Genomic DNA, 72089 nt, shown 5'->3' with positions numbered 1-72089 from the left:
AAATAAAATCTTTTTGGAATTTTAAATAAAAAAAATGAATGAAAATTAGCTTAATATTATAATGTTATGCAACTTAGCTAAAAATGCATGAAAAAAAAGAAAAAAAAAAGTAAAAGAAAAGGGAAATGCCCCACCCCAAGCTTAAGAACAAGCATTGTCCTCAATGCTTAAGGAAAGGGCGGAAATGACCTAAATCGGAGGGTTGGGTAGAGCATAAGGTTTTGTAGAGGAGGAAAAATGGTGAATAATGGTGGTGGTCTCGCGGGATTCCGACCGGTAGATCTCCGGGAAATCGAATTTTTGTGTGGAGCGCGGGCGGGGCGCGGGCCGCATAGAGGCCGCGTGTAACATTCTTGGTTTCCTCTTGAGTTCATAGAAGGTTCAGAAGAATTTTGGGTCAAAACACGCGGACCGCGTAAAGGCCGCGTGAACTGAAGCTCAAAAAATACTAAGTGTTGAAACCAGCCCCGCGGGCCGCGTGGAACCCGCATGTTGGGCGCGTGAGCTGAACAGGGCTAGAGGTGATTGTTTTACGCGGGCAAGGAATGGGCCGCACATGACCTTACGCGGGCCGCGTGGATTTTCCCGCGGGCCGCGTGACTTCCTGCACCTTAAAATTTGAAATTTTTCAAAAAACTTTATTTTTGGCCTAAATGATTCCCGCGAAGTCCCGGTTTCAAAAACACAATAAAAGGTTTGGACCAAAGGTGAGAATAAAGCTTAAAATTTTTCAAAAATGAACATTTTTAACACAAAAAAATTTTCAAAATCATTTTATTCGGTTTATAAAAGATGAAAGCTCAATACTTCCCAAAAATGCCCTTCTTTAACGTCTTTGGCGAGACGCCTCCAAACTTCAATTTAACACTTTGGGGCATCCAAATCGACGACATCTTGGACATTTGAATCAAAACCTTCATAGAAAGATTTCAACCGATGTCCATTAACATTGAAAATTTTCCCCGTGTCGACATTTTTTAGTTTCCACACCTCCATTAGGACTCTTTTCTTGTATTTGACTTTCTTTTTACGGGAGAACCATACCGGACTTAGACCTTTGATAATAGAAAGCATCCAACCATATTCTTTATTGTACTTGTTTAGTAAGGTGACCAACTCTTCCATCTTTGACATGGTGGTCAAGTTGGTGACCGGTTGGGCATCTTCATTCTCGACATATGTATCCTTTAAAGGGTCCGACATATATATCATTCCCGGCTCTTGTGGTTCATCTACCACTGGAGTTAGTTTCTCAATGGTAGTGGGTGGCTCAACCTCTCTTTTGTTAACACCAAACACTTCCTCTATAGTTTCATTGACATCTTTTCTCAATTTCTTCTTCCTCCTTGATAGCCTCTTCCACTTCTACTCCGTCTTCCTCTTCTCCACATAACACTCTTGGGCCATCAAAACTTTTTTCATCTTTCAAAGGAATGGCACATGCGCTATGCCATGGGCTCTCTTCAGATTCTAATTTGTCTTGATATTCCATTATACTTACTGATTGAGCAATTTGTGTTATTTGTTGCTCTAAGCTTTTGAGGCTAGCTTGGGTTGTTTCTTGGAAAATTTGGGTAGATGTGGCAATGCTTTTCACAATCTCCTCTAAGGACATGCTTGGTGTTTCAAGTTGTTGAGGAGGTGGGGGATATGGATGTTGGAATTGTGGAGTTGGTTGGTATTGGTCATTTCTCCAATCTTGGTATGGGCTTTGGTATTGGTTGTATCCCCAAGCTTGGTTGTTGTCCCACCATTGATCATGTTGAGGTTGATCATAACTCCATTGGTTTGACCAGTAGTAGCTTCCCTTCTCTTGCACTTCTTCCCATTCTCCTTGTAAATATGGACACATGTCGGATTGATGTCCATTTTGGGCACAAAGATCACAAAAAAGAGGTGAGGGTTGCACGCTTTGGTCATTTTCAATCATCATAACTAACTGAGCTAGCTCAGAAAGTTTATCTTCAATACAAGGAGTGTTCATTCTTGAACCATACTTTTTTTCTTCAATTTTTTAGTTTTAAACTAGAGTACCTGCACAATGAGATCTAGGCATAGAGAAACAAATTGATTAAAAATAAAACAATCCCCGGCAACGGCGCCAAAAATTTGGTGGTTGTCGAGGCCAACACAAATAATAACCCTAAATATTACACACTAAAATAGTGTATAGTGGTAAAGGGATCGAATCCACGGAGATTGGTTCAATTTATAACTCTATAAAAAATCTCTTTGTAAAAATACTTGTAAAATGACAATAAAAATAAAATGGGGGGTTTTGATGTTTTGAAATACTTGAAACAAACTAGAATTAACTATGATTTAAATAGACAAATGCAACAAAAATAAGAGTTTGATGTAAAATCAATAAGGGAGAGATGGTTGACTTAAAGTTTCCTCACTTTGACTTTTGATGAACATATCATTAGAATCCAATGGTGCAATACTTTGATTTAAATCCTTAATTTGGCTATAGCAATCCAAGGAGCTTGAGATTACCTAGACTTTTCTTAATTGTTGAAATGGCTAGAGAAGCTCATAACAATTTCCTTAGTCAAAGTCACTAATTCCAAATAGCATGTAATTAGTGAAAGTCAACTAACATTAAGAACCAAAAAGTCACCAAATCCAAGAGGAGTCAATTTCTTTCACTACCATGTTGGAGGAAATGTTTTTATGATTGTGTGAAGCAAAAAACAACACAAAAATCATTTGTTGCTTGCTAATTTGAGGATCATTTACTTAATCAAGAAATTAGCCAACTAATCACCACAAACATATTTAAACTCATGAATAAAAACATACTAGTAGTGATAATATGATAAAACACAAAACAATTCCATAAAGATTTAAGAACAAGTTCATGGATTCTTCAACATCCAACAAAAGTTCAAAAGATTCAACAAAAAGTCAACCAAGATTTGTTTAGCCAAGCATGGCTAAACTCAAATGAACAAAGTTAGATAAGATAGTACCAAACATTTGACAAGATTCAAGAGATGAAAAGAAGATATTCTTCAAGTGTTCTTGGCCTCCAAAAGTGCTCCAAAATCCAGAGAGAAAGTCTCCAAATCGGACCTTCAAGATTTGGCTAAAGAGGCACACCAAACTTCCCAAAATAGAGCTCTTAGCAAAATCCCGAAATTGCCCTTGTCAGGAATCCACGCGGGCCGCGGGGAATCTTACGCGGGTCGCGGGCTCTGATGGGTAATTTTGGGCTTCTTCAAGTTGTGGGCCCCCACAGCTAATCCATTGGCCCAGTTCGAATCCAATCAACTCCTAGCCTATTTTTCTTCAATATATCTTCAATTAAAGCCCAATTTGTCTATCCACATCACTCTAAACTTCCACAAACTCCCAAATATTGATCTTGCACACTCAAGAATTCTCCCACGTTTTTCAAATTTAAAGCTCAATTCTTCCAAGTCTTCAAGCAATTGACAGGTCCACCCCATGAGTCACCTTCATAGCCATCAAGCACGAAATCCCCAATTCCTTTCAAGCCCAATCGCCTCCCAAGAGTGCCGCCCCGCTAGTTTCCAAGAAAATCTGCAATAATGCTCAAGAAACTAGAAAGTACCCCGAAATGGTCATAAAAATAACAAAAGGGAAAATATGCATGGAAGTTAACTAAAATGTACTAAAATAAACTATAAAAGAAGTAAATAAAATGAAGCTATCAGAGAGAGAGAGAGACAGAGACTGAGACTGAGAGACATGTAAACACCTCTATATAAGGTGGGTTCATACCGCTTGTAGAGGTGTGCTTAAGAGATGTAGTTCATAGTGATTAGTGAGTGAGGTATTTATGGAGTTCTAGATCTAGTACCTTTTTTACACTCGTTTCTATGATCGAATACACCTTTTAGCACCCAAATCACCGTGTTCATTGTGTGTTCTTTAATTCTGCATGCCAAACCAATGTTCATAATTCACTACAGAACAACCAGGAATCACACCGAAGTCTTGCAAAGGGAACTGGCTACAACACGAACCGAAGTTAGAGAACTTTGAGAACGCCAAGCGATACTAGAAAGGCGTATGTTTGCAACAGAATGCCGGTTGGCTAAATTTAGGGTTGAAACTACTAGGAAGCCGAACAACACTCCTCGTGAGTAGATCATACTCTACTCACTCTTTTGGATATAGATTAAGTCTACGTATATATACTAGTGATGTTTTCATGTTCATAGTACGACCTCGAAATATCTTTTTTTGATATGTCAATATGCTGTCAAGTTTTCCATTAAATTGGTTTATTATAGACCTATTACAAGGTCAAATTTTCCAATCTCTATGTATCTAATATACTAATGAAATTGACAAGCATCTTATGTCCTTTGAAAAATCACTATCCAATTTCACATTATCGCTTTACAAGTTATTCCTTGTGGTAGACTTCTATATAACCTTCTTTCAGAATACATGTTGAACTCGTGTAATTAGTTCAAAGACATTTGATTCATTATCACTACTGATGTCTTACTACCTTTCCATCTTTTATATCTTGAAGCAAAAGATGCCTCTAAGAAAGAACCCGAGACATGTCAATGTCAATGCAACACCTTTGCCACCACCTCTATAGTTTGACACTGCCATGTTTCAAGTAGTGTTCATTGAAGATGTGGCAGCCGCCATGTCACAAATAAATACAACTGGTGCCTGTGGATCCGGGGGTGGTGCTGATGGGTTTTAGCCATAAGAACTTTCCTATGTGCGCATGCAAAACCCTAATGCTTGGATCTAGGCTTTCTAATAAACATGCTTTGAATCCAAGACTTCTAATGACTAATTAGGTTAAATAACAACATTGAAACAGATCTAGAATCATACCTTTGAGTTCCTTGTTGATCTTGAGGTCTTGGAGCTTCTAGAGTCACAAGTGTCACTCCTCTAATGGATTACAAACACCAATAGCAAGGAAGATGATTTAGGAGAGAGGAGAGGGGAGGAAATCGGCCAGGGTTCTCTTACTTTAGGAGAGGTGTCGAATTCCCTATGCCATGGGGTCTATTTATACTTGTAGACTCCTTAAGGGTTACAACCTAAACCCTAATTGGATAATCTTCTCTTAAGGCTATCCAAATCCATTCCTTAGATATCTATATGGACGATTTTAGCTATCCTAAAACTCTTAGAATTCGTCCATACCATATCCTAATGGATTTACAGTCTAAAGCTTAACTATCAAACAATTGATAGTTTATACCCCTTTATTTAATTAATCTCTTTAAGTCACCAAATTGATTCTAATTAATTCTATGACTTATATTAATCAAATAACAAATATATTATTCATTATATTATTCTCATAATATATTAATAATATTTACTCTCTCGTAATAAATCATCCTATCAAGTTGCTATGGTGAAGGCAATCCAAAAGGACCATGCACAACCGGATCAAATACTTGCCTAATATAGTTGCAGCCTTAGACACTATTCCAACAGTCTCCCACTTGGATAAGTCTAGTAACTATATTCACAAGTACAATTCGGTTTGCAATCGTAGCTCTCAAAGACGTTGTCAACTCTGATCTAATCAATCTTGTCCTTTAGATAAGGGAACGTACAGTCCTCTGTTAGATATCATGCTGACAATCCTATGGAATGGTTAGTCAAGCATTTAGGTTTCTCGATCTCTGATTTATTTGACATAGAACTTAATCGAACACATCAATTCAGTTCTGACCGGGCCCGGCACATAAGTCAAACCAAATCATCGAGCGCCGAGATATCGCTTTTACCTTCTTAGATAAAAGTTACAGATAAACTTCGACTTATATGCATTTACTTATTCATTAACCAATTATACACAACAATACATTTTATAACACCGAGTTACTGATGCGTTTTCGTATTATCAATGTACAATCAATTAACAAATAACAAATCATATATCTAGGTTTTAAGACCATATGATATTATCGTCTTGCGATCACCTTTTTATATCGTATTCCATAAGGTGATTCCAGCAAGCGCGGGTTTATTCCAATGCTCAAAACTAGTTCATAAGCACTCATGAACGTTGTAGCAATCCTTTGCTATGTCTAACACCATTTAGACATTCTACACACCAATTCATGACAATCTTCATTCATATCTACTTCCAACATATGAACGATTGTGGACCATTTGAACAATTTCTATTATTCTTAATAATCTTAATTATTCTGGAAGTCAAAACATGCAAAATGAAACAATAGCTAAACAATTAACATAAGATAGTAACATTACTTATAAATAAAACTCCTTTATTTAATCATCAAATGTCAATTACATTTATCTATTACACGTTTCTAATACTATCTAATCTATACTAATATCATCCTTCAACCCAATACTCCTAGCATGCTGCAAGTGCTTAACCCTACTCAGTCCCTTCGTAAGCGGATCTGCTGGGTTATCTTCTGATGATATCCTCTTTACTACGAGTTGTCCTTCTTCTACACAATGTCTAATGAAGTGATACTTTCTGTCGATATGTCTTGATCTACCATGATCCCTCGGTTCCTTGGTCAAGGCAACCGCGCCTTCGTTATCACAGAAAATCTCCATTGGCTCCTTTATGGCAGGTACAACTCCAAGATCACCGATGAAGTTCTTTAGCCATATTGCCTCCTTCGACGCTTCGCTCGCTGCAATGTACTCTGATTCGCACGTTGAATCAGCTACGGTTTCCTGCTTGGAACTCTTCCATGTCACTGCTCCTCCATTTAGGGTAAAGACCCAGCCCGACTGCGAACGGTAGTTGTCCCTGTCGGTTTGAAAACTGGCGTCACTATACCCTCGCACCTTCAAGTCATCACTCCCTCCAAGGACTAAGAACCATTCCTTCGTCCTCCGAAGGTACTTAAGGATGTTTTTCACCGCAATCCAATGTGCTTTGCCAGGATTCCCTTGATATCTGCTAACCATGCTCAAAGCGAAGGCTACATCAGGGCGAGTACAAGTCATAGCATATATGATTGAGCCAACTGCGGAAGCATATGGTACTCGGCTCATTTCTGCTATCTCAGCTTCGGTACTCGGACTTTGAGTCTTACTCAATTTGGCATTACTTTGTATCGGTAGTTCTCCCTTCTTTGAGTTTTCCATACTAAAACGTTTTAGTACCTTCTCTAAGTAAGTATTCTGACTAAGTCCAATTAGTCTCTTACTTCTTTCTCTTACTATCCTTATTCCCAAAATGTAAGAAGCCTCTCCGAGGTCCTTCATAGCGAAGCACTTCCCGAGCCAGGACTTAACCTCTTACAAAGTCGGGATGTCGTTTCCTTTGAGTAATATGTCATCGACATATAGAACGAGGAAGCTTACTATACTCCCACTGACTTTGACATATACACAAGATTCGTCTCGCTTCGTACAAAACCAAACTCTTTGACTCTCTCATCGAAGCAAAGATTTCATCTACGAGACGCTTGCTTAAGTCCATAAATGGACTTCTCAAGCTTACACACTCTATTCGGATGCTTTGGATCCACAAACCCCTCCGGCTGAGCCATGTAAACATCCTCAACCAACTTTCCGTTAAGGAAAGCGGTCTTGACATCCATTTGCCAAATCTCATAATCATGAAATGCGGCAATTGCTAGCATCACTCTAATAGATTTAATCTTCGCAACTGGTGAGAAGGTCTCATCATAGTCAACTCCGGGAGTTTGAGTAAAGCCCTTCGCGACCAATCGCGCTTTATATGTGTGTACATTTCCATCCACGTCGGTCTTCTTTTTGAAGATCCATTTGCACCCAACGATCTTACGTCCGGGCACGTAATCAACCAAATTCCAAACTTGGTTATCATACATGGATTGGATCTCGCTATCCATTGCCTCTTTCCACTTTGCAAACTCCGGGCCTGCCATGGCTTCCTTATAGCTATTAGGTTCATCAAGGTTTACTAGTGTACCATCACTAATATACGTGTCCCCTTCGATAGTAATATGAAAGCCATAAAACTGGGGATGAACTCTAACTCTATCGGAACGTCTAAGAGGTAAGGATTCGTCAATCGGTTCAACCGGAGTTTCCACCTCAGGTTGAATGCCAGCAGCAGAGGTTCCTTCATCTATCGACTCTTGAATCTCTTCAAGTTCGATTTGCCTCCCACTGTTTCCTTGGCTCATGAGTTCTCGCTCTCGGAAAACTCCTCTCCTCGCAACGAAGACAACATTGTCCTTCGGTCTATAGAAGAGATATCCAAAGGATGTCTGCGGGTAGCCGATGAAAATACATCGCTCACTTCGAGGTTCAAGCTTTTCGTGAGTATCTCGTCTTACGAAAGCCTCGCAACCCCAAACCTTGATATGTGCCAACGAGGGAGCTTTCCCTGTCCATATCTCGTGAGGTGTTTTGGTAACCTTCTTAGTAGGACTCGGTTAAGGATATGGGCGGCAGTCTCTAAGGCATACCCCCAAAAAGAGATAGGTAGTGAAGCACGACTCATCATAGAGTGAACCATATCCAATAAGGTTCGATTACGCCTTTCTGCCACACCATTCAACTGCGGTGTCCTAGGAGGCGTCAATTGTGAAACTATTCCACACTCCTTGAGATAATCGTGGAATTCAAGACTTAGGTACTCTCCTCCTCGATCGGATCGAAGCATCTTGATTTTCCTGCCCAATTGATTCTCCACTTCATTCTTGAACTCTTTGAACTTTTCAAAGGTGTCCGACTTTTGCTTGATTAAGTAGATATACCCATATCTACTATAGTCATCGGTAAAAGTCACATAGAAGCGATTCCCATCCTTCGTGGTTGATCTAAACGGTCTGCATACATCGGTATGTATTAAGTCCAATAGACCCTCGCCCCTTTCACACGTACTCGTGAAGGGTGACTTAGTCATCTTTCCAAGCAAACAAGACTCGCATGTGTCATCTTCCCTAAGGTCGAATGACTCCAACACTCCATCCTTTTGGAGTTGGGCTATGCGTTTCTTGTTGACATGTCCAAGATGACAATGCCACAAGGATGCTTTATCCATACTAGTGGAAGAATCAATATTCAAAACATCATTTCCTAAGTTATCAACAATCATAACGGTTTCATATATTCCATTACATGGTATAGCTTCAAAGTAAAAGACACCATTTAGATAAGCCAAAATAGAACCATTCTCATTATTAAAAGAAAATCTAAATCCTTGTCTATATAAACCATGAAATGAAATGATGTTTCTAGCCATTTCTGGCGCATAGCAACAATTGTTCAAATCTAAAACCAAACTATTCCTAAGCACTAAAGAATACACTCCAATCTTGGTCACAGGAGACGATCTTCTGTTCCCCATGTTTAGATTGATCCTTCCTTGCTCCACATCCCTACTTCTTCTTAGTCCCTGCACATTAGAACAAATGTGATAACCACAACCGGTATCAAGAACCCAAGAAATACCATGATTAGAATCGTTAGATTTGATTGTGTATATACCTGCGAAAGATGGCTTGATCTTTCCCTCTTTGATTGCTTGCAGGTAATCCGGGCAGCTTCTCTTCCAATGTCCTATCTTGTGGCAGTGGTGGCACTCTGCCTCCTTTGGGTTAGAGTAGGGCTTAGCGGGATCAACTTTGGTCCCACTAGAAGAGGCACCATCTCGGGCTTTCACCTTGCGATAGTTCTTCGATGAAGCTTTCCTCTTCTTTCCCTTTCCTTGTCCAATAGCCAAGACAGGAGCAGCGAGCGGATTGGGAGTAGGTGCAACAGACTTGTCCTTGAAGTTGCTCTCACCGACCCTCAAGAGACCTTGGAGTTTGCTTAGGGTGACCTCTTCTTTGTTCATGTGGTAGGTCATCCTAAATTGGTTGTACATCGGAGGCAAAGAGTGAAGCACCATGTCGATCGCCAAGTCCTCACCGAAGTCAACATTTAACTTGCGAAGGCGATCGACATACCTTTGCATCTTTTGCAGGTGCACGGTAAGAGATTCTCCATGACCCATCTTAGCGGAAATCATGTTGGTGAAAATCTCATAATGCTCTTGTCTCGCGTTTTGGTGGTATCTCTCCAATAAGTCTTGGTGCATCTCGTACGGGTACATGTCCTCGTAGGACTTTTGGAATTCGGAGTTCATGGTAGCGATCATGATGCAATGTACCTTCGTTGCATCTCGATCATGAGTTTCAAAGGCGGTGATTTCGGCGGGAGTAGCAACTTCGGGGTTGATTTTCTCGAGCTTCTCATCGAGGACATACTCCTTATCCTCATAGCGAGCAATCGTGCGAATGTATCTTATCCATTCGCTAAAGTTCGTTCCATCGAAGGTGACCTTTTGGCAAAGGCTCATCAACGTGAAAAAACTAGCAGCAGCGTTGTTTGCGTTCGACATCTACAATTAGAAAGGACAAAGATAGATTAGAATAAGAATCCCTAATTATTACCCAATAAGAAAAATTAGGGCTAGGATCCAACAATAACATTTACATACTAGAAAAGGGATGCCGTAATCTAACATGCAAATAAATTGAAGGTAAGTGAATGACGATTCACTAATTCTCCATCACAAAACTTAAACTATTAGTCCTAAGTGTTTTTGAGAATTCCTAGGTTCGGATGAGATTCATTGAAACTATTCAATGGCATGTTTAAATCTCGATATGCCCCTCTTGTTTGTGACTGGGATACCGAGGATCACAAAGCGGGTGTGAATTACCATGCAAATTCACATGGTGCCTTCATTGTAACGATCACCTATTCGATGTGCCGGTAAACCACACACGCTCCATCGAACTATGATAAACAATGAATCACCCTTTGCCACCTTCGCTTAGAACCAATTAGTGTGCCGGTAAACCACACACGCTCCACTAACCTCTTAGCAAGGTGCAAAGTGTAATTTCATGGGATTGCATCAAGTCACTTTTCCTAAAGTAACTAGGATTGGGAAATTTTAAAAATATGTGTAGTTACTTTATATTTCTTATTATACTTTTAATGAGAGGATGAGGTTGCCCTATCCTACCCGTTCGGCTAACGACCCTCCACCAATCAAGCAAGCGGTGGGTGTGAGTGTACACCCATTAAGCGCCATTTTATAGGCCGCAACCTTATACCCACCTTATAGATCGGCTTCGTGAATGAGGCCTACTAACGGTAAGACTAGCATTTAGTTATACATATATATATTATTCTAGTAATATAATATTAGTATAGGGTTGTATTTTAAAACTTTTAAAATCTAGGGTTTGAAATTTAAGTTGTCTAAATTAAAACTTTTAATCACAAATATAAATTTCAAAACTTGTGGGTAAGTTTTAAACATTTAAAACATGGAGGATCAAATAACAAATAATTCCAATTAACAATTAATATCCTAATTATCTATATTTGATTTTATTTAAGATTTCTTTGAAAGATAATTACCAAAATAATCAAAATAATTAATTAATTATCATATAAGGAAATTAAATATTTTATTAGTTGATAAATACCTTTAACTAGATCAAGATAATAGTCATATATATCAAAAAATCGGATTTAGATTGATCTATTATGATTAAGGTAAGTTTCCATAAGATAATTATGAAAAAATCCCGTATCTGGCCATTCCTGACGCCTGGACTCGCCGAGTGCACAAGGGGACTCGCCGAGTCAGGCCTACTCGCCGAGTCCACCTTGGGACTCGCCGAGTCAGTGACTCAGAAACCTAAAAATCGAATTTTGCAGGTTTGTTTCAGTTAATCAAGCAACAATTTAAAGAAAACCAAGCTAGGCTCTGATACCACTGATGGGTTTTAGCCATAAGAACTTTCCTATGTGCGCATGCAAAACCCTAATGGTTGGATCTAGGCTTTCTAATAAACATGCTTTGAATCCAAGACTTCTAATGACTAATTAGGTTAAATAACAACATTGAAACAGATCTAGAATCATACCTTTGAGTTCCTTGTTGATCTTGAGGTCTTGGAGCTTCTAGAGTCACAAGTGTCACTCCTCTAATGGCTTACAAACACCAATAGCAAGGAAGATGATTTAGGAGAGAGGAGAGGGGAGGAAATCGGCCAGGGTTCTCTTACTTTAGGAGAGGTGTCGAATTCCCTATGCCATGGGGTCTATTTATACTTGTAGACTCCTTAAGGGTTACAACCTAAACCCTAATTGGATAATCTTCTCTTAAGGCTATCCAAATCCATTCCTTAGATATCTATATGGACGATTTTAGCTATCCTAAAACTCTTAGAATTCGTCCATACCATATCCTAATGGATTTACAGTCTAAAGCTTAACTATCAAACAATTGATAGTTTATACCCCTTTATTTAATTAATCTCTTTAAGTCACCAAATTGATTCTAATTAATTCTATGACTTATATTAATCAAATAACAAATATATTATTCATTATATTATTCTCATAATATATTAATAATATTTACTCTCTCGTAATAAATCATCCTATCAAGTTGCTATGGTGAAGGCAACCCAAAAGGACCATGCACAACCGGATCAAATACTTGCCTAATATAGTTGCAGCCTTAGACACTATTCCAACAGGTGCTCATCCCTCGGATCATGGTGAAAGTCACGGACACCCACGGGAGTGTTCTTATAAGGACTTCACAGCTGGCAAACCTAGAACCTTTAATGGGACTGGGAGAGTCATATCTCCAACTCAGTGGATAGAGAAACTGAAGCAGTCTTTGAGATCTGCTCGTGTCCTGAAGGGAGCAAAGTGAAATTTGCGGCATGTACCTTTTCTGATCGACCTCTCACATGGTGGAATGGCCATGTAAATCACTAACTTTCACAGTGGCTAACTCAATGAGTTGGGATAATCTAAAGGCAATGATGATGCAAGAGTATTGCCCGAGGGGTGAAGTACAAAAGCTCGAACAAGAGCTTTGGGCCCTTACCATGACATGTACAAACATAACAACTTACACATATAGGTTCAATGATTTGGCAATCCTATGTCCTAGAATGGTTGCTCTGGAGAGCAAGAAAATCGAAAGGTATATTTGGGGACTATCACCTCAGATCCAAGGGAGCGTGCTAGCTTCAAATCTTGATATATCTGATAGTGCCAAACGTCTGGCACACTCACTCATTGATCATGGAGCTCGTCAAGGCTTCATGACTGACGTTCCAGAACAACCCAAAGGAACAACCCAAAGGAACAACCCAAAGGAAACAACAACAACAACAACAACAACAACAACAACAACAACAACAACAATAACAACAACAACAGCAATAAAAAGTCCTGGAACAAAAGGAAGGGTCAATCTTCCCAGGAGCCTTCCAAGAAACAGCAGATAGTGGTTGTTCACGCTGCTACCATTCCTGATGTTGTTCTTGTTAACCCTACCCCAGCAAAGCAGTATGCTGGAATGTTACAAAAGTGAAACAAATGTAATTTCCATCATAATGGAAATTGTCGTGAGATGAATTGTAGGAACTGCAACAGAAAAGGGCACACTGCCTAATTCTGTAGGTCAACGGCACAACCAATCACTCAAGTTCTTGGCGTTGGGGTAAGTCGGGCATCTTATGAATACGGTGAAACTGGACACTTCAAAAGGGACTGTCCAAAGGCGAGGAATGTCGGTGGTGCGAGAAGAATACTGGCTATTAGTCACGAGGAAGCTGTTGCGGACCGTACTGTGGTCACGGGTACGTTTCTTCTCAATAACTCATACGCATGCATTCTATTTGATAGCAGTGCTGAGAAAAGCTTCGTGTGCCATAAATTTGAACATCTACCTAAACAAAATTCCCAACCACTAAAAGATACCTTCACTATATAAATGGCCAATGGGAAAACTGAGTGCACTAACGATATATACATAGGATGTACCCTTACTCTAAATAACTTTTCCTTCCCAATCGACCTGATGTTGGTATCCATATCCATAAAAAGTTTCAACGTCAGAATAGGTATGGATTGGTTAAGTCTTAATCGTGCCGACATCCTATGTTACGAGAAAGTTATTCGCCTTGACCTTCAAAGTAACGAAACCCTTATCATTGACGGCGACAAATCCGGCGCGAACCTCCAAATCATTTCTTGTATCAAGGCGTAAAAGTATCTTCGCAAGGAGTACTGTGCTTTTCTAGCTCATGTAGTAGACAAGAAACAAGAAGTGAAGGACTTCAAGAGCATTCCCGAAGTCTATAATTTCCCCAAAAATTTCCCCGATGATCTTACAAGAGTCCCACCAGAAAGACGAGTCAAATTCAAAATCGACTTAATCCCTAGAGCTACCCCCGTAGCCAAATCAACTTATCGTCTTGCACTGGCAGAAATGCAGGAACTATCTAGCCAGCTGAACGAACTTCTTAGAAAAGCTTTCATTAGACCAAGCTTCTTATCCTGGGGAGCACCAGTCTTGTTCGTGAAGAAGAATGATGGATCTTTCCGTATGTGCATAGACTATCGCGAGCTAAACAAACTTAACATCAAGAACTGATATCCTGTACCTCGTATTGATGATTTATTCGACCAAATACAAGGTGCAAGATTCTTTCCAAAGATTGACTTAAGATCCGGGTATCACCAGTTACGAGTTTTAAAGGAAGATGTCCCAAAACAGCCTTCTGAACTCCTTATGGTCATTACGAGTTTGTAGTGATGCCTTTCGGATTAACAAATGTGTCTGCAATGTTCATGGACTTGATCAACAGGGTGTGTTGTCTATACTTGGAAAAGTTCGTAATAGTCTTCATAGATGATATCCTTATCTACTCACGAAGTGAGGAGGAGCATAGCTAACATCTCCGACAAGTCTTGCGAACACTCAGAGCAGAGAAGCTATATGTGAAGTTCTCAAGGTACAAATTTTGGATTAGTAAGGTAGATTACCTAGGTCACGTGGTCAGTGAAGAGGGAACACACGTAGACCCATCCAAAATAAAAGCAATCGAGAACTGGTCAGCACCCAAAACGCCTACAGAAATCCGCCAATTCTTAGGCCTTGTTGGCTACTATCGCAGATTTATTCAAATTTCTCCCAAGTTGCTAAACCACTAACCACTCTGACTCAAAAGGGTGTAACTTTTAGCTGGAGAGAGAAACAAGAAACAACATTCCAAATGCTAAAGCGAGCCCTATGCAGTGCACCTATTTTGTCTCTACCAGAAGGGACAAAAGACTTTGTAGTATATTGTGATGCGTCTAACCAAGGGCTAAGTTGTGTACTTATGCAACAACGAAAGGTCATATCTTATGCCTAGAGACAGCTTAATATGCATGAGGTCAACTATAGAGCTCACGACCTTGAACTGGGAACAGAGATAATTGATCTAAAGATATGGAGACATTACCTCTATGGCACGAAATGCACAATATTCACGGACCATAAAAGTCTTCAGCATATCTTTGACCAGAAAGAACTGAACATGAGACAACGACGTTGGGTGGAGCTATTAAATGATTACGAATGTGAAATTCGTTATCATCCCGGTAAAGCCAATGTACTAGTTGATTCCCTTAGCAGAAAAGAATACTCAGGAAGTTGAGTAAAGTCGTTGACCATGACTATCCATTCACACCTATCCACAAAGATCAAAGAGGCTCAACTTGAAGCCTTGAAACCCGAAAATGTGGCAGGTGAATCTTTAAGAGGAATGGAAAAGAACTTAAAAATAAAAGGTGAAGGAGTCTGATATCTCATGAACCGGATCTGGACACCAAAGTTTGGTGGTTACAGAGAGGTTGTCATGAATGAAGCACACAAGACACGATACTTCATTAACCCAGATTCAGACAAGATGTATTTGGACCTTAAGAAACTTTATTGGTGGCCTAACATGAAAGTTGAGATTGCTGCCTATGTGGGCAAGTGTCTTACTTGTGCCAAAGTCAAGGTAAAGTATCAAAAGCCTTCGGATCTACTGCAGCAACCAGAAATCCCGAATGGAAATGGGAAGGGATTACAATGGATTTTGTCACACCCCCAAACCTGAATGGCAGAAACGTTCAGGGGCGGATGACGTCATGTCCGGTATCACAACAATTGTATAGTAAAGAAAGTACACACCACCATATTACATTAGTTGAAAATTTTACATGATTTTATCAATACAAGTTCAAATTTTGATTACACAAATCATGATTTAAAAATATGCAAGCAACGTCATCGCGTTAAGCTTCAAAAGATTGCTGACAACCTGCCTTAGTGATTCCCTAAGAACACAAGTCATTTCAAAGAAAAAGTGTCAGCAATTATGTTGGTGAGTTCATAAGTAGTGGTTTGAATAAATGTATGCCATTCGAAAGTTCGTGTATGTATTTTCAGAAAATCCCATATTTCTTACAAGTTGTGTAGTAAATCGTTTCACGTGTGAAATATATGTTTGGAAACAGGAAAATCCTTCATTTTCCTAAGTATATAAATGCAGTCTTTAAATGTTCAAGACCGTAAACTGTAAGCACTATACCATGCTCAAAATGTTGTTGTATAGTCTTATTATAAAAGTAAAACTATGTGAAGTTCGTTGAGATGCGTAAAAGTAAGTCATAATACTACTTTTCCCGTAAAGATATGATACTGTATTAATCGTATATTCGGTGAGTTCTCATAACCATACTATCATATTTGCCTACATGCGACGGTCTTCAGGCGTCGAAACGTTATGACACTTGTCACCCCGCGGACTGTAGCTAACAGTCAGGGTGCAGGATCATTAGTCCCGTATAGATCTATACACACTTGTCATGTTCTCCGGACGGGAGATTCTAGTTATAAGACAGGACTTACTGTAATACCCCCATTGGGTATAGTGAAGATGTTGTCTCACGAATTCTCAATTGTGTATCATAAGTGTATGTTTGTTTTCGCAAAGTATCAGTTTTCAAAGTATTGCAAAAACCATAGTAGTAATGTATATATTCCCGTGAATATAAAATGTTGTAGTTGAAATGCTTACTGTTGGTATGAAATCATATGCGTATTTATAAGTAAAACACATTTTGTATCCCAAAGTGGGTAAAGTAATGTAAGATGTTTATATGTTAACTAAACCATTGGTAGTTGTAAGAACATCATGCAATGTACACTCAAAAGTTCGATGTTTTCATGCGAGTAAGGTTATGTTTTTACTTGTATTCTCCCCCGTATAACGATAAAAGCCTTTTAAAAGCATTTAAAATGGTAGAAAAGGGGGTATGAACTCACTTGTTTGGGTTGGAGAGAGTGAGACGAGAATCGAGCAGAACTCCGACTGCGGAAAGTTGCGTATTCGGATTCCTCGGGGATCTCGGTAGCGTAAAACCTTCGTCGGGGATCGGGTATGGAATCGAGGGTGTCGGGATAGCCTCTGGAGCTCACAAGAGAGTAAAAGTGAGAGAGAGTTGAGTGTTGAGTTCCAAAAACCCGGAGCTCATGCACCCTTTATATAGTGCTGGAGCACCTCGTACGCTGGGCGTACTCTTGGGGTACGTTGGGCGTACTCCGGAGTCGTCAGCGCTTACGACTCGGGTCTAGCTGAGCGTAGAGTCTGCTAGCCGATGGGACACGACAATGCGTCTGAGTACGCTGGGCGCTAAATTACGCTGGGCGTAATTTGAGACTATGCTCTGCAACTTTCATTTAGACTCTGTCGGCTAGTTTTGATTTTATTTTTTAATAATATATTTTTAATAGGCCGGGCCTGATAAAGTCCGTTAAAAATCCATAACTCCTCTATCTGGTGTCCGTTTCCGTCTGTCTTTTTGTCGTTGCGATGATCTTATCGAGATCCTCAACTTTCGTTTAGATTGCGTCAACTAAAAATGGCTCGATCTCTATTTCAAGTTTTTAGCTGCCTACTGTTATTCAAAAACTTCTAAAAATCATAACTTCCTCATATGAAGTCAGATTTGGGCGTTCTTTTTATGAATATCTACAGCTTAACGATATCTACGACTTTTATTTAGAAGCCTAAGGTTGTATAGTATTTTATTGAAACTTCGTATTTTACGCTTAACAACGTTTTACCAATATTGTTACGAATCTTAAAATGGTCATAACTTTTTCGTTATAACTCGGATTTTTGTGTTATTTATATTTTTGGAAACCACAACACATTATCTATCACTCGGTATCCTCAAACTGAGATTTTTGAACACTTTATTTTTGACGCTATTTTCATTAATTCACACAAGATTACAAAAGAAGTTGACTTTAGTCAAATATATTGATTTGAAATAACGGGTTGTTACAGATTTCATAACTAAGTTACCCAAGACAACGGTGTTCATGATACCATTTGGGTAATCATCGACAGATTAACCAAATACGTGCACTTCCTACCAATAAAGGAAACAAACAAGATAGAGAAGCTAATTAGAACATACATCAGAGATATAGTTAGACTGCATGGTGTACCCATATCTATTATCTCTGACCGAGATAGCAGATTCACCTCACGATTCTGGCAGTCACTACAGAAATCTCTGGGAACTAGGTTGGGCATGAGTACAGCCTACCATCCTCAAATAGACAGGCAGAGTGAGAGAACGATTCAAACGTTATAATACATGTTGAGAGCATGTGTGATCGACTTTCGTAAAGCATAGGATACCCATTTACCACTAGTCGAGTTCTCGTACAATAACAGTTACCATACTAGTATTAAGGTTGCTCCATTCTAAGCCCTATATGGTCGCAAGTGCATATCACCTCTATGTTGGGCTGAAGTGGGTGACACACAACTCGCTAGAGTTCAAGTTACAGATAGTACTCTTATTGGTCAGAGATCATTCGAGAAACTAATGAGAAGATAGTACAAGTAAAAGAACAACTTAAAGCTTCCAAAGACAGACAGAAAATATATGCCGACAAGAGAAGAAAACCCTTGGAATTCCAGGTTGGTGACCGCGTAATGTTGAAGGTCTCACCCTGGAAGGACATGATACGCTTCGGAAAGCGTGGAAAACTAAATCCAATGTACATTGTACCGTTCGAGATTCTTGCTAGAATCGGTCCAGTAGCTTACAAACTCAAACTACCTCAAGAACTCAGTAACATACACCCAACCATCCACGTGTCTAACCTAAAGAAGTGCTTATCTGACGAGACTCTTGTTATCCCACTCAATAAAATCACAATAAATGAGAGCCTCAACTTCGTGGAAGAACTAGTAGAAATCCTAGATAGGGAAGTCAAGAGAACTAAGCAAATCCATAACCCATTAGTGAAGGTTCGTTGGAATGCAAAGCGGGGACCTAAATTCACTTGGGAGCGGGAGGATCAAATGAAACAAAAATACCCGCATCTCTTTCCCTAGTCTTATTGTATCTCTATAGTCTTAAATTTCGGGACGAAATTCCCTTTAACGAGGGGATAATGTGACAACCTGTTATTTTCGATGTTGTAAAAGTCAACACAAGTCAAACATATCAAATAAAAGTCAAACTATTGATTTGTTAATATTAATAAAGTTAAATTAATGTTTTTGATACATATAAACATTTAGAAAAAGTGTTGTAAAGTTTGAAAGTGAAAACACCCAAGAAACCAAGGATTCTCGCCTAGACTAAAAACCCTCGAACTCCATTGACAATTCAGATCGCAAACCGGAGAGCAGCAAACCGTTTACGGCCGAGAACCCTCGGACCACAAACGTGCGAGGTAGTAGAAAACTACCCTGGAGGGTTTCCTCTTCTGACCGAAAACGAGCCTCCTTGGGTAGAGTTTCCAACCAAAAACCCCGCAACCTTATCTCTTCGGACCGCAAACTCTCTCCTCGGTTTGTGTTCTCGGCCAAAAACCTATATATATATATATATATATATATATATATATATATATATATATATATATATATATGTGTGTGTGTGTGTGTGTGTGTGTGTGTGTGTGTGTGTGTGTGTGATGTCTGAAAATACTCCTCATTTTTACAAGATTCAACCGAAAACTTCCCTTTCCACTCAAGGCTCATCAACCGAAATCTCCCCTCTCCTCTCAAGAACATGCGAAACTTCTCATTTCCTTGATTTCCATGCGAAAAAGCATTGATTCTTCTTGAAGATATTACAATTATCATCCTTTGATCTTGATATCATCCACAAACACCTTCCAATCTTCTTATTTTGGGCCGAAAACACCAAAATACATTAGTTTTCACGAAGAACACTAAGAACATTCACACACTATTCTAAGAATTATTGTAAGTTTTCTTACAATATGTTTAACACTTTAATCATTTCTAGGTGGGGGGGGGGGGGGGGGGGTACAAGTCTAACACAAGAATATTGTGTTTACAAATACATGATTTTTAAATATTTCTAAAACAAATTTAACTTACTGAATCTCTTTTAAATATTGTTAAACTTGATAAAATGTTTTATAAACTCTTTTCGACATATATTTTACCAAAATCATATATATATATATATATATATATATATATATATATATATATATATATATATATATATATATATAAGGTTTAAAGGGCTTAGGACTAACAATTCGCTTTATTTCCATTTCCTTGTTTGCATGGGGGCTTAGGGTAGAGTTATTTGTCCGAATGTCGTTTCAATTTTAAATTTATATATATATATATATATATATATATATATATATATATATATATATATATATATATATATATATATATATATATATATATATAAGTTATTTCATTCAGTTTCATTACCCTTTGTAACATGTCGATCAAAGGGGTACTTTCATGAATATTAAATATCAAACAGAACACATATATTAATTATAATAGGTATAATTTATGGAAATCTAATACTATTTTCACAAATCATTTATACAGAGTTTAACAGTATACTCTCGTACAAATACTTTACATTCAAATATACTAGAAAAAGATCATACTATCAGTTCATTTATTTCAGAATGACATTTCATCATTATTATACACGTAATCGTCAATATGGTTTTTATAAGACAAACTTCACTCGGTTATTCATTTAAGCAATACTATTAAAGACCGGATATTGTAACCAGAATCTCCCGACAGAGAGCGAGAAAAATGTGCATAGATCTATACGGGATTTACAATCCCCCTTTTCAGATTGTTCGCTACAGTTAGGCTGGTATGCCTATGAGTTACAAATGTCTTTACGATTTTGGCGCCTACAAAGCGTCGTATCAGGCCTACTAGTCATAGCATGGTTATAATAACTCACAAAAAGATATAAACAAATACGATTAGTGTAAGAATAATTAAACCAAATAGTACAAATACAAAGTACTGGTTTTACAATAATACAATTTACAATATTACATTTCAATTTACAATTATAGCTGGTGGAGCCTGCCACACTCACATTTACAGAGTTTTCAAATAGTACAATTTCAGAACTTGGAAAACATAAACAATACAGAAAGCAATCTTATATTTTTATTGTGAACTAAAACTATGTTACACTATTTTATAGTACAACAACACTTACACAGAACGGTTTTATGTTGTTAAAACTACTTTCAATTATATTAGAAAATATTGGATTTTCTGGAACAGTAACGTACTCACTATTTTAAGGAACAGAAAACAAGCTTTTAAACATAAATACTTATGCACTCTCCAACTTAAATTTTGATACTCTCTCTTTCAAAATACTTGTATTCTCAGGGAACCAGTAGACAAGTACGTTCCCAGGATTTGAGAAGACGGGGCAGTATAGAGCTGCGTCTTTTGTCTTTTGCTATATCTATTTTGGTGTCAATATATAATGATTGAACACACATGTAAAAATTTTATTTTATTAATGCAATTGTTGTTATACTTTTATTACTATGATGCATGTGTTGTGAGACTTAACATGAAGTCATCCACCCCCAGATGTTTCCGCCGCTCCGGTTTGGGGTGTAACAGACTATGAATTTGAGGATGTCACAGTTGGTATCAGAGCATTAGTTTAAGCGAACTAGGAATTTTAGGAAAAGTTCTAGACTTAAACTTAGAATGCTAAGCGATGATTGTGAGTTGAGTGTGTCTAATGTATTTTAGGTAGTACACCTAAATAGACACAAACACTAGCTTATTTAGGGAAGATGCCTAAAATGCTTTTTTGTGCTAAATAATTTGTGATGCTTTATGATACTATCGTTCGATCGGATCTATGGTCTATTGCCGATCGGATCTTGAAACTTTATGTGTTTAGATTTCTAAATGTTTAAATATGGTATTAGAATTGGCATGTAACTTTTTGGAGTAATAAGGAGGATTACACGTCTAAACCTTCTATAACTATATTCTCGTCTCGATGCACTAAATGCATGCTTCCGTGAACATAGCATCATGGTGAAGACTCGTAGAGAATAGAGTAAATGGAGGAAATGAAAAGGCTTATGATAGTGAATGACACCTATCGGAAGATATCGTAAGAGTGGTATCTTGCCTTTAGAATATGTCTGTTAAGATAACAGTACATTCAGTGGAGTATGGTATGTCTGAAGTACACCTTCGATTGGTGGGATGATGGAACGATTGGTGAAATTCCTGAAGTTGTCCCATCGTATGGTGTTTCCACCACCAACCAAGTTGAAACAGAATTGATGATTGAATATACGCAAAGAAGAAGTCCTACTAGAGTCTAGGAAAATTTTATGATTGTTTGGACACATTTTTATGTGTTAACATTTTTTTGTGATGATAACTTTGAAAAACTGTTAGACAATACTTGGGACGAGTATGAGTCGGTGTGAATGGTAGTAAAGGTCTATACTACCGGAAGCACAGGACTCGCACTTGGACCAGGGAAAGTCACAAGGTTACCAAGAAGCTAGGAATTAATTATGTTTTGTTCAAGTATGTCGTTACCATAGTTTCGTTAACGACTAAGAAGATGATTGTTATTCCGACCCTAGAGGTCATATCATATCGATTCCGACTAAGATGAGTATGTTACGTGGTTCAAAGAACCAAGATCGATGTAGCATCTGACTTAAGCTAGACGATTGAAGTGAAAGATAACTGAAGCGATCAATAGAAGTATAACAAAGGTTGTTATTGTAAGAAGCTTTTAGCTAGAAGTGCTACATGTTAGAATATGATTATATCACATTAGAACATGAAGGAGGGTATATTATGTTCTGTAATTTGACTCTAAAAGACCTGAGTCTAAGTGTCGCATCATACGACGAGAGGTCATTACAACATGACCCATCGGTCTATTGTGGTAATCAAAAAACTTCTCTTAAGATAAGTTTGTTTAAGAAGAAGTAGGAATCTCCAATCAGGATCGATTTTATAACTCGAAGGTTACGATTGGAAGTCAAAATAGGATAAAGAGCGGGTGCAAGATTGAGCACCGCCTGCAGTCAAGAAGTCCAAGAGTTAGGTACTCATTTAAAGGAACATAGGAAGTTACGGTTATTACCTAGGATGAAGAGATAACGTATGGAGTCATTATATAACCTGTGTTCTATTGATGATTCTGGGACGTAATCATCCTGAGGGGGAGATAATTGTAACACCCGCAGATTCGGGCTTGTCAATTAAGATATAATAAGCGTTAAAAAGATGATTTCTTTATAGAAGATTATCTAGGAAAAATAATCTTTACCAAAGTAATAGTTAGGGTCAACAATTGTAACATATTTCACTTAATAAAGAAGAATTATGTGAATATTATGTGTTTCATGATTATTATAATATAATAAAATAGAAAAAATCAGCAGAATCGTCTGTAAATCGTAAAAATAAGTGCAATAAAACATATATATATATATATATATATATATATAATATTTAGGAAGTACACATCGTCCTGATCCCGAAAATATAAATTTCGAAGAAATCCTACTCTGTACGAATTAGATATGATTTTTATAAGATATAAAAGTCAGCCGCGCACAACGAATATATGACATAAAAAGCTACAAAGAGAATGGTTGACTTTTAGCTAATGTGACCAAAAATAAAATTGTAGTACTCCTTAAAATACGTATTTTGAGAAAAAGAATGTCAAAAACAGAGTCCGTACGAGAGAGTTATGATTTTAGCAAAATCACTTAATTTTATATAAATGTGGAAAAAATATAAATTGAAAATTAGTCGGCGGAGTCTAAACGAAATTTGTAGATCTCGTCGATAGCTACATGTGGATATAAAGAACGTTAAAAACAGAGTTCGTATGAACGAGTTATAATTTTTAATAGCACATTTACGTATTAAAATAAGTGTAAATCATATATATAGGCTTAGGTTATTTTGTTTTTACTAACTATTGTGTGCCAAAATGCACAGATCTAGACCAACGGATGGAATTAATCACTGGACATTATTTGAGAGTGTATGATATTACAATAGGGTAACATGTACCATATAATCACACAATTTTTAGCAAAAGGGTATTTTGGACAATTAAATACATTTATAAAAGGAAATTTTAGGATTTTTAGGGATAATTAATTCTCCTAATTTAAAAAATCAGAATTTTTTTAATTAATTCAATTTTAATTTTAACGTAATTTGTAAACATAACCGATTTTATTCTGTCAGAATATTTTTTGTTAGAATGATGTTCTTTCAGAATTTTTTTCTAATAGAATATTATTGAAGAAAAATAAAATTCTTGAATCCGAGGTTGAAAATTAACAATTCTCTAATATATTCTTATACATCCGAACTTAAATACAAATTCATACATATTCTTACAGACTAAAAGTCTTTTACATTTTAATATAGTTATCCATACTCTAAAAGAATATTAACAAAAATGAATAAAATTCTTAAAAAATAACAACATTCTTAAATTCTGAATATGATCAAACTTTATTCAATCTTCAAGTTATTCCTATTAGGTCTTCAACGCATTCTTCCAGCCATTCATATCACAAATACAACAAAAACAAATAATGGTTAAAAACATGTTACTTGCAATTAATTGTCGCTTCATATATTCTGGTAGAATACATAGAATATGACAGAAGACATTCTGGCAGAATACATAGATTTTATTCTGGCAGAATACATTCTGACAAAATACATAAAATACATTCAAAAGTATCGTATTTACTGCTAATATAATTTTAGATTCCAAATATAAAATAATGAGCGACAATAAAAATTAGAATTCAAAATCACAAATTGAACCAAAAATAATACACAGACAAATTAATTACCTTTTAAACAATGATAAAACACGTGTTGCTAATAATTCTGACAAAATGCATACCACAATGTTAAATTCTTTAGATTCTCTTTCAGGCATTTGAATAAGCACTTGTTACGCATTATCATCAAACAAACCAAAATTCATCTAAAACAATTAATGAAGTTAGAATCTTAATGTGGGTGTTAGGTATTTATCAACAAAGACCATGATCCTTATAAATAGACAAAGAAATCATCAAAAAATGTTAAAAACCAATATGCGTATAACATATGCAATACAATCGTGTAATCAAAAAACTGCAATGAAAAAAGACGGAGTCTTATATATAGGCATTTCATCGAACATTTAGTGGGCAAAAAAATTATGAACCCAAGTGGGAAACTAAATTTCGTTGATATGAGTATTCGTAATCATTGTGAACTCAACTGGGAAAAAAATTCATAACATATTTATTTTTGTATTTGTACAACAAACTTTCAAATATAAATAAAGTTGGCAATCAATAATTGTACAAACTTTTAATAACCCAGTCAATCTTTTTTCCTTACCAATGCCCAATATTAATCTCCCAAAAGTAATCGACCAAAATGAGTGTTGGTTAGAATTTTAAATTAGAACAGCCAAATGACGTTTAATGAGTATTTTGGTCCAAAAGAGATTAATTTTGGTAAATCAATAAGAATTTAAAAAAATTACCTGCAACTATAGATCGAGTAACAATGGTTGATAATGATGTTAGGCGGCGATGATTTCCAGCAATACATTATAATAGAATACATCCAAATCTAGCATTTAAAGATAAAGAGAATAAGAAATCACTAATTAGGGTTCATCGAGTATATAGAGTCGGATGCCGCCTCTTTGTTTCGTCGGATTTCGCCTCCTTCAACAATTATCGTCTTCCTTTCCGTGAACCCTTCTGTGGGTTGTGACATCATAATTGTTGGCAAAGGGTGTCGGCTCTGACCACCCTCTCTTTTTCGATCACCGGAGCTTTGGAATGGGATAGAATACTTGTCAATGGAAGCTGGAGGAAGAAGTCAATGTTCTGTAGATGCCAATGAACGAAAGGGGTTATTATTAGGGTTTTAAAATACTGATTTTCTTTCCTTAATTGTAGGATTAAATTAAATGGCCTCATTAATTGTAAATACAAAAAACCGAAAATACCCTTATTTGATTTAATTAATTATTTAATATTTACTAATTTGTGATTGGTGCACACATGCACACAATAGTTGCTAGAAACATTTGAACCTAACTATATATATATATATATATATATATATATATATATATATATATATACAGATATGTATATATCATTAGATAGGTATCGACGATGCGGTCGTTATAAGACTAATGTTGACTACTTTCGACATTAGTTTAATACAAATATCATTAAATCTATTTTAAATAGTATTATAAAGGGGAATTTAGTCATTTAATTAAATATAGAGGGTGAGTTTTGAAAATCCAATTACTATAAATATGAGCCCCTGGGGTCTCATATTTCTTGCACCATTCTCTTGATTCAAGAGTCTTTCTCTTCTTATTCCCCGAACATTTTGGTCCCTCGTGATTCGACTTCTCTTTCTGTAGTTTTAGTATAGTAAGGTGAGCGCTGAAGCGTTGCAAGAATCTTTCTTAGAAAGATTCGGCGATGAAGTTTTGCCCCTGCAGAGACCGGGTCCTAGCTAAAACCCCCTTATAAGTAAGTTATGTTTACCGTACTTTAAGTATAGGTTATGTTTAAATTTATTTTCATTATTATGAACTTGTAAACTATATATATATATATATATATATATATATATATATATATATATATATAAAGTGTTATTATAATATATTTTTTTGCCTACTCGCGGTACGAAGAATCTGGTTTGAAGGGTCATATAGGGTTGTTGGATTTCAGAACGGCTTAAATGCTAAAAAGGTCTTTCCCTCCGATGTTTCATGTCTGGCCCCTGTCTGTATATAGTGATTGGAAAGTATTGTTTAACACTTATATAATAATAATAATAATAATAATAATAATAATAATAATAATAATACTAATAATTAGTCGCGGTAAATATTAGACTAAAATCTAGTGGTAATGATACTAGGTTTTGTCAGAGGAAAGTAAATTAATAGAAGCGAAGCATTGTCTATGTTCGGAATCACCACATTAACAATTGAGTTCATAGTTACTTGCATCTTACACATAGATATTAAGTATTTAATATAAATTATGTGTTAGGTGTGCATATTATCTGTGTACTTAATATTTATGCTGGATGAACAAAAACATACATGTTTTAGTTGTTTTAAATTGTATATGTATTTTATACCTATAATTATGATGGGTAAAAGATGAGTAGATTAAGATGAGATGAATGATGAGCAATGAAAAATAAGATGAATGATGAGCGATTATATATAAGTGGTAAAAGATAATGTGAAGCGATGAACCAAGTGATGACCCAAGCGATAGCCAATCACAGACTATTCTGGACAGTCCGGTGGAACACTAGCAGGCTCACAACCTGCAGGTGTTGTGAACGTTCACCCGATGTACTCTAAAAAGTCATTGACATGTATTGCGTGTGGACTCCTTAAAATAATACTATCGATAAAGGACATAAACCTTGGCAGCTATGGACTTAGTGCCTGTTAGATGAACCCTGGCAACTATGAACTTAGTGCTTGTTATATAAACCCTGGCAACAATGAACTTCGTGCCTATTCCTTAGGACAATCCTTAGGAATAGATGATTCTTTGGGAAGATATTTTTTTTGAAACGGAAATTTGTTCTAATCCTAAACACCGCCTATGTCTCCTAGTGAGACTGGAACCCACGACCTCTAATTTCAAAGAGTCACTCCTTACCGTTGGGCCAAATGCCCTTTGGTTCTTAGGGAAGATACTTAAGAATAAAGAAGATAATGGGGATGGGTAATTGGGTTTATTGTTTGATAATTAAACATAATAACTTTATTATTGAGGGTTGAAAACCCTATGTACTCACCAGGTTTCCCAACCTGACCCACTCAAGTTTATTTGTATCACATGTGTCGATACAAAGCTACTTTACACTGAGAGATTAAGGAAATGTAGATCACTAGTGTAAATGAATGTAAGGTCTGTTTATGCTTATGTTTTTGTATTGACGATGACATCCCAAAGTTTTAAAAGAAATGAAATACATTTCTTCGGAAATGCTTTGATAACACATTTATCATGTTTTTCTGGGAACAAATTCTGCAACATTTTTATAAAAAGGGTACTCTGATTTTAAAATAAGCATAAATAAAAATTTTAAAACACACACACACACACACACACACACATATATATATATATATATATATATATATATATATATATATATATATATATATATGTGTGTGTGTGTGTGTGTGTGTGAGTGAGAGAGAGAGAGAGAGAGAGAGAGAAAATGTGATACCGAGAGAGAGGCAAGTGATACGGAGAAATATCACGATGACGGAGTGGCGGTTGTCATCCCCTTCAAACCACCGTCGTCGTCCCCATCATATCAACAATCTCGTCACCTTCTAGATCTACACCTCGTCGCCTTCTAGATCTGCAACACCCTGACTGCTATGGTTTTGAGACAAAAAGCATAGAGAGCAGAGGGTTTTCTGGGATGTGATCGGTGATGATGATGATTATGATGGTGGTGGTGGTGGTGATGGTTTTGGTTGGGTTGGCTCGCAAACGAACTATTGGAGTCGGCTGGAGATGTTGTCGGAGTCGCCATTTTGGCTAGTGATGGTGGACAAGAGATGTATTGAAGAAGAAATGGGGTATGAGTTATGAATATATGTTTAGGGCCCATTTCTTTTTTAAAAGGCTTTTGTAAATAAATAAATTAATAAATAATAAATAACTTACAAATAAATAGAAAATAAATCAAATAAAAAATAAATAAGGACAAAATGGTCTTTTTATTTCCGGATGGATGAGGCGTGTAGGTTTTAAAATATAAATGGACGGTCCGAGCTATTTTTTGAAAATACGGACTAAACGTGGGTTTTAGCACCAACACAATGGATGATTGGTATAATTTACCCTAAATTTTTTTAGTGTTTCAAGAAGAATAGTCAGATTATAATTTCATAGTTCAATCCTTTTTATGATTGTTCCAAAAATTGATACCTCTGATAAAATATTCATCAACACATATTATCATAATTTGCAATTTTTTTATACCACTAGGAATTTTAAAAATAACAACAAAAAACAACCCGTGCGAAACTGGCAGTTGCACATGAAGGAAAAGAAATAATCACCAAAACCTTACAAGCGTATAAACTAGATTAATCGTGAAGGGAAAAACAAAACTCTATAGGCGTTTTAGGCAACGAACATTGAAAATACCAAGTTATTATTGTACTTTGAGAATAGCACATTGCACTTTGAAAATCAATTGTAAAAACTTATTTTGAGCATGATAATGAAGTAGTAGTTAAGAAATCTTGAAACGATACCAAAACCCCAAGATCAACAATGCAATGTACTTTTAAAAACGACACCAAACTCCTTCAACTTTTAATTCGAACACATTTTGTAAGCCAAAAAGTAGGATGAATTTTTGAAGATTTTAAAGGTCTTTGATCGCATTGTGTTCCATGATCCACGTTGGAAATTTATTAGTTTATTTATGATAATATGATTCACGATTTTAAAGGTCTATTAAGGAAAGACAAGTGGTCTTGCATTCTGCTTCCATGGGTATTTAGATCTTCTGCAATCACTATCTCTATTAATTCGTTGTTTCTACATTAAACACATATAGCTTGCCGAATTAAGTCATGTTCTCTCCATTAAATTTAGACAAAAAAAAATTCTTCTAAACAACATTATATTATCATCCAAAAAATTCTAGCACAAACACCATGACTCCACCCATGATCATCACCCATGGTGACTTAATACACATGGTTGCAGCCTGACTCTTGTCTCCCTTCTTTGAAGTAGATGTATCGATTTTCTCACAACTAAGACCTTTCTTGTCTCCTTTACACATGCTAGCAAAAAGCCCAGGGGGGTATTTCCCGTATACATTTATGTAACTAAATAAAGTTGATGCACAATTTGTCTTTTCATCGTTAATTTGTTCCCAATGAGGGCATGCAATTTGCAAAAAGGAGTTACAACATGGCTCACGTTGGTATACTGGTCCTTTGCATTGGCTTGTGATGATCGTGTAGTTTTCATTCTCAAAGTTCACAGGACACGCTGTAAAAAATAGATTCTTGACTAGGTTAAATGGAAGAAATCGCAACTTGCTTTTATTTATTTGTTCATTATTGCATGATTGCATGCATCATACTTTTATTTTTCGCATTACAACTTTGTAATTTGGAAAAATCTAATCGGATGTAACAATGTCATTGAAAAATGTAATATGTGAATGATTTTTGTTTATCCGGGCATCATGAAAATGTTATAGAATAAATGAATGAACCTAATGTTCTTATTATGTGTTTTAAATTGGGACCAATAGAGGAAAGAACTTACATTGTTTCTGTTGAAGAAGATTACGCCCAGTCACCTTATAATATTGATGCGTATTATCTATAAAGATTCAAGATCATCAAAAACCAAATCGATTGTGTGATTAATATGAGAAAAAAAATAAATAAAACAAAAAATTATTCAAGAAAAATATGATTATATGAAGTATGTTACATGAAAATGGGGAAGAAGCGATCAAGAAAGCAGGAGACAAGAGGAAGAAGACAAGGCAATGCAGAAACCGAAACGAGGCCATGAATTGTTGTATTCTTGTAAATTGTATCGATCGATATTCCTGGATTTGTTCAATAATTCCTTTTTTTCTCCATGATAACTCATCATTTTTATTGTTATTTTAATAGTTTTTTTTTTTTTTTGGAAGAATGGGGTGGGTGAAAAAAGGGTTAAAACGTTTTCTAGTAAAATACTTTGCACCCCTTAATCTATGTCACTAATTCCACTTTGACCCTTCATGTAGCAAATACGTTTGTGTGTGTATATATATATATATATATATATATATATATATATATATATATATATATATATATATATATATATATATATATATATATATATATATATATATTATATATATATTGAAAGTGTGTGTTTATGAGATTTATCTTAGATATATAGGTGTCATATCACGCTTATCACACTATTCCAATGTCACATAATCATTATATCATTTTTCCACTCAACCCACAAAACTAATGGGTGTCATATCACATTTTTATTTTTTATTTTTTTAATTAAATGTAATTTCATAAAAATGAAATTTTATAAAAGAAAAAAATTCATAAATTGTCCATGTGGTTTTTTCAGATCTGAAGTTTAGTCAATGTGGTTTAAAAACATCATAGATGGTTCATGTGCTTTCAAAAGTTTTGACGATCGGTCCTTATTGTTAACTCCGTTAAATTATGTCCGTTAATAGAATGACATTTTCGTCATTTCACTACCACAGGGACCATTTATGATGTTTTATTTTATTTTAAAAAAAACGAAATAATATGCAAAGGGGGTCCCAGCTCTCTCTCTCTCTCTCTCTCTCTCTCTCTCTCTCTCTCTCTCTCATTCTTATATCACCAGCCACCACCATTGTGTTTCTCACTCTTTGCTGCTAATCGGAGCTAGCCAAACACCCTCACATGCGCTCTGATGTTTCACATGCGCTCTGATGTTACTGCTTGCGTGGCTCCATTGGACCAGCTCCCTCCGACCACCCGTCACCGTTCACCACCCCTCCCTATGAGTTCACGTCGGTAGAAAACAAACGAGCAAGGCAGTGGAACTTCCATTGCACGATGCCACCATGAGGACTCCGATCACCACCACCTTCTGTCTCTTTCTTTTGTTGATCGTCGTCGGAAGAAAAGAATGACGGGGCAGTGAAACCGCCACCTCAGCTGTCACACCCCCGAACCAGACGGTGGAAACATCCGAGGGCTCGTGTGACTTAAATTGAATATCATCACAATGAATATACATGAATCATAACATAAACATCACCATGCATCAATATATTACAACCAACATTGTTCACATCAAGTACATTGTTTTAACATCACAAATCCATACATAACTTGTTTGATAGTTTTCAAAAAGCAAAACACACTAACATACTTGGTACCTATTTCCTCAGCTTACCTGTTACCTGAGAATACAAGTTATTTTGAAAAACGGTCAACATATGGAATGTTGGTGAGTTCATAAGTATGTTTGATATGAAAATGTTTTGTGTAGTTTGAACGAGAACAACCCAGAAAACCCGATATTTTCTGAAAAGACCATTGTTTGTAAAAAGGTGTGAAGATCCGTACAATATGCATGATGATTTCAAAACATGTATAATTGAAGAACTTAGTATTAAACGTACAAGTGAAAATGTTGAACTTCCCCGGAAAACCCGATGTTTTCCAAATACATAAAATATAGTGATTTCTCAAATTGTTATACCGCCACAATGAATGATTTTGATTACTCTTCCTTGATTACTCGGATGGTTTTGGATTAATTAATGGTTGTGAGTCGTTATAACCGTGCATGATAATGACTAATTATAACTACAGACTACGAACAATCCTTAGAGGTGTCGCCCGTTATTACTCACTTAAATCCAAACAACCTTAATTACTTTTGATTACTCATAAGCCTAGCAAACGGGGAGAAGAGGAGTACAAAGTCTTGCTACTTCTGTGAGTTATTTTAGGCTGTTGGGTGTGCAAAGGACATGTTGGCCCATCTCACATTTGATTACTTTGACCTTACTAGCTATGCTAATGGGCCACTAAGGCCCGATAGCACTTAAAAGCCAGTGAAGGTCCTTTCAATATGGAATTGGGTCATAGAAGGCCCAATAACATATTGTCGTTATCCCTTGGGCCCAAAGATCATGTTAGTGGATTTCAAAGGTCCAACAAGCATGATTGAAGCCTTTAAGCCCAAGGTTTTGGAATGTTTACTTGCCTAGGTATTTCACGATTGTTGGTGGGTTTGATTGAACGATTGTTATTTTTGTATCGACTCGAGACCGATCGATTTGTTTATAACGATACTTGGAGTTATGCGTGTATTCATCTTTCAATTTATGTACGTCGTGGTTTAGCATTTTTGACTCAATATTCTAGAAATAAAATAAGTGAATATTGGCTTGACCCTTTTTCGTCCTTCTTTAATAAAAATGAGAATTTTAGTCCCTTATAAAAAAAAGACATTTTTGCCCTCAAACTCTTTTCTTGACACTTTGGAGTCATAAACTTGTACAAATGATAATTTTTAGCTCCAAAACTTATTCTTTGGCAGTTTCAGCCTATCCAAAAAAGTATTTTACGGCTAAAATCCAAACTTTATGCAACTTTTACAATTTTGACCCAAAATCCAAAAACTTTTCATTTTTTATCCTTTTTGGTAAAGAAAAGCATTTTAACCCCTGAAATGATTTTGTTTACCCTTTTTATCCCCTGTTTTGAGAAAATTTCCATTTTAGCCCCTTAAAATTCAGATTTTTCGCAACTTTGGGCTTGTTGGGCCGAAAAGCCCAAAAATTAGCCCATTAAGCTAATATTTACATTTTAAGTCCTTTGAAGTGCATAATATTCATAAAAACTTTTTTTTCTAACCGTTTTGACTCCTTTGACCCTTAAGAAAACCGTAAATGACAATTTTTGACCCAACTTTTGTTTATTTGACAATTTAAGCCCAAAAAGAGGTTTTATGTTGAAATATGTTTATCACAATCTTATAAGTTAATATTCTTGACTTATTTAGTATAATATAACTTAGATCATGTTTGTTTTCCGTCTTATGGCATAGATCTCGAGATTTCTTCCCTTTTGGTTACATATTCACCACAAAAACACATAAAATCACCCATGCATGCACAAAATCATACATAGCACACACATACACATAGATCTACACATTTTGCTTGTATTCTCCCCCATAAAACTTGTAAAAACCGAAAAAGAGAGGGGTATGAACTCACCTTGAGTTGTGGGTTCGGTTTTTGAAGAAAAATGGAAGAAGTTTGATGTTATTCTCGGCCTAGCAAGCTTCTTGGAGGTTCTTTGGCTTAGATGAGTTCTAAGAGGCAAGATCACGAATTTAAATAGATTAAGAGGATATTTTTGATGAAATGAAGTAGTTAGACCATGGATTTAAGCATCAACTTACCTTATATGATGACTCTTAGGGAAATTCTTACTTGAAAGCTCCTAGAAGGAGGAAGAACTTTTCTAGAGAGAGTTTTGTTTGCAAAAGATGAATGAAATGGATGTGTATATGGGTGTCTTCGTCCGAGAGTAAAAAGGAGAGGGAGAAGACAGATAATTGAGTTGACATGCATAAAAACATGAGATTTTGCATGGGTTTCCAATGGGTAAATGTGAGGTGGCAAGCAAAAGTCAACTCTTCCCTTCAATTTTTAGTAGTTGGGCCGAGAAGAGGGAGAAAGGAGAAAGGAAAATTGGGCTTTTTGTTCTTAAGTCCATCTTATGGCGCAATTAGGTGATTTTTGGCCCAAAATAAATCAAGGGATGATTTTTATGATCCATTAGGGCTAATTAGTTTTGTTATGGCCAAATAAGGTCCATTAGGGTATTTTATTTCATTCTAGGCCCAACATGGCCCAAAATATTAAAATAAATGGGAGTGGGTCCAATTAGAGCCCATTTAAGAGTTCTAAGCCCAAGATAGTCAAATTGGAAGCTTATTGGCCCATTGGGCCCAATAAGGAAATCCTAGTCCAAAATGGACTTAAACCGGGATTTCTAGGGTTTCCAATTCTTTGTTGACTATTTGCAGTGCTTGCATAAAGTGTTTGATTGAAGTTTTTTTTATTGAATAAGCATCATAAATGCTTCCACATTGTTTGTTTACAGTTGGTATAATTGTTGTTGTTACAAAACATCAAAATTTCTGGTTGTGACAGCAGCTCCGCCGCCGCTGCCACAATCTTCATCTGCGTAGCACCTCCTCACACCAGCTTTTGCCACCCATCGACCGCCACTTTGATAATACAACAGGTAATGATCACCACCACTCTTATTTTGGTATATATATATATATATATATATATATATATATATATATATATATATATATCGAGATTTAAGACCGATTCACCGAAACTAATAGACCCAACAATCTGTCTTCACATCCACCTCTTAATTTGACCACCGCTTGTATGGTTGTATCTATCTCACAAATGTTTTTAAATCATGAACCAGAGCATACACCATATGTGGTCGGGAGGACTAGGACGCCACCCAACATAAGTATCAAAGTTCATAAGAAATTCTAAATTGGCATTTTAACAAACACATGGCAGGCAAAAAGAAAAACTATTGAATTCAATTGTTAGGGCTCATATTAGATGACAATAAATACAATGAAATCATATATTGGCTCCAAAAATCGATTATAGACGGGAATTTGAGGTTATTTGACTCCCATGTATGTTCTTTGTGTGTTTGGAAACCCACAAAAAAATGGATTCCCTAAAAAATCAACCCTCTTCATTGACTTAAATTCCCTATCTCTTTCAGTTCCTTAAACTCTCATCCCACATCGGTATGTAAAAAAATATTCATCCTCCTAAGCCTCTATATATTGATTTCTCAAGGCTTAGAAACTTAATTTGGGATGGGGTTTGGGTTTGGGTTTAAACCTGGAACCAAACTGATAAAAACCAGAAACCAAAAAACCGAATCAATCAGTTTGGGTAGTGGGTTCGGTTTGTTTTATCTAAAAACCGATTATAGCGTGTTCGGTTTGGTTTTAGGTTAAAACTGACCCAAACTGACCCATGCTCACCCCTAAATGTACGAAACCCACTGTTTTCCAGCAGTATCTCTTCTTCCTATCCGGAAACTCCATTTCCAAAATTAAAGAACCCCGATTTAACAAATTGGCTTAGAGTAAATTCAATTCCTATTTTCCAGGTTCAGCTCTTCTTGAGTTTTAGTTTGATTTCATATGGAAAGCACCATTAAAGAACACACCATCATATCATGAACTGTTGCAACTCGATGATTCTCCACCTTTCACCTAGCATCATCCAACCATCACCTTGGATGATATTTAGGTCGACGTGCGCCTGAACTATGTTGAGAGGCTGGTAGCTATTTTGGAGAGAAAGATGAAGGTCTTGCGTAACAAGGAGATACATTTGGTAAAGGTACGGTGGTAGCATCGAAGGGGCTCCGAGTGGACCTGAGAGCCGGAGGCTGAGATACAGGAGCATTATCCTGAGTTATCCACCTCGGCAGACTTTAAGGACGAAGTCTAGATCAAGTGGGGGAGAATTGTAACATCCTGATAATAAGGTACTTCAAATTTCAACCCTATAATTTTATTATGTTGCATTTTGGACCCTAAGCTCAAGAAAGTGTGCAAAGGAGCCCTAATGGCATTGTTGTAAGTATGGCCTTAGGAGTACGCCATGCGTACGTGGTGTATGCTGAGCGTACTAAGGCGCACCCTAGTATGTTGGGTGTACATCATTGTACACTATGCGTACTTTCCAGATAAGGAAACCCTAGTTTTTAGGGTTTAGCTGGTATTTAAGCACCCTTATGGCCTCATTTCTTCCACTTTAACTGCATCAATCCCTCTCATACGTGTTTGTAACCCTAGAACCACCTTAAGGAGCCTTTTCAAGATTAGAAGTGTGTTTTTGGTGCCTTAGAAGAAGAAGGAAAGAAGCCAAGCTCATCTTGAAGGAGAGGAACACTTGGATTTGGGATTTCTACTTCATTTTCAACCATTCTAAGGTATAAATCTTGAAACTTTATCCCTCTAACTCATAGATCTAGTTTTGGTTGAATTTATGGAGCTTTTTGGTCCCAAAATGTTAGATCTTGAATAAGGCATGATCTTGATCTATGAGTTGTCCTTTCAGACCCTAGGAGGGGTCTTAAGTCATAAAAAGGGGTTCCAAATGGTTAGTTTTTGCTTCATACATCTTGTAGAATGTCTTAATGGAATAAGACCTTGTATTAAGCACTTATTGGACATCCTAGATTATAAAGTTGGAGACTTTACGACTCTTAAGAGTATTTTAGCCATGGATCTATAGTTTGGATGTAAGAGCTTAAGTCATTAAGCTCTTAATGGAATTTTTAGACATGCGAGGGTACGCCCTGCGTACGAGGTCAACCACCCCAATGGTGGTCGGCCAGCGAGGCTTCGTGTACACCCAGCATACCTCAGAAGTACGCCCCACGTACGCACCCTGAGTTAACTCGATCGAGTTGACTCGGTTGGGTTAACTCAATTGACCTAGATGGTTTGACCAGTTGACCTTGACCAAGTTTGACCTTGAGGGTATTTTGGGTATTTTGGGATTTTGGTATTTTGATGGAAATTGGTCACTTGTGGAAATAGGTTTCGAGTAGAGAGTTGAGATTCAGATTCAGAACCTCATCAGATTTTGTTCAGTTTGTGAGGTGAGTTTTCCTCATTGTAATTTTGGGTCGAAGGCACCAAGGCCTGTCCATTGGAATGTTACCCTGGTTTATCGCATGCTGGTATGTTGTAGTGAACTGTTAGATTTGTATCCTGGTATATAGGATGATGTTATGCTTAGTGATCTGTAAGATCTGTCTGATTGTTTATTAATTGGATATATGTATGCTTATTTGTTATGTATATGTCCACATGGTATATGTATGGTTGGGTTGATGCAGACCGGTGTAGACTAAAGGCGAAGAGACTTAGGGAGCCCTGGATAGACTACAGGCGTGAGAGGCGTACCAGTCAGGCCGAAGGCCCGAAGAACGTTCCAAATAGGTAGAAGGTCCCGGTGAGGCGTACCAGTCATGCTGAAGGTTCTGTGAGTGTACCACGTAGACTGTAGGCCGGTGGGGTGTTCCAGTCAGGCTAAAGGCTCTGTGTGCATGTTGTTTATATTTATGCTTATGTTATGTGTTGGTACTTTGGGGGATCTCACTAAGTGTTAGCATACAGTTTTGGACTATGTTTCAAGTACTTCGGATGATCCCGGGAAGGAGAAGGCATGATCTTACACATCCTCATGTTTCTGACTTATGATTTTAGGAGACTTTGATGTTGAAAATATTTTAAAACTATGATTTTAAACAATCTATGAAATTGGTTGGTTTTAAAAATTTTAAATTTATCATGATTTTGTGAATGTTACACATGATGGTGGGGATGCTCTTGTTGTTGGTGGTTGTGCTCCATTTCATTGTTAAGCTTGGGTAATGGGTGGATTTGAAGGAATGTTGATTACAAAGCATATTAGTATGTAGATTTTCTATTTTTTATTTTTATAATTGTTTTTTTTGGCGATATATGTAAAAGACCTGTCTAAATGACAGGCATTTTGTAAGCTTGGGTGATGTTCTTGGTTCATTACTTATGATCCTATGTACTAATTGTTATCCAGAAAAAATTACATTGAAAGTGTAATAGAAATAGGAATAAGGAAAAAGTGGGGATGTTAGTGAACCCACGTGCCTTGCACAGTGGGGGTAATTTAGTCTTTTACATGTACTAGCAATTAGTTAAAATTTTCTTCTATACCTACTTATTCCATTCTAGCACATTGTTTTCTTATTCAAATGCTCTCCACTATGAAGCTATAATACGAACATCATGTACTACCAATAACCTAGGAAGGCCCTTTTATGCATGTCCCAAAAAGGTAATTTACCATTTATTCATTTTCTGATGTTAACCCTAGTTTTCTTAACATGTACTAATTCAGGCAAACAATTGGAATCAGGATGCTCGTTTAGGTTTTATAGCTTGGTTTGATGAAATACAGTGCAACAATGAAGGTGTGATCATAACTGGGATGTTTAGGTCGAACAAAAAGCTTCAATCTGAGGTCTTTAAGTTGAAGTTATACCTAATATGTTGTTTGGTATTTTTGTGTTTAATCATGTACAAGTTGTAATCAAGATCATTTGGGTTAAATTATGAACAACTTGTAATGTACGTTGTTTTGGTTTGTATGTGTAACATTAATGGTTGTTGCATCACTTTGTTTTGGTTTGTATGTTTAACTGGTAATGTACTTAGTTTTGGCTTGTATGAACAACTTGTAATGTACTTTGTTTTAATTTGGTTATTGTATTACACTAAACTTAATGTCTTAATCGTTACAAGGACCCTACATCTTATTCAAGGACCTCAAGCAAATTATTGGACCACATGTGTTAACTGATGTTACAAGGAATACATGTTCCCTTGTAACCTAACCAAGTTAACATTGATTCCTAGAACTATTGACCCCATGTTCCCTTGGGTAACATGCACCATGCACAATCAATAAAACAAGTACATATCTTTCTTAAACAAACTAAGTTTCTAAAATAACATAAGTAGGACAAATCAGTGACAACCAAATAAACAAGTACAAATGTTTCTCAAAGAAACAAAGTTAGTAAAAATCCAAACTTATCAACCTAGTGCAACCCAATTCCAAGCATAAAAAACAAGTTCAAACAAACACAACCAAGTTCAAACATAACAAGTTCAAGGAAAATAATCTTAATCATTAAGGTCCAATGGGTTTATACTAGTATCTTCTTTCCCATCTTTGCTCTTAACCCTCTTAGTAAGTTTCATCTTGATGATTCTCTCCTATTTGTTTCTTTTACACTTACTCACTATTTTGTCTCCATTTTTCCCTTCGGGCGCTGATTTTGATCCATTGCTTCCTGCACAACACCTTGTGCTCCTTCACCATTTTCATTGACAGTTGTTTTCCTTTTTTTTACATTTAGTTTTGGCCTCCTTCCAACTTGAGGTTTTTGCACTTTAGGTCTTTTAGTTTGAGGACATGTGACCTTCTTATGCCCTACTTATTTACACACATTGCATGATATTTTTCCTTGCTTTAGACACAGTGTGTCTTAGGAGCTTTTTTGATGCATCTCTTCTTCTATTAACCTTTGGTCTACCTAGCATTCTTCTCTTCATTGGTGGAAAGGTGGTATGAATTCAGTAGGTGGTCACATATTGCTACCATGCATCCCATAAATTAGGTACTTGTAAGTGTTCTTGTACACAGCACCATAGAACATTGTATCCACATAAATTTCAACATCTCTATTCAGAGAGGATATAGTTACAACTGAATGCACGTATCCATACCCATTAAGTTGCCACACAATACAAGTACAAGTCTTCTTTTATAGGTCAACAACATAGGACTCAGTCATGTTTCTAGTTTCAAATTGGTTTAGACCATTTGGTAAAACCTGTCAATACCTATTGCAAACATACCAAAAGTAAGTACCTAAATACAATTAGGAGTGTAAAGATTAGAAAGTACCTTTGAGCTCTTTTTAATTGATTCAGTAGGAGTGTAGTTGTTAGGCAAGGCTAGTAATCAGGCCATGAACTACCTTTGATCTTTAAAATGTATATCCTCTCCATAACATACAATCTAATCTCCTCTAACATGGTGATGATTGGCTTTTTCCTTGCATCCTTGATTACACTGTTGAAGCTCTCAGATAATCCATTCTCCACTACATCACACATCCTTTCCTCTTGAAAGAATGCTCTACTCTAAGATTTGGGGTTTGTTTCCATAAGATAAGAAAAGGTTGCAGGGTTAAGCACTTCAGTCTCCTTTATGGCAGCATTGAATAAAGGCTCGTTGGATGCCTTGATTGCCTTCCAAAACATGGTATCATAGTGTACACTACTTAATTTTTTCCTAAAGTTGGCAACAATATGTCTTGCACACTGCCTATGTTCAGCAGTAGGCGGTACCTCTTTGACAACCTCTAACAACCCCTATACAATAATGGTAACATGTTAGAGAAAATGAATACACCATTACAATATTTAAAAGTAAGAAGTAAACAACATATCTTATGTTGATCCGACATCAATGTTATACCAAAACCATTATCCAGTTAAGGGTCATCTCTCAAGTCTTCCAAAAACCATTTCCAATTTTCTTTGTTTTCTACACAGACAACTGCCCATGCAATTGGGAATATGTGATTATTGGCATCCCTTCCTACAGCACATATTAGCTCTCCAGTACATAACCCTTTTAAGAAACATCCGTCTAAATTTATAACCCTTCTGCAGCTCCCTCTCCATCCATGCTTTAGCCCATCAAAACACAAGTAAATCTTGCTAAAGTAATTTTTACCATCTGGCATAAAATTGACATCCATTTTGACTATTGATCCTAGATTGGATCTTCTAATCTTCTCACCATATGATCAGAGCTTTGCATAGTGCTCCACTAGTGTTCCTTCAGTCGGTTCAATTGTGTACTTCTTTTCTCTTCTACACTGTCCCATACTCACATTTAAACCAAATTTATCTTTAACCTCATCCCTAAGTAGTCTGACACTAATCTTTTGTTTCTGTAAGAATTGTGTTGTGTAATAAGTACCTATGTTAACAATTAAACTTAACTTGAAGTTTCTTACACAGTTATGCTCATTTATGAGACTCTTAATCTGGAAAGACTTTTCCTCACTCATCCAAGAAGCCCACATTCTAAACTTGCACTGCCCAGAACAACATTTCACTAACAGTCTCCTACTATCATTTTTTGTAACATAACTGATAACCATTTGCTACAGTATAGTTACACATCATATGTTTCAGTTGTTTAGGACTCACCAATATCATACCTAATACAGGTTTCTGCTTTTTCCAATGAACATTCTCATTGTAAATAGCCTGGCTAGTAGATATTATCTCATCCTCATGTAAATGATCATATGGCTCTTCACGAGGTGGACTGTGGGGGGGTGACTTGCTCCTTTGGGCACAACTTACTCAGAAACTCATCATCTTTTGTCTTGTTCATAGGAATGCACTCGTCAGGTTCAGTGTCCACTTCCATGTGAATGTCATCATCTTGCTCACCTTGCAAATCCTCCCTTGCCCTTCAATATCATCCCTACTACCATGTAAATCTTGCATGTCGATTCCATCATCTATACGCATACGAATTTGCACTTCTTCATGAACTTTATTTGCACCAGACAACTCGTCTAAAGAACTGCAAACTTATGCTTGCTCTTCAAGAATCCATTGATGTACATTAACACCAAGATGGTCCATGTATACATTAATTACAAGATCAGAAGCATACCAAACTTCGATTAGTTCCATATAATCCATATCAGTGGCAATTATCCTCAATCCATCAGGAAATTCAATATCGGGGGATGCAAAAGTACACATTCACACATCTCTCAACAGATAATCTTTCAAGGAACTCCATAAATTCGGTTTTGTCCATTCCAATAAAATCTACATCATCAAACCTTTGCTCGGCTCCATCTAAGTAAGTAATAGGGGTACCTGGTAAAAATTCCGGCAAAATGTAGATCAATCTTCATGAAAACGGCTATAGCAACGACAAAATTCGCCGATTTGAGCGACGAACGGTTGATGAAAAGGGTAGGACGGAAGAACAATTGAACAAAGGATTTAGATGAGGATGTTACAAAAGAAAGAGTTCGAAAGAGACAGTTGAGAGTTGAGTGGTTTAAAACGCACGGTAAGTCTCATTAGCTCATCTACATGTGGCAATGACATGGACTTAGTTAATCTAATTGGATATACGTGGAATTGGAAAATTGCTATGTGGGATGGGTGTCACCGGGCAACCCTTCATATTTCAAAAAGTGTCCTTTTAAAACCAGAAAACACAAGTACAAGCCCTGAAAATGTAAAAAAATAGTCACAAATGACCATTTAAACCATTATACGTAAGTTTATAGGGCTACAGTAACAATAACATTATTTAGTGATGTTTGTCTATTAATACAATATACAAAATATTCGTAAAAAATATGTACGCCAAATTTTTATAAAACCAATAGATATAAGAATTACTTCTAAAAATCTCAGTAAGTTAGAAAAGTAAAATATACTTGAAATATTCTTTTTTTAGTTAAAAAAAACCATGTAATTAGTTGGAGATGGATTATTTTTTTGTAAAGAAAATTATATTAGAGTTTGAGATCATTTAAGGCGTTGTATTTTGAGTTGTATTTTGAAAAGTTGTCGATCATACAAATAGACTAAAGGGTTCAAAGTGTAGCATATCACCTAAGTGCTTTTATTTTATGTTTAATTAAGAAATTACTTAAAACTTCAATTGTTAAACACAAGAAATAAGTTACATTTTTACTTATTTATTTTTATACGGTTTTAATTAAATTTGGCAGACGAACTATTTCAAATGTTTCTAAAATTTAAACATATTATTAGTTTATTACATACCAACCATGAAAGTTATATATTGAATCGGTCAATGTAACCTACTATACCAGCTACATCAAGTTGTCAACTTTCTTTCTTATAATTCTCAACAAAATTAGCTTGATTCTCAAAAAAAAAAAAATAATAAATAAAATAAAATAAAATAAAAAATAGTCAAAATTATATATAAGTAAAAAGGTTGGCAACATGTTCTATTGCATGTCGACCAATTCAGGACAAACTTTCATTGTTTGCTATCGTTCGTTGTCCGAATTTTGTGTAAGCTTTTTATATATGTATATCATGTGTTTTCTAATTGTAAAATTGTGATACAAAAGGAATAAATTGCTTTACTTACTGAATTAGAGTCCAAGACCAAATAGATTCTATGGCTTATTCAGAATCAGATGTGCACATCGGTTTGGTGGGCCTTTATCGTGCCTTTTGTAAATGGACTTGTCTTGATCAAAGTGGTCCCAAATGATTCTAGCCCAGTTTTATTTTTTGTTTTTGATTCTTAGACTTCTTATAAAAAGCTACATTCGAAAATGGGATTAAAGTCTGACTCATAAAATTCAGAAGAAGTCTGGCGAAAGGGAGAGGACGACGTATCAAGATTGAGTTGAGTGAGTCTATTAACTTTAAGATACTTATAAAAATATCAAAAAAAAAAATACATATTCAATCGAATCTAATGTAATTTTGTGTATGTAGGGATTCTTACAAACCTGACATATGGGTCTTATCGACTACACGCCTCCAAATTGAACAAAACTGAAAAAAATGATGTTCGATTTAGAACAAAAAATAATGTCAAAATTGAATAAAAATTAAACTTAGTGTCAAAATTGAAAAAAATAAAATAAAAACTTAGTGTCTTTTATGAGAAAAAAATCAATTTTGATACATCAACATGTCATGTCAGCATGTTACGTCATCATGACACGTCAGCAAATAACCAAGTTGATCGGTTAAGTGGTCAGAACTGTAACAAATTGGAAACATAGTGTTAAATTTAAGACAAAAAAAAAATCAAATTAGAATTTTTGTGAACTTGATGTCTTTTTTGCTATTTACCCTACATTGAATTTTTCTAATGATCATATCACTTTCTTATTTTTAACATTTCTAACTAATATGTTCTTAAACATGCATCTGTTCTGATTTTGGCCCCTATAGTTTTAGTTTGTTATGAATTTGACCTAAATAAGTCAGGTGTTGGAAGGAAAATAGGGGGAAGACAATGGAGGTCGGGGGTTCGGTGGGTATATGGTATGGTAGAGCCCATTTATTTTTTAGTTAAAATTAGTTAAATATAATTTAATCTTAAAAATGATAGAAAAGACAATTCACATAGACCAATGATCAAAACTGCAATAAAATTCACTTGCGAGTTAAAAAAGAAAACAATTTGGACCAAGAACGCAACTTTTGTACAAAGTAAAAACCACTTTTTAATTCTAAAAGTTTTTTTTTTTCAAAAGTTTCAATAAAATTCTAAAAGTTTTTTTTAACAGAAAAATCTTAATATTTTGAAAAAAAAATCATATAATCTTAATCTATCATTTGTTGTTCAAATATAAAAACTGACTTTTTCGTTAATTTAGACAAAACATCAAAATATTTGAATTTTTCTATTCAAAAAAAACTTTTAAGACTTTATTGAAACATTTGAAAAAAATTTAAAACTTTTCTATACATAACCCTTTAATTTACTCCAAATTTTATATTACAGATAATTGTGCAAAATTATTTATTTTGAAATCCAAAAAAAAAATCTAATGAGAAAACAGGAGTTCCATACCAAATTTGATGTAGTTAACCTGAATTTGAGAGTTGAAAAAAACTCTGTACATTTTTGTAATTAAATTGCTGTTATAATAGTTTAATACCGCATTCATCACACAGACATATGACTGTCTGATACTATATTTGACATGACAACTTCAATACACATTCAATGTGCATTTTGACTAAATTGAAAGTGGCATTAATAAAGTAAAAATGTAAAAGCTACAAGTTTATCTAACCTTTAAAAAAAAGAAAAAAAAGGACAAATCCTCTTTTTAAATATATCTAATAACAAAGGTACATACTTTTTTCTCATCAATAAATAATCCTAGCTATAGGTCCTTCCAAACTTATCAATAACCTCCCAAAATGTAGACATAACACACAATCCATAAATGGTACAAATCCAACCTTTTCAAACCCCTCCAAACATACCATAAAACCAACCAATTTTTTGGTAAAATCTGATTACAAACAACCCAAAAACATACCTTCAGAAATCACCAAAAAAAGATTTCAAAAAAAAAAAGGAACAATGAACTATTGATTCCCAGTTCAATCCCTAATCTAACACCATAAAAAAAAATAAGATTAAACAAAAAAAAAAACTAGCTATTTTAAATTTAATTTATATAGACGAAAGATCTTCATAAACCGTCTTAATCCCCGGGCGCTCAGAAAGCGGCCGTAAACACCGCAAGGCAATCCCAAGCACCTCCTTCATCCCCTTATCCGCCGCCGGAGTTCCCATTTCCGTCATCAACACCGCCTCAAAACAATCCGCACCCCGCCCTTCGGCCACCTTCAACCGCACCCAATCATTCAAATCCACCCCACCACCACCCTCCCCCGCCACCACATCTCCGGCACACTTTCCGGTCAAAAGCTCCAACAAAATAACTCCAAATGCATAAATGTCTGATTTGAAGGAGGGTAGGGGCCGCTTGGATGCCGCCAGCTCCGGGGCCCGGTAGCCGAGAACTCCGGCATCAAGAATTTGTTCGATGGTCCCCGCTTGTGTCATGAGGCGGTGGAGACAGTAATCGGCTACACGCGCGTTTAGATCTTGACCGTCTAATAAAATGTTGGTTGACTTGAGGTTTCCGTGTGGGATTGCTCGGTCAAAATGGAGGTAGTTTAGACCGCGTGAGATGTCGACTGCTATTTTTAGCCTTTGTGCCCATGTCAATGGAGGCCCTTTTCTTCCCGGTCGATCTAAAAGCCAATACACAAATGTTAATTAATTAATTAATTAATTGCATTGTGTTAGATGTAAGAAATAGCAATCTACTTTTTCTTTGGTTTGTTTATGGGTTAATCTCGTAAAAGACCTTGTATTTTGTGTTTTTTCCAGATTAAACCTCATCTTTATTTTTTTCATGAAAAAGGCGTCATATTTTTTCATTTTTTCCGAAAAAAACTTCGACTTTGTATTTCTTTTCCGAAAAAAACCCTCAACCTTCTGAATGTTTCCTAATAAATACTCAACTTTTTTAGTGAAAAAAAAAAAACTCACATTTCACAACTCTTTTTGGAGAAAAATGATTAAAAGTGCTGGAATGGAAAAAATGAAAAAATGCAAGGTTTTTTTCATGAAAAGATAAAGACGAGGTTTAATCCGAAAAAAACACAAAATATAAGGTTTTTTATGATATTAAGTATTAACCCTTAGTTTATTGATTATTATAGCATCCTACTTTTGCTTCTTCCTGTTGGAGTATTATAGTTTGAAAAATCTAGTTGATTATCATTATGGCAAGAAATGAGTAATAGGAAGAAAAAAAATTAAAATACAATGCTTTTAATACACAAATTAATGAAAGTACATTGCTATTTCACACATTTAGCTCGCTTTATTATTTTAGTAATTTGATACAAATAAATGCATGTAAGTTCATTTTTTTCAATTACAACATTGTACTTTTCAAAAAAAATCTTATTAAATTATGAATTTGAAAGTTTACCTGATTATAACATTATAGTTTGAATTTTTTATTACCACATCATACTTTGAAAAATATACCAGTGAAAATTGCTTTGTATTTGGGTGACACTGCTATAATTGGCTATAGAATTCCCAAAGCAACAAAAATAAAAATCCTATTATAAAGTACATTGCTATTTGTAGTTTAGAAAAAGATTCATACCATAGAGAAAACTCGCAAGACTTCCAGGAGATATATAATCCGAAAGAATTAGCTTCTCATGTTGTGTGGGCCCCCAATAATACCCTCGTAAACCAACCACATTCGGGTGTCTAATATTCGCAAACTTTTTCGCCTCTTTTGCAAAATCCTTTCTTTGTTTCGCAACACCTTCTCTCAACCATTTCACCGTCAACAACAAACCGTTATCAAGGGTGGCACGATACGACGTCCCGTGGCTGCTCCTCCCCAACACCTCCGCCGGAGCTCGCGAAAGCTCCTCCGGCGAAAACGACACCGTGTCATCAAGAAAGTAAAGCTCTCCCGCCAACCGATCCGGCGACCTGACATCGAGCCTCGCGAGGTTTTCCACGGTGTACGAGTCACCGGAATCCGGCGAGTACGAGAAACCGCTCGTTTTCGACGGTGAAAAACTCGCCACCGCACCACCACCACCGCCGCCTACAACACCGATCTTTTCCGGCGTAATCGCCTCCGATGACGACCCTTTTCGTATATCGCCGGAGGAAACCGCGGTTGCACCGCCACTCCCGCCAACGGTATGGCGGCGGATGTCTTTCGTCCCGACTTCCACCGGGCGCCGTGAAACGCGCATGTAGTGGATGAAAACCGCTAGGAGGATTAAAATCACAACTGCAATAACACACGCGACAATTACAAGCACTTTGAAAACGGTTTTGATCGGTTTTTTCTTCCCGGAGGTGGAGTTACCGGATTTTGGTCCGGCCGGGGGATTCGGAAACTGAAGGTTGGAGTTTCCGGGAAAGAAGGAAGATTCCGGAAACTTCCGTAAATTTTCCGGAACAACTCCGGAGAAATCGTTGTAAGACGCGTTGAATCTCGTTAAATTATCGGACAAATTCTTTAAAAGAGGGCCCGTGAAATGGTTTCCGGAAACATCTAGAGAAACGAGAGAAGTAAGACCGGTTAAAGATTCTGGTAAAGAACCGGTGAATTTGTTTCCGGAAACATCTAGAACTTCAACTCCCGATAACAAACCGAAACCTTCCGGAAACTCGCCACCGAATTGATTACTAGAAATATCAAGAACCCGAATCTTGGATACATTCGATAGGGAATTATCCGGAAAAAAATCGATATTTCCCGAAAGTTGGTTTCCATTAATGTAAAGTTCTTGCAAAGTAGGCATGGAGAGTAATCCATTCGGGAAAGGTCCATTGAATTGATTTGAAGCAAGATCGAGTGATTCGAGTCTTGGAAACATTGTGATTACTTTTGGGATTGTTGAATTGAGAGAATTATGGGAAAGATTCAAGTGATTTAGCCTCAAGAATTGAGATGTGACTTCTGGGAATGAACCGGTCAACCGATTTTGACTAAGGTCAAGAAACTCGATGTTTGCCCATTTGACTAATTTGGTCAAACTTCCTTCGAAATTGTTGTTTGATAAATCAAGAACAGTGCATCCACCCGTCACCAATGGAAGCTCACCCGTGAGATGATTGTTGGATAGATTGAGGACTTTTAGAGTTGCTGGCATTATCATACTCATTGGACCTGTGAATTTGATCAAAGAAATGTTTTAATGGAAAGAAATGAAAGTAAAATGATATAATAAATAAATCAATGATATTATTTTACCTGTGAAATTATTCCCACTCAAATCTAACTCGTTTAGCACCAACGAATCATCTTTCAGAAGATCATTCGGAATAAACCCAGAAAACTGGTTATTCGAGAGCTTAAGAACTTGAAGAACATATGCAAAATTAAAACTCGGAAGTTCTCCAGATAACTGATTGTAGCTCAAATCCATCATCACTAAGCTCCCAAACTTCAACAAACCACCGGAAACTAAAGATCCGGTTAACCGATTGTGGCTAAGATTCAAGTATTTCACAGTGTCAGAAATCCCAGGTAAGAACTTCCCATCTTGATTTGAAGAAGTTAACAGATTCCCACTAAGATCAACGTGAACGGAAGTTGTAAAAAGCAGGAATTCAACGTCGAAATTACCTTCAAGCGTATTTCCATGGAGGTCAAGAACTTCAAGCGCTATCATGTCCTGAAACCCTTTCGGGATTTTCTTTGTGAGCCCGTTCATTGATAGATTTAGGTAAACAAGGTTGTTTAGCGTTGTAATGGACGGTGGAATTGGACCAGAGAATAAGTTCCTGCTTAAATCGAGAGATTTTAGCGAGCTCATCTCTGAAATCCAATCGGGAATGGACCCTGAGAAGCTGTTTCCCGCTAAAGACAGATTCATTAAGCTATTGACCTTTCCGATATCAGGTGGGAGAGACGAATTGAAGAGATTATCGGAAATATCGAGAAACGAAAGCATTTCGCCTAATTTGTTTGGGAATTTTCCAGTCATGGAGTTGTTGGATATCGAAAGGGTTACCAATTTTGTGAGATTTGCGAATACATTCAAATCGATGTCAGCTGATAGTGACAGATGATCGAGGACCACACCGGCGACATTACCACCATTGCACATGATTCCATTCCAGGAAGATGGGCAGCCATTGAAGTCGATTGACTCTTCATTCCAGGAATTAAGAACGAACCCAGTTGGATCATGTTTGATTCCTTTTTTAAACTCCAGTAATGCTAAAATATCCTGGGAAGGAAGCTGACTCATAGCAGGAACAATACACAAAACCAGTAATACAACCCTAATCATCTTCTTCATCGAACAAAAAAAACCCAATGTAGCTCTGAACTTTTCTGAAAAACTTAGATTAACAGCATTCACAAACACAATACGACTTGAAAGTAGGGTTTATCGGCTTCCCCAAATGGGTTTGAAGGCTATATATCCAGAACTCGAAAGGGTTTACCTAAATCAAACTGTAGAGCACACCAAGATTCATAAAACGAACAGAAAGCGGATGTAAGAGGTAAAACGGAAGCAATGCAGGATGAAATGCTTGCAGGAAATGAAATTTAAACTACAAATGGAGTATGGGTTTTAGGTTTTGTAAGATTTAGCGAATATCTTTACCCGTACTAGCGGTGGTGACGAATTTACAACTTTGAACACTGTTTCGAAAACCCTTTTTTTCACTTGAAATAAAAGGTTGAAGCATCGACGAATCTTAGAGTGTAGATTTGCTGCATTTTAGTTGCTAGAATGACCTGAAAGGGTGAGATATGAGCGCTGCCGTCGGTTGTCGGAGGCGGTGAGGGTGAGGTTACGGCGGCGGAGCAAGCGTGGGGGAACACTCTGTGTGTGTGTGTGTGTGTGTGAGAGAGAGAGAGAGAGAGAGAGAGAGAGAGAGAGAGAGAGTATGTGATATGGTGATTTAAGACAGGACTTGTGGAGTGAATGGGCTTTGATGTTTCTTTTACTTTTTTTCATTTTAATTTCATTCTTTTGGATAAAGAATTCTCTGATTATTTTGTTTGTCTCTTTAGAACTTTATTGAATAAAAATAGTTACATATATTTATTATTTTTGTTTTTTTTTCTTATTTTTCGTACATATTTACTTTAGTGATATTTTTCAGGAACAAAAAATTGTAAAACTTTAAGCTTAAAATATCAACAAATTTGTAACAGATTTCTTTATCATAGTTTTGTATTTTTTTTCACGAGTCACATCATTACATTCTGATTAAGTAATACAAACAAAATTTTATTTATATATTAGATAAATTGGTTAAAACATAATATTCTAACAAAAATAGACTGAAAACATTGAGTTATAGTTGAATAAATTATTTAAAAGCACAATTTCAAAATAAGAAATACAAATTAAAATAATAATGTTATATTTTGGTCAATTTGATAAAACATAACATATTAACAGGAAAAACTTCAAACATACAATCATAATAATAAAAATAAAAATAAAAGAAGAAGTTCATAAAAATAAATTATATATATATATATATATATCATTATTTTTCATATTTAACACATTAATAAAACCATATCAATATATTCAAATAAAAAATTAACAGCTTTTAACTAATAAAAGATCTTTTTTACCAAAAAGGTGCTATTTTTTATAGAAAAAGAAGGAACAAAAATGATGCACTTTCTTTTAAGGTGTTGGAGGCTTTTTACGATATAAGTAAATCAATTACCAATTTTTAATTAAATAAAAAGCGGGAAAATGAAGCGTATTTTCGCATAATCTGTCAGTAAACAAAAACTTTGCCCGCCAAAACAAATTTTCCGTATTCTAATTAACCTAATCCAGATTAGCGTACATATTTCACTGCATAAAGTACATGTTACTTAAGCTTTACAAGATGAGAATTGGACAAAAAGGTGGAATCTTTTGTTTCTATATAGTGGACGCCAAAGTAGTGTATAAGATGTACTTAAGTGGTATGTGTGGGGTCCGCGCGTGTTAAATAAGTGATTGTTACCAAGCGGCATAGGGAACGTGGTCAATGTCCAGGTAGGACCAACGGTGGGGCCCACGGAGATGACGGAGGTAGACGGGAGGTTGTCAACGTCAGGTTTTTATAACGGGAGGTGAAGTAGGTGTTAGGGTTTAAGAGGTGTAGGGACAAATGGAGATATGTTTGTTTATAAGTTTTTCATCAAATGGATTGTGACAACATGAAAATGAAAAGGATTCGAAATAATGTGGATATCTTAGTCATAATCTCATACTAACTTAAACTATACATATCAAATGTTACATAAAAATAGATTGTTTGAATGTTTGTTGTTAAATAGAATAGTATATATCATGCTAATGGCTATTGCATGAATCGTTAATCATTAATATTAAATGAATGTATGGGTGGAAGTCTACACGTATCATGGCCATTTTATGCAATCTAGATATATGTAATATTGTAATAATAAGTTATTTGTGGGTAGTGGGTGTAACAATATAAGTCAGTTGATCGATAGCAATTTATTATGGATATTTTTATTTTTATTTGTACTCTTTTTAAATTTTGTTGACATATGTTAAGAAAGCAATCATAGAAAAGTGAAGTAATAAAAGAACAACAAGATTTAATCTAGTTCGGTCGATATGATCTACGTATACATATACAAACCGAATAACTATTCTATTACTCAATGTTTCAAAAATAAAACATTGGAATCTCTGGTTATGGATACTCATAACCATAAACTCTAATGAATATAGGGTCATGTCCGTAAGTAAATTCAGGATAACTAAACAAGTTCATACTGAAAGGCCCCTGTCGTGCACACTCCATGGATAAGTGTTTGTCATGTCCAGTTATGGGCCCGAACATTTATCCATTCAAAATCGTGATTCAAGTTTCTTTATATCATTTAGATCACCAAATTTCAAGTCACGCTCTAATAATCTTTATCTTGACATGATTTGTCTTTAATTATCAATGATTTCCAATAGTCATCTTTTTTATGTCGTTTTCCTTGAAGGGACTTACCTCCTACGAACATTCACCAAGTCGAAAAAATGTTTGAGCTTCTTCGTTAGTATCGCTTTTGTTAACATATATATTGGGTTCTCCTTGGTAGATATCTTCTCAATATATAACATGTATTCTTTTAAAATATCACGAATGAAATTAAACCTAACATCATTATGCTTCGTCTTCTCATGATAAACTTGATTTTTTGTCAAACTCAATGCACTCTGATTACCATAATAAAAAGTAGGCTTCCCCGCCTTTTAACACAAGAATATGAATAAGACCATGTAGCCATATGCATTCATTTATCCCTTTAATCATTAACATGTAACGTCTCAAAAATTTCAACAAATTTAAACTTTTCAAAACGATCATTTTACTAATAAAATGTTTACAAAAATAATGTTCTCAAACATTCTTTGAAAATCAGAGTTTCCCAAGATCCAATCTGTTGTAAAACCAAGGATGTGTACAGTCACATCTTCGCCTTGCCAAAATCATCAGGAGCACCTAAAACGATAAACTAAAACTGTAATCGTAAAGCTTAGTGAGTTTCCCCCAAAATACCACCACACAACAAATAACATATATCAACAAACAAACAACATGCATATATAGTCTACATTATGACCGAACCGCCCTTCACCGGGCTTGCAGTATATCTGGCTCACTCTCAGAACCTTTAAAATGTTCGGTCCACCCTCCCGGGCCTTCAGCCTGTCTGAACCGTTCTCTGGGCCTTCGACCTAACTGGTATGCCCTAATGGGTCTGCAGTCTATCTGGTCCGCCCTAAGTATGTTGGCCTTCAGCACAAAGCAGGACCTGTCACAACTGTAAATTTTAAGCTATGTAATCTACACATTCAAGTTAATGTGAATCAAAAACTTTAACCAAATACAACATACTAGGAGTACAAATAGTCATCAAACAATTGGAGACCCTAGAAGTTCTTATTAAGTCTAATTTAGGCTAGAACTTCCTTATTGGATCCAAATGGGCCAATAAGCTTCCAATTAGACTATTATGGGCTTAGAACCCTAATTGGGCTCTAATTGGACCCACACTTATTTATTTTAACATTTTAGGTCATGTTGGGCCTAGAATTAAATAAATTAAAAGCCTTGATACATGAATAACCTAAAACTAGTTCAAGAAAAACATAAAAATCCTACCACACTCCTTAGACTTAAAACACACCCTAATTACCTCTAATGTTGGGCTTGGGGGCAAAAGCCCAAATTTTTCCTCTTTCCCCTTCATATTCTCGGCCCAAGGCCCAAATCCAAGGGGAGGTTGACTTTGGTTGCCACCTCACTATTACCTAATGGATTTCTAGGCACAAATCACATACACCCATGCAAGTATCACTTCAAGAGTCATTTCTTTCTCTCCTCCCTTCTTGCTCTCGGCCAAGCATCATCACACACACCAAATATCTCAACTTTCTCTCTAGAACACTCAAAGAACTCTCCTTCCCTCCCCTCTCCAAAGATCTCGAAATTTAGGGACTTTCCAAGAGGATTTTGCAAGTAAATCATCATCTAAGGTAAGATTATTCATAGATCTATGGTTTAAATTCTTTTGTTATCAAAATCTCTTCCTAATCCATGTGAAAACCGTGATCTTGCACCCTAGAAACCCCCCTAATCTCGAAAAGTTCATCAAGGAGTGCAAGGGCCAAAAATCACTTCATTTCTTCCAATTTTCTTCAAGAACCGAAACTACCCACTCAAGGTGAGATTCATACCCCTATTTTCTGTTTTTAAGAGTTTTTGTGGGGGGGAATACAAGTGAAAGTGTAGATCTATATGTATTTGTATGCCTTGTATGATTTCCATGCTTATATGTATGCTTATATGTGTTTTAATGTTGGATCTAGCCATTAAACCCCTCAAAACCGAGATATAACTCATGTTTTATGATATTAGCTTCAAATATGTTACTACATAATAAGTGGTACTAGATAAATAGCCAAGTGGTTAGCAACAATTTTCTTTAAGCTAAAAACACATATTTTGGGCCAAAAATGTGAAAAATACAAAATTAAGGGCCCAAAATGACATTTTACAGATTCTGATGGTTGAAATGTGTCAAAACAGTTTCAATAAAGCTATTTCTGGAATTCTGTTCAATTGGTGGATTAAAAACATAAATTTCAAGCCTATTGGGCTAAAAATGCAAATTTCGGCCCAATAAGGCCCATTATGCGAATTTTTCTGTTTTGGAGGGCCAAAACTGTAACTTTCTGTAAAACAGTGGACTATAAGTGTCCCAAACCCTTTTCAAAGGTTTAAAATGCTTTTTAAATTTAAAAGGGACCAAAGTTGCAAAAATTTTCCATTTTGGGCCAAAATTGTCAAAATTGCGAAAAGATGGGCTAAAACCGAGAAAAACTGCATTTTCAGGGACTTAAACTGTTTTCTTTGAAAAATATGCTGGAAAATATTAATTTCAATGATTTTTGGTGTTAAAATGTCAAGAAAAATAGTTTAAGGACCAAACCGGGAAATATTCAAATAAAAGGGTTGAAAATGTAAATTTTACAAATAATGAGGGGCTGAAAACAGAAATATTTCAAGGCTGATTCAATATGTACAATGTGATCAAATAATGACACCTCAACTACCAACGAAATACAACTCATTACAATACCAAAAGTCGTTGTTAAACGAATTGGCTCGGTCTCGAGCCAATGAAAATCCACAACTACTAACTCTTTGATACATACAAATAACGATTGGTAATACACATACATACGAGTGTGCACAGACGTCTACGCACCATCTTTGGGCCCCAAAAGTGTAAAATCTTGTTTGTTGGGCCTAGCTAGCCCAATGACCTGATCTTAAGGCCCGAAGACATTTTTTTCTACGAAGTGTTGAGTTTTACCGACTTGGCACAACGTAGGGTGACTTTCAATGGCTTGTATCATTGGACCCCAAGGGCCATGGTATTGCTAGAAAAGTCTACACATTTTACGAGGCGGGTCGGGGACCCCTCGCACACATTTTTCCCCAGCCGGTTAATAGAGTTACCGGGGTCTTCGTGACCTCTTTCTCTTCGGATGTGGGACCACTCATAGTCCGGGCGATTGGATAACGTGATTAGTACTGACGACGCCTTCGGGATTCGTTGGTATATCTATAAACCGGGCATTTGTGTAATGCGGGTTTGTAGTAAATAATCAATGCTCGAGAACCTTCCAACGTCGCTTGGGACCGATACTACTATTTTTGTAATGGTTTCAACGCAACTCAATGGATTTCAAAAGAACTAGGGGAACATCGGGTTTCCCTAGGGTTTTTATCACATACAGATTTTAAACGCATACATCTTAAATGAACAACTTATTTTGCAAGTATAGAAACAAACAAGCATACCTATGGATCTTCACAAACGTTTTTGAAAGCTTTTCTTTTCAGAAAATATCGGATTTTCTGGTGGTTTTTCAAACAATATAAACATTCGATTTCAAACACTACTTATGAACTCACCAACATTTCATATGTTGACGTTTTTCAAAATACTTGTATTCTCAGGAAACCAGTGAGTCAAGGGAAATCATGCTCAGTGACGGTTGCAGTTTATTTTTGAATGAACCAAACAATATTAATTTTTGGAAATGTAATATCTCAAACAATGTATGACATGTAAACACTACTGGTTGTATTATGTTGATGAATGGTGACGAATGTTGTTTGTTTCATATATATTCAATGTTATGGTATTCAATTGAGTCACGACAGCCCCCGGACGTTTCCGCCGTCTGGTTCGGGGGTGTGACAGGTTGGTATCAGAGCTTTGTTTATAGTGAACTAGCATGTCGAGCCATACATTGATATGCAACTATAAACCAAAAAGAGGGACTAACATAACTCTGAACAAAACAAATGAATAAAATACACTTGCTTGCATTAGGAATAAGGACCTAACGCCGAATCAAACACAATAATGCTGGTATCTCGGTTAATTCGAGACTGTTCTTAGTGATACCAAGGAGTGAATGTAGCCTGATCAACTACATCCTCTCCAAGGTAAAACTAACACACGTCTTGATGAGATCGGGATAGCCAGGGAACCTAAAACTATACCCCTTATCACCAAAAAGAGAACGTCTGTTTAGTCTGCAATAGTGGAAGAGGCATAGGATAATATTAGTGAACTTTTACGTGTTCTGCTATGTGTTGCAAATCTATGATTGTATGCTAAATGATAGAAGTACTTAAGTTCGTGCCATACACCTAGTCAGTAGGACCACGACCTCACAGAAACCACGTACACCCAACATCTTTCCGTTTCATGACAGAAAGATGCCTCGCCCAGCTACTCGCGGAAATCCCGAACCAACCCCGCCGGAAGTTGACTCCACTGCTTTCCAGGCAGCCGTGTCTGCTGCGGTCACGGCGGCTATGGCACAACTTCACCGAGGGAACAACGGAGGAGGTAACGGACAAGGATCCGGAAGTTCGAACAACGGGACGAACCAAGGACTCACTAAAACGTGCACCTACAAGGATTTTGCGAACGCTAAACCCCGAACTTTCAACGGTACCGGAGGAGTGATCGCCCTAAAGCGATGGATCGAGAAGGTAGAGTCGGTGTTCGAGATATGCGAGTGCCCCGAACAGATGAAAGTGAAGTTCGCGGCCTGCACTTTCGTGGACCAAGCACTCACTTGGTGGAATGGTCATGTGGAGGCTATGACACTCCCTATCGCCAACTCTATTCCCTGGGCAGAGATGAAAGAGATGTTGACGGCTGAGTACTGCCCCCGAGGCGAAATACAGAAGATGGAGCAGGAACTATGGAATCTCACAGTGCAGAATGGGAACATCGATGCTTACATATCGAGATTCAGCGAACTATCTCTGTTGTGCCCGGGTATGATCACATCAGAGGGGAAGAAGATTGAACGATTCATTTGGGGATTGACACCCCCCATTCAAGGGAACGTGATAGCTGCTAACCCTGAAACGTTTGACAGCGCGAAGAGATTGGCAAAGAGGCTCTATGATCATAACCACAAAAAGGGCGAGAAACCGGTGGAGACTGAGAAGAAGAAGGAGAGCGACGGTAAGAAAGGATGGAACAACAAGAGGAAGGGGCGTCAAGGTCCCGAGACCTCTAAAAAGCAGCAAACGGTGGCAGTTCACGCTGTCACTGCGCCGGTACCAGTCACATCACATGCTCCAGCCTCAGCTGTTTCAAATACTTCAAGACCCTATTCCGGCACTCATCCCAAATGCAATAAGTGCGATTTCCATCACCAAGGAGAATGTAGGGAGTTCCATTGCACCAGTTGCAATCGAAGGGGACACACTGCAAAGTTCTGCAGGACTTATCCTTCTCAGAACCAGAGTCAGGGAAACAACCAGAACAACAACAACAATCACCGCAATGCCAACAACACCAATGCCGGCGGCAACAACACAGGGCCTAGCCACACCTGTTTCGGGTGTGGAAGGACGGGACATTTCCGTCGAGATTGCCCTAACAACAACAACAACTCCGGAAACAGAGGAACAGGAAGAATGCTGACTATGGGTCAGAGTGATGCAGTCCAAGATCCCGCAGTTGTGACCGGTACGTTTCTCCTAAACCACACTTATGCATGCATCTTATTTGATACCGGAGCGGAGCGAAGTTTCGTAAGCGAGAAGTTTAAACATCTATTAAAACAACAACCCCAAAAGCTAAATGAAACCTATACGGTGGAAATGGCCAATGGGAAAACCGAATCCACTAGGGAAATTTACATCGGATGTACCTTAACCCTTAACCAGCACGTCTTTCGAATAGATCTAATGCCAGTATCAATTAGGAGTTTCGATGTGATTATCGGCATGGATTGGTTAAGCCCCCACCATGCTGAGATTTTGTGCCACGAGAAGGCCGTTCGCCTTCGTCTCCCAAATCACGAAACCCTAGTAATTTACGGAGACAAACCCAGTACGAATCTCCGCCTTATCTCGTGCATCAAAGCACAAAAGCACTTGCGAAAGAACAATTTGGCATTCTTGGCCCACATAGTGGACAAGACCAAAGAAGAAACTAACATCCAAGACATTCCGGTAGCGTGTGAATATCCGGACGTGTTTCCCGAAGATCTTCCAGGAGTACCCCCAGAGAGACAGGTTGAATTCCGAATCGACCTCGTTCCAGGAGCAACTCCCCTCGCTAAATCACCATATCGGTTGGCACCTGCTGAAATGCAGGAATTATCCAGCCAACTCAGTGAGCTTCTGGACAAGGGATTTATCCGACCTAGTTACTCGCCATGGGGAGCTCCGGTGCTCTTTGTCAAAAAGAAGGACGGATCCTTCAGAATGTGCATCGATTACAGAGAGTTGAATAAACTCACTGTCAAAAACCGCTACCCACTCCCGCGAATCGATGATTTATTCGACCAGCTCCAAGGAGCTAGCTATTTTTCTAAAATAGATCTACGGTCCGGATACCATCAACTCAAAGTCCGAGAAGAGGATATTCCAAAAACCGCTTTTCGAACCCGCTATGGACATTATGAATTCGTCGTAATGCCCTTCGGTCTAACAAATGCACCTGCCGCATTTATGGACCTGATGAACCGAATCTGCCGACCGTTCTTGGACAACTTCGTCATTGTGTTTATCGATGACATCCTCGTCTATTCGCGAAGCAAAGAGGAGCATGGCCAACATCTTCGACAAGTCCTAGAAACGCTGCGATCGGAAAAGCTTTACGCCAAACTCTCTAAGTGTGAGTTTTGGCTACGGAGCGTGAATTTTCTAGGTCACGTAGTTAGCCAAGATGGAATTCATGTGGATCCTTCTAAGGTCAAAGCTGTGGAAGGATGGACAACTCCGACTACTCCCACGGAAATTCGTCAGTTCTTAGGCCTAGCAGGCTACTATAGAAGATTCATCCAAAACTTCTCAAAAATCGCCAAGCCACTTACCTTGCTTACGCAAAAGAGTGTGCCGTTCAAGTGGACAGACCAACAAGAGATTGCGTTTCGAACCTTGAAGCAAGCCCTTTGCAGCGCTCCTGTACTATCTCTACCTGAAGGAACGGAAGATTTTGTAGTATACTGTGACGCGTCAAATCAAGGCTTAGGTTGCGTTCTCATGCAACGTGGAAGAGTGATAGCGTATGCGTCCCGTCAACTAAAGGCGCATGAAGTAAATTACACAACCCATGACCTAGAACTGGGAGCTGTGGTCTTCGCTCTAAAAATTTGGAGGCACTACCTGTACGGTACAAAGTGCACCATCTTTACGGACCACAAGAGCCTCCAGCACATCTTGAATCAGAAGGAGCTGAATATGAGACAACGAAGATGGGTGGAATTGTTAAACGACTACGAATGCGAGATCAAGTACCACCCAGGCAAGGCCAACGTGGTAGCTGACGCATTAAGTCGAAAGGAATACTCAAATCGACGTACGAAAACGCACTCGATAACCATTCAGTCTCATTTGACCACTCAAATTGCATCAGCCCAGGCAGAGGCCATGAAAACGGAAAACAAAACTAGCGAGGCATTACGCGGAATGGAGAAGAACCTGGAAGTCAAAGAGAATGGGGTATACTACTTCATGAACCGTATTTGGGTTCCAAAAATCGGAGGATTCAGAGAGACCGTCATGAAGGAAGCCCACAAGACACGATACTCCATTCATCCTGGTTCGGACAAGATGTATTTGGACATTAAGCAGCACTATTGGTGGCCTAACATGAAGGCGGAAATCGCAACTTATGTTAGTAAGTGCCTTACGTGTGCCAAAGTGAAAGTAGAATACCAGAAACCTTCCGGATTGCTACAGCAACCGGCAATCCCTGAGTGGAAATGGGAGGGGATTTCTATGGACTTCGTGACCAAGCTGCCCAAGACATCGGACGGATTGGACACCATATGGGTAATAATCGACCGACTGACGAAATCTGCCCATTTCCTGCCCATCAAAGAGTCCTACAAGATGGAGAGGCTGACGCGTTTGTACCTACGAGAGATTGTAAGACTTCATGGAGTGCCAAAATCTATCATCTCAGATAGGGACAGTAGATTCACGTCACGCTTTTGGCAGTCGCTCCACAAGGCAATGGGAACTCATCTTGATATGAGCACCGCGTATCACCCACAAACGGACGGTCAAAGCGAACGAACCATTCAGACGCTTGAAGATATGCTTCGTGCATGTGTGATAGACTTCGGAAAGTCTTGGGATACCCACCTACCGTTGATCGAGTTTTCATATAACAATAGTTATCATTCGAGCATTAAGGTGGCCCCTTTCGAAGCACTGTACGGGCGTAAATGTAGATCACCGTTATGTTGGGCTGAAGTAGGTGACACCCAGCTAGCAGGAACACATACGTCGGATAGGACAATGACAGGACCGGAAATCATTCGCGAGACCACAGAAAAGATTGTCCAGATCAAAGCTCGATTTCAGGCATCGCGTGACCGGCAGAAGAGCTACGCTGATAAACGGCGAAAGCCCTTAGAGTTCCAGGTCGGTGATCGAGTATTGTTGAAGGTCTCACCCTGGAAAGGGGTTATACGTTTCGGAAAACGAGGAAAGCTAAACCCACGGTACATTGGACCTTTCGAAATCGTCGCCCGAATAGGTCCGGTAGCCTACAGACTACAACTACCCCCGGAGCTAAACGGTGTGCACCCCGTGTTTCATGTTTCTAACCTGAAAAAGTGCCTATCAGATGAAACTCTTATCATTCCTCTTGACGAAATCGAAATCAATGAGAATCTCCTGTTCGTCGAAGAACCAATCGAAATCATGGACAGGGAGGTGAAGCGTACTAAGCAGAGTCGCATCCCGATCGTGAAGGTACGGTGGAACGCAAAGCGTGGGCCAGAATTCACATGGGAACGCGAAGATCAAATGAAGCAGAAGTACCCTCACCTATTCTAGTTTTCTCAAATCTAGCTTTCAAACAGAATTTCGGGACGAAATTCCCTCTAACGGGGGGATGATGTCACAACTGTAAATTTTAAGCTATGTAATCTACACATTCAAGTTAATGTGAATCAAAAACTTTAACCAAATACAACATACTAGGAGTACAAATAGTCATCAAACAATTGGAGACCCTAGAAGTTCTTATTAAGTCTAATTTAGGCTAGAACTTCCTTATTGGATCCAAATGGGCCAATAAGCTTCCAATTAGACTATTATGGGCTTAGAACCCTAATTGGGCTCTAATTGGACCCACACTTATTTATTTTAACATTTTAGGTCATGTTGGGCCTAGAATTAAATAAATTAAAAGCCTTGATACATGAATAACCTAAAACTAGTTCAAGAAAAACATAAAAATCCTACCACACTCCTTAGACTTAAAACACACCCTAATTACCTCTAATGTTGGGCTTGGGGGCAAAAGCCCAAATTTTTCCTCTTTCCCCTTCATATTCTCGGCCCAAGGCCCAAATCCAAGGGGAGGTTGACTTTGGTTGCCACCTCACTATTACCTAATGGATTTCTAGGCACAAATCACATACACCCATGCAAGTATCACTTCAAGAGTCATTTCTTTCTCTCCTCCCTTCTTGCTCTCGGCCAAGCATCATCACACACACCAAATATCTCAACTTTCTCTCTAGAACACTCAAAGAACTCTCCTTCCCTCCCCTCTCCAAAGATCTCGAAATTTAGGGACTTTCCAAGAGGATTTTGCAAGTAAATCATCATCTAAGGTAAGATTATTCATAGATCTATGGTTTAAATTCTTTTGTTATCAAAATCTCTTCCTAATCCATGTGAAAACCGTGATCTTGCACCCTAGAAACCCCCCTAATCTCGAAAAGTTCATCAAGGAGTGCAAGGGCCAAAAATCACTTCATTTCTTCCAATTTTCTTCAAGAACCGAAACTACCCACTCAAGGTGAGATTCATACCCCTATTTTCTGTTTTTAAGAGTTTTTGTGGGGGGGAATACAAGTGAAAGTGTAGATCTATATGTATTTGTATGCCTTGTATGATTTCCATGCTTATATGTATGCTTATATGTGTTTTAATGTTGGATCTAGCCATTAAACCCCTCAAAACCGAGATATAACTCATGTTTTATGATATTAGCTTCAAATATGTTACTACATAATAAGTGGTACTAGATAAATAGCCAAGTGGTTAGCAACAATTTTCTTTAAGCTAAAAACACATATTTTGGGCCAAAAATGTGAAAAATACAAAATTAAGGGCCCAAAATGACATTTTACAGATTCTGATGGTTGAAATGTGTCAAAACAGTTTCAATAAAGCTATTTCTGGAATTCTGTTCAATTGGTGGATTAAAAACATAAATTTCAAGCCTATTGGGCTAAAAATGCAAATTTCGGCCCAATAAGGCCCATTATGCGAATTTTTCTGTTTTGGAGGGCCAAAACTGTAACTTTCTGTAAAACAGTGGACTATAAGTGTCCCAAACCCTTTTCAAAGGTTTAAAATGCTTTTTAAATTTAAAAGGGACCAAAGTTGCAAAAATTTTCCATTTTGGGCCAAAATTGTCAAAATTGCGAAAAGATGGGCTAAAACCGAGAAAAACTGCATTTTCAGGGACTTAAACTGTTTTCTTTGAAAAATATGCTGGAAAATATTAATTTCAATGATTTTTGGTGTTAAAATGTCAAGAAAAATAGTTTAAGGACCAAACCGGGAAATATTCAAATAAAAGGGTTGAAAATGTAAATTTTACAAATAATGAGGGGCTGAAAACAGAAATATTTCAAGGCTGATTCAATATGTACAATGTGATCAAATAATGACACCTCAACTACCAACGAAATACAACTCATTACAATACCAAAAGTCGTTGTTAAACGAATTGGCTCGGTCTCGAGCCAATGAAAATCCACAACTACTAACTCTTTGATACATACAAATAACGATTGGTAATACACATACATACGAGTGTGCACAGACGTCTACGCACCATCTTTGGGCCCCAAAAGTGTAAAATCTTGTTTGTTGGGCCTAGCTAGCCCAATGACCTGATCTTAAGGCCCGAAGACATTTTTTTCTACGAAGTGTTGAGTTTTACCGACTTGGCACAACGTAGGGTGACTTTCAATGGCTTGTATCATTGGACCCCAAGGGCCATGGTATTGCTAGAAAAGTCTACACATTTTACGAGGCGGGTCGGGGACCCCTCGCACACATTTTTCCCCAGCCGGTTAATAGAGTTACCGGGGTCTTCGTGACCTCTTTCTCTTCGGATGTGGGACCACTCATAGTCCGGGCGATTGGATAACGTGATTAGTACTGACGACGCCTTCGGGATTCGTTGGTATATCTATAAACCGGGCATTTGTGTAATGCGGGTTTGTAGTAAATAATCAATGCTCGAGAACCTTCCAACGTCGCTTGGGACCGATACTACTATTTTTGTAATGGTTTCAACGCAACTCAATGGATTTCAAAAGAACTAGGGGAACATCGGGTTTCCCTAGGGTTTTTATCACATACAGATTTTAAACGCATACATCTTAAATGAACAACTTATTTTGCAAGTATAGAAACAAACAAGCATACCTATGGATCTTCACAAACGTTTTTGAAAGCTTTTCTTTTCAGAAAATATCGGATTTTCTGGTGGTTTTTCAAACAATATAAACATTCGATTTCAAACACTACTTATGAACTCACCAACATTTCATATGTTGACGTTTTTCAAAATACTTGTATTCTCAGGAAACCAGTGAGTCAAGGGAAATCATGCTCAGTGACGGTTGCAGTTTATTTTTGAATGAACCAAACAATATTAATTTTTGGAAATGTAATATCTCAAACAATGTATGACATGTAAACACTACTGGTTGTATTATGTTGATGAATGGTGACGAATGTTGTTTGTTTCATATATATTCAATGTTATGGTATTCAATTGAGTCACGACAGCCCCCGGACGTTTCCGCCGTCTGGTTCGGGGGTGTGACAGGACCGCCTCAACCCAACCAAACACAATCAACACATAGATATCAAAAGCTAGCTAGCATGTGTAAACAGTCAACAGGTCTAACAAATCACTAACCATTACACCATCCTAACTACCAGGATATAGATCTAACAGATCACTAATCATAACATCATCCTATATCCAGGATAAAGATCTAACAAATCAATGAGCATAGCACCATCCTGTCTAATCATAACCTTCAAAATGTCTGGTCCACCCTCCCGGGCCTTCAGCCTGTCTGAACCGTTCTCTGGGCCTTCGACCTAATTGGTATGCCCTAATGGGTCTGCAGTCTATCTGGTCCACCCTAAGTCTGTTGGCCTTCAGCACAAAGCAGGACCGCCTCAACCCAACCAAACACAATCAACACATAGATATCAAAAGCTAGCTAGCATGTGTAAACAGTCAACAGGTCTAACAAATCACTAACCATTACACCATCCTAACTACCAGGATACAGATCTAACAGATCACTGATCATAACATCATCCTATATCCAGGATAAAGATCTAACAAATCAATGAGCATAGCACCATCCTATCTACCAGAATACAAAACTAACAGATCAATGAGCCATTAGCCTGAATGGACCGCCTCGTAGGGCCTACAGCCTATCCGTACCGCTCCTGAGCCTTCGACACGTCTGGACCGCCTCATAGGGCCTACAGCCTATCTGGACCACTTGTCGGGCCTTCAGTCTGACTGGTCCGCCTCGCAAGGCCTTCAGTCTATTCGGGCCACCCTGGTTCTGTTGGCCTTTAGCACAAAGCAGGATCATCTCAACCCAAACATACACATACATATGTCGACATACTCACAACACATAATCAATCAACAACCAAGCACAAAACATACATATCATAACAACATAACAACATACTCAATACCAGAGCACAAATCTAATAGATCACTACAGCATAACAGCATACTCAATACCAGAACACAGATCTGATAGATCACTACAGCATAACAACATACTAAATATCAACAATCCAAGGAATGCATAACCGTACATACTCAGAGGTGAGATAGTCGCCCGGATAGTTGATCATACTCTAAAGCCACAACCAAACAAGGAACATGTAAGAGAGCTTAGATCAAGAGTCCTCAGTATATCCTACATGACTATATACAATCCCTAGATCATCCATCTACGAGCATATAATCAATACTAGTGGGTCGGCATTGGTGCCTTCGACCCACGGTTACAATGAGGCGAAACTTACATCGATGTGCGTACATAAACCACTATAGTAATGAAGGGCTATACCAGCTTCAACTTACTTCCAAACACCTACAAGAAGATACTTGAGTCAATACCCGATCATAGGTCATAGTCACTTGCAACAGTGACCACATCACATGAAATGACGCTTAGGGTTTCACACGAAATGACGATTAGTGTAACTCCCCAATTCACAGGTATTGATTTTTGGTTATAAGATTTTCTTGATTTCAAGGTCTACTCGACGAGTTTGTTTCCCTGACTCGTCGAGTAGCAGTGGGTTGGTCCACATGTTTAAGTGACCTACTCGACGAGTCCAAGAAAGGACTCGACGAGTAGGAGCTGGATGATGAAACCCTAATTTCCGGGGATTTTCACCCTATTTAAAGGATCATTGGCCTCTTCAACCTCCCCTTATAGCCTCTTGATATTCCATAAACCCTAATTCGTGTGAGAGTGCTCCATTTGTGTGTTCAAGCTTTGGAATAGGATTTTTGGTGAGAAAATCTTGGAGAACAAATTACTATAAGCAAGGAACGTGTGAGAATCAGAAATCTACCTCAGTTGGCATCCTTTGGAAGGTATTAAGCCGTCATCTTGACCTCATTTCATTCTAGATCTCATTTGGGTGGATTTTAAGGCTTTTCTAGCATATTAGGAGGCCTTTCTTGTGTTTGAGCTAAGATCTGAAGTTTCAACTTCAGATCTGAACTCCCTTGGGTCTCTAAGTCCATAAATCTTCCAGCTTTTGCAAGGATAAGACTCTCCTAAGGTGTAAAACTCCATTGCAAGCTTGTATTAGTCATTTAGAGTCTCTAGAGCCTTGCATGCACGTAAATTTTGCAACTTTACATGATAACCATGCCTTGGGGATTTGGATCTGCAATATGGAACCTTAGCATGGATTAAAAAGAATCTCTTTGGATGAAGGACTGAAGGGACTCGGTGAGTTGCATGGTCAACTCGACGAGTCTGATGAAGATTGTTGTAGACTCGGCGAGTCGGTAGAATGACTTGGCGAGTCAACTAGGGTTTTCCCAACCTTTGGATACACGTGAATTTGGCGAGTTGTAAGGGAAACTCGTCGAGTTGGCTAAGGAGTTCACGACCACAAACACTAGGAACTCGACGAGTTACTCAAGTGACTCGCCGAGTTGACGAGTTATGCAAGGAACTTGGCGAGTGGCTGGTTGTACTCGACGAGTTCAGGTCAACATGGACTGTTGACATTGACAATTGACTTTGACTTTGACCAAGGGTTGACTATTGGACTTCTGGGGCATTTTGGGAATTTATGAACATCGTTGTGTGGCGAATATAGTTGGTGGAGCTTGTGGAGGTGATCCGAGAGTTTGAGCTTATTTTTCGAGTTGACAGTTGCGAGGTGAGTTATCCTTACTGTACTCAAGGGTCTAAGGCACCAAGGTCGGCCCTTTGTTTGGTTATTGGAATTATTACTGTTGTGATATGTTAGCTCGATATCCTGGTGGATAGGATGGTTATATGCTAGTATGATCTGTTAGACCGGTATCCTGGTAGATCGGATGTGGTTATGCTTAGTGACCTATAGTTGGTCTGACTGTCTGCATGCTAGTTGTTATATCAATTAGGTAGTCCCGTAGGACTACCTGTAGTATTATGTGATTATCTGTATGTGCATTAGTTGTGTTATATGTCGACATATTATGTAGTATGGGTTAAGGTGAAACTGCTTCGTGCGGTAACCAACAAACCCGGGAGCATTCCAGATACGAGTTGAGGGAGACTCGTACTGTGGGCTCAATGGCAATCCGGATGTGAGTTGTGGGCCCGAAAGCGTCTGTAAAGTTGTGGACCCAATATATGTTGTTATTTGTATATGTGTTATATGCAGTGTATCGGTATTTTGAGGGAACTCACTAAGCTATCAGGCTTACAGTTTCAGTTTATTGTTTCAGGTACATCAGGGGATCGCGGCAAGACGAAGGCATGATCGTACAACTCCTCATGTTTTGTTTATATTTCTGGGAAAAATCTGATATAGACTATTTTGAAAATAAACATGTAGTAATTGTTGGTTTTTAATGTTTTGAAAAGTTTTAAATTGGCTTGCATTTTTTTTGGGTGTTACAAGTTGGTATCAGAGCCTTAGTTTGAGTGAATTGGAGGAGCACTCGTGTGGCTCCAGTCTCAAATCAAGGAAAAGATTTTTAAAATGATTTTCAAATGGTTTTCAAAATAAGTAAAGGAGGATACAGGGTGTATGATTAGCCATAGCCAGTAAGTAGACCCCAAAATACCAAACGATTATTTGATATTGTGATATGTTAGAACAACATGCTAGTACTAGGCTAGGATCTTCAGGAATTGCATGATAGAATTGTCTGATTTCATGATGCCTACTAGCCTAGGGTTTCCTTATATGAGATTGGCATCATTACTGTAGTTACTTGTGTATGTACCACGACTGTACATAATTAAGATCTTATAGCCTAAGAATGCTTGATTCGACCTTATGTTTTTTTCTAGTCGATTAGGGGCTTAGGGTAGGATCAGATATTCAAAAGTCTATAGGGTCCAACGTTATGTATGGCTAGCATACGCTAGTGCTGCAGGGTTAGTGGAAGTTTCCTGGATGAGTGGTTTGTGTGAGGCCGGTAGGTCAGTTGTGAGACAGTTAGCCTTCCTCTAGGGGTGAGGTTGAGTGACCCCCAGGTGCATGTGTATTGTTAGGGTGTTGTGGTTGATGGGTTTTTTTACAAACAATCCTATGTGTGCAAGCAACCCTAGATATGGATCTATGTTTTCACTATTAGTTATACAACATTATGAACACAAAAGAAACCTATCATGCTCCTAGGTAATTTCGAAAAAACACAATGGAGAATGGAATACATACCTCTTGTTGTTATGATGTAATACCAACTTGTATCTTGAATCTTATTGTCTTTGAAAGCAGGTACCACAAGTGTAGTACCTCTAATTGATCACAAACACCAAGAGCAAATGGAGAGGCAAGGGAGAAAGAGAGGGGAGGTATGAAATTCGGCTCTAGGAACCCTAGGTATCAAGTGGCCGAATTTCTTATGCCAAGGGGTCTTTATATAGGTGCAGGAATTAGGGTTTTAGTCCTTGTCCTTATCCGATTGCTTGCCCACCAAGCAGTCCAAATGATAACCCTAGAAACCTTATCATGGACGAATTGTAAGGCCTCATCCCCTTGAATTCGTCCACCATATCGTATAGGGCATCCTTTGCCCTACTTTGCAACTATCACATAATTATCAATCACCTTAGTTCAGTTAACTTCTTTTGGTCACAAAATTAATTCTTAATTAATTATTGACCGATGTTAACTAAATAAATATGATTTCTCTTTTAATATGTTATTCTTATAATATATTAATAAACCACAATAGCCTCTTGTAACGCCCCGATTCTGGTATGTTATTTTAATGTTATTCTTCTTCGAGTTTCAAGAGGGACTCGACGAGTCAGTAGCCCAACTCGTCGAGTAGAGACAGGATTTCGAGCACGTGTAAGTGGGCGACTCGACGAGTCCAAATCCGGGACTCAATGAGTCCATCAGTCTGGATAAAACCCTAAATCCCCGGGTTTGTACCCTATTTAAACAACTCTTTGGGCATTCAGTAGCCTCCCTCACCCACAGAAAAGCCTCATACGAAAACCCTAGCCACCCTTATCATTTTGGTGTAATTTTCTCACTTTGTGAAATTATGGTTCATTTGTGGAATAGAAGAAGATAAGAGAAGAGGAGGAATCAAGGGAGAAGCAAGTAGATCCGAGTTTTTGTGGCATCACAGTCTTCTTTGAGGTATCAAGCTCAAACCTTTGGCATTCCTCAATTAGATCTCTTGTTTGGCTTGTTTTTATCATTTTTGGCTTGGTAATAGTATTGAAGGCATGTGTTGTCGAATAGCCTTCAGATCAATCTATGTTTGAGCTCCAGAAGCTTAGATCTTCTGCCTTTATGGAACCCTTTTTGCATGAACACCCTAGATCTACTCTTTTAGTGCATTTTGATCCTTTAAACCTGCATTGATGCCTATATACACGTAAAGTTGGAAACTTTACGTGTTAATCAAGCTTTAGGAACCCAGATCTATAAGTTGTATGCAATGGATTTGAGCAGAATTAACGGAGTAGTGTTTGCATGCAACCGACTCGGCGAGTTGTTCTTCAGACTCGGCGAGTCGAGTCACGAGTCCCCGATTTCTTCCCCTTTTATGTGTTACGTCGAGTGGAACCAATGAGTTATAGGTGGACTCAGTGAGTCGGAGATCGGACTCATTCATGGAGGGACTCAGCGAGTCAATGCCCTGACTCGGCGAGTCCAAGGCAATCTTCATACCTCAAGAACAGACTCGACGAGTTGTTCATACAACTTGGCGAGTCACAGCCAGAGTGTGCATGTGATGAAGAAGAGCTCGACGAGTTGTTCATACAACTTGTCGAGTCGGATGCAGATTTACTAAGTGTTAGTATCGAAGAGGAACTCGTCGAGTCTATGCCAAACTCGACGAGTAGTAGCGAGCAGAAGTGAGAAGTGAGAATAGGGACTCGACGAGTTGGCGGCCCAACTCGAGGATTCAGGTCAACTGCATGTTGACTTTGACTATGGGTAAAATAGTCATTTTACCCTAAGTATAGTTATCAATAATTGATTGAGTGTACTTATGGAAATTGTAGCCAGGGAGATACTGGAGCAGCAACAGACAATTTCCCGAGCAGTTCATTCAGCAGCCAGATTACGAGGTGAGTTTCCTTCCAGTAGGAACGGGTCTACGGCCACAATTTCGGCCCGTTTAGTTAGTAGTCAGTTTCGGACTTCGGTCCGATGTAGTAGTTCAGGGTGCTTGATGTCTTTGTGATTCAAGCATGTGTATGTGTTATGTGTTTCGGACTTCAGTCCGATGTAGTATGCAGTATATGTTTTTATACTAGTTGATATGTGTTTATGTTATGCTATGTTCAGTCAGTTCCGAATTTCGGTCCGATGCAGGGGACAAGGTCCCAGTCAGTTCCGGACTTCGGTCTGATGCAGTTAGTTCCGGACTTCGGTCTGATGCAGGGGACAAGGTCCCGGTCAGTTCCAGACTTCGGTCCGATGCAGAGGACAAGGCCCTGGTTAGTTCTGGACTTCGGTCTGATGCAGTGGGCAAAGCCCAGTATGTGCTTTATATGTTATTCTATGGTATGTGGTAGTCTGGGGGGAGCTCACTAAACTTCGTGCTTACGGTTTTTAGTTTTGGTTTCAGGTACTTCCGCAAACAAAGGGAAGAGCTCGGGATGATGGCATAGCACACACCACAGCTTCCGTTTTTATTACTGGGAGATTGTCCGGTTTCCTTAGATGTGATTTGATACAGTTTGATACAGTTTTTATCATGATACTTGTTTTTGGTTTGAGATATTGACGTATGGTTGTTATGAGATAACTTTAAGTATATGATTTTTAGTAGTGTTAAAACGAAATTTTTTGGGTCGTATTTTGGGATGTTACACCTCTTTCTCTATTATATCTCCAGTCAAGTTGCTTTGGTGAAGGCAACCCAAAAGGACCATGCACAATCGGGTCAAGCACTTACCAAATATGGTCACGGGCTTAGACACTAATCCAACAATCTCAAACTTGGATAAGTCTAGTAACTATAAATGCAAGTAGAATTCGATTAGCAATCGTAGCTCTCAAAGACGTCTCGAACTCTGATCTTATCAGCAACCTGTCCTTTAGATAAGGGATCATATATTCCTCCATTCTAGATATCATATATACATGAGACATGGATTATAATCATTCTCTCAGTCTATGTGTTGTTTCCCGATTTCCGATTTATGACGACTGACAACAGACTACAATTGAATACATCAACTTAGTCTCGGCCTGGCCAAGCGCTTAGGGTGTCATCACTAAATCATCGAGGGGGCCCACAGATATCGCTTTTATCCCACTTTGGGTAAAAGGAACGGATAAACTTTGACTCGAATGCTCGCTTGTACCTACTCATCAAATCACACACAACAATATGTTTTATAACACCAAGTTACTGGTGCGTTTACATATTATCAATGTGCAACCGACTTGCAGAATGCAACTCACACATCTCGGTTTCAAGAATATAAGATATTGTCATCTCACCAATCACTCGTGATAAAATCCATGAAGCGATCCAGGTGAGCATGGGTTTAATCCAATACTCTAATCTTATAGCAGCGCTCATGAACTCTGCAACAAACTTGTGCTATGTCTAAACACTTTAGACAATCTACAGACGGATTCATGACAATCTTCTTTCATACCTACTTCCAAAGTATGAGCGACTGTGGAGGGTTTGAATAA

At 37.6% G+C, this 72089-nt stretch overlaps 2 protein-coding genes across 2 annotated transcripts; both read right to left on the bottom strand.

Moving 5' to 3' along the window:
* Positions 1-29897: 29897 nt before the first annotated feature.
* LOC111905640 (GPI-anchored protein LLG1) lies at positions 29898-40570 on the bottom strand. Its single transcript, XM_042897391.1, has 3 exons — positions 40432-40570; positions 30551-30607; positions 29898-30268 (listed from the first exon to the last, which is right to left on the bottom strand). Exons 1-3 carry the CDS (start codon positions 40568-40570, stop codon positions 29898-29900), a joined length of 567 nt encoding a protein of 188 aa, XP_042753325.1.
* A 4906-nt stretch (positions 40571-45476) lies between these two features.
* LOC111905637 (LRR receptor-like serine/threonine-protein kinase GHR1) lies at positions 45477-50544 on the bottom strand. Its single transcript, XM_023901329.3, has 4 exons — positions 50198-50544; positions 48832-50043; positions 47212-48747; positions 45477-46279 (listed from the first exon to the last, which is right to left on the bottom strand). The coding sequence occupies exons 2-4, from the start codon at positions 49883-49885 to the stop codon at positions 45693-45695; spliced, it is 3177 nt and encodes a 1058-aa protein (XP_023757097.1). The 5' UTR covers positions 49886-50043; positions 50198-50544; the 3' UTR covers positions 45477-45692.
* Positions 50545-72089: the final 21545 nt, after the last annotated feature.

The sequence above is a fragment of the Lactuca sativa genome, chromosome 8 (assembly GCF_002870075.4).
Source record: "Lactuca sativa cultivar Salinas chromosome 8, Lsat_Salinas_v11, whole genome shotgun sequence".
NCBI lineage: Eukaryota > Viridiplantae > Streptophyta > Magnoliopsida > Asterales > Asteraceae > Lactuca > Lactuca sativa.
Note: the sequence above shows the minus strand (reverse complement) of the source record. Positions and strands in the feature narration are given on the sequence as shown.

What these genes read in the sequence shown, in the direction of transcription:
- LOC111905640 (XM_042897391.1), bottom strand. Translation starts at nt 40,570, where the DNA reads ATGTGTGATGTAGTGGAGAATGGATTATCTGAGAGCTTCAACAGTGTA. An exon ending in ATACATTTTAAAGATCAAAG is followed by an intron (nt 30,608 to 40,431) that starts GTAGTTCATGGC and finishes GAATCTTTATAG; the next exon opens with ATAATACGCATCAATATTAT. An exon ending in TCTTCTTCAACAGAAACAAT is followed by an intron (nt 30,269 to 30,550) that starts GTAAGTTCTTTC and finishes TATTTTTTACAG; the next exon opens with CGTGTCCTGTGAACTTTGAG.
- LOC111905637 (XM_023901329.3), bottom strand. Translation starts at nt 49,885, where the DNA reads ATGAAGAAGATGATTAGGGTTGTATTACTGGTTTTGTGTATTGTTCCT. An exon ending in GAGTGGGAATAATTTCACAG is followed by an intron (nt 48,748 to 48,831) that starts GTAAAATAATAT and finishes TCAAATTCACAG; the next exon opens with GTCCAATGAGTATGATAATG. An exon ending in TCTTGCGAGTTTTCTCTATG is followed by an intron (nt 46,280 to 47,211) that starts GTATGAATCTTT and finishes ATTGGCTTTTAG; the next exon opens with ATCGACCGGGAAGAAAAGGG.